Here is a 72089-nt window from a genome sequence, read left to right as displayed (position 1 = left end):
TTCAATTAAATGAGATTAATAATGCCTACCACAGAGGATATTTATGGGTCAATAATTCTAAGTTATAATAATGGTTGATATTTATCGAGCAGGTGGTTTGTGATCTTTACTCTTGGAAAGGTGGTTAAGAGTGCTTGTAGTCAGGCTCCAATGCAAACATGTTATGTGATATTTGGAAAGTATTTTACATCTTTGGACCTTAGTTTGCTCATCTAAAAAAATGGGAAAGACATTTCCACATCTTCAAAATGAAGATGGCAATAGCTATTTAGTAAGTTTATCATAAAAATCAAATGAAATGATGTATAAGAAGTATTTAGCATGATTCCTGGTATATAATTAGCACACAATGAATAATAATAGTAATACTAATAGTAATAATAATGATGAATATGGAAAAGTTTAATCAACAAAAAAACTTCTCAGCAGACTCTGGCTAGAACAGCCATGATTATAGGTAGTCAATATTACCACCTCGTGACAGATTCTCACTGATTGGGAAGGCAGAAAGACGCTAAACAGTAACTACATACTATACACATCAGCATAGGAGAAAGCCCCAAAGGCGTATGTTTCATGCTGTGGCTGGAAGAGCTCTGCTTAGATATTTAGTAGTCGAGTATCATTATTAGTAGAGACTCTTTTGCCCAAATTGCTCAACTTCAAATGTATTGAGCACTGTAACCAACAAAAGAGGCGGAACAATAGCCTGTGGACCAGTTAAATAGTTGCACTATAAGGCTTAATATTTTGGATGACATTAGAAGATTGAACTAAAAATACACGTCTTATTCTAAGCAATAACTAATGAAAGAAAGTACGTTTGAGAATTATAAAGCATATTGACATGAGAAATTTTATTGAATGGGATGAAAATGTTCTAAATAATTTATAGTTAAGATTGCATCACTTGATAAAGTTACTAAAAATCATTAACTTACCTGAAAATGACGAATTTTGTGATACTAAAAAATGCCTCAATAAAATTTTTAAGCAACATATTTAAAGTAAGTTATTGGAATGAATGCCTATTTCTTATATTTTGTTTATAAGAAGGAGAATAGAGAACTAAAATCTACTAACATGTGCCAATTACTCTGGTTTTTACCTTATGGTGTCCCATTTTATACTCACGATATCCTGCGTGGTAAGCATCAATATCCCCATTTTACGAATGAGAAAACTGAAATATGGAGGGATTGAGTTACTTGCCTCAGGTAACTTAAATAATAAAGGGTGACAGATTTAGATGTTTCAAAAACCGTATATAATATAGTAAGAAGATCCTAAACTGAGTGATTACATTTTGTCTAATAAAGAGTTATCTTTTAAAATCTTACTGTTAGCTTTATGATAAGAAATATTTTGACATAAAGCTTCTAAGGTAACAAGACATTGAGCAAAAATATCTGGCAATATTTGATGAAAAACTAAGATGAGTGCTGTGGTCTATCATTATTGAAAAAATTTAGAGCATGGACAAATCAGTTTAAGTTAGAGTATTAGGTAAAATTTTGTGGAGCAGAATGGAGAACACACAAAAAGACATTCTACCTTAAATGCACTATGAATACAATGACAGAATTTAAGTCGCTATGATATAATGTAAAAAACAGGCCATTACTCTGAATGTATACCATTTGAAATTGCTACATAAAATCATTTTAGAAAACAATGTTTCCACTTAATCTATATTTACTATAGTATTGTTGACCCTTTTCCTCCCAATTCTTTTTTGCTTAATAATTTGTTTAAAAATTTTTTATCATGAAAAATTTCAAACATATTAAAAAATCGTATAGTAAACATTCAGATATTTAATTACCAGAATCGACAATATTCAAGATTTTTCCAAACGTGTTTTATCTAGTCCCTTTTCCTTTTTCTAATAAATAATTTTTTAAGGCCTAATAAATGTTTTAAGGTCTAATCTTAGTAGACTAAGATTAGAATGTAATAAACATCCTTAATCATAGGGCACAAGTTATACAGAATTTTCTAACCCCATCTATATGTGTAATATATCATGACATAATATGTATTCTAAATAGCTGCCTTCTTTTCACTTGAGATGTAATTAGCTAAAGTATGCCTCTAAGTCCATTCATCATGTATTACTCGTTCTTGGGGCACAACATATTTCTCTCATCACATCTTTATCCAAGTGCTCTCTATACTTACTCTGGCTTCCTAACTTTATATGGAGTTGCTTTACCACACACTACATATACCTGAATACTCTGTACAATCTTTAATAGTGGCGGTATACTAGTTTTTCTTCCAAATCGATTCTCTCTTGATTTTATAGGCATATAGTCACTGAGCTTGAGACGACATTTCCCAATTTTCCTTACCACTAGGTAAAGAATAAGTTTAGGCCAATAGAATTAGAATAGAAGTGAATATGTGTTGGACCATCTCCTTTTGACAACTATGTTACTTTTTCTAGATTTTTATTTTTCCCCCTTTCTTCATGTTGGAATATAAACATAGAAGCAACCTACCTTTTATGATACAGATGAGAACAACACTCTAAAAGATAGATGAACAGAGAGATGGAAAGAATTTGTGACCATGAATGACTCTGTGAAACATTCAAAAATTTAGTAGAGACCTATAAGACCATTACTTGAAAGGAAAGTAAAATGTTTTAATAAATAAATTAATAAACCAACAAAAATTTTAAGTATCTTATTTAAACCACTATATTTTGGGGTAACTCTTATAGCGGTATAATCTATACCCTAAAAATTACACTGGTATAACATGCTTCAGTGTAAAGAAAATATCGACGTTGCACATCAGTCAGACCTAGAAATTCTAGTTTTATCACTTATATGTGATTTGGGTAAGTTATTTAAACTGTACGAAACTCATTTTCTCATCTACGAAATAGTAGTGCCAATATCTACTCATGGTGTTGCTGTGAGAATTAAATAAGACAATAGACATATATCATCTTGCATGTGCCTGAAATACAGTATGGGGCTTAGTAAGTGTTTATTCCATAGACCTTTAAATATATATATATATATATATATATATATATATATAATTTTTAAGTTATAGTTGCCATGCAATATTGTATTAGTTTCAGGTGTACACCACAGTGATTAGACATTTATATAACTCATGAAATGATCACCCCAATAAATCTGGTGCCCATCTGACACCATACATAGTTATTACAATATTATTAGCTATGTTTCTTATGTTATACTTTCTACCTCTATGACTATTTTGTTAACTAACAATTGTATTTCTTAATCCTTTCTTTTTCACCAATCACCCAACCTATTCATAGGTTTTTTTATAACACTTGTTAAAGAAAGGATTTTCTGCTTTATTACTGAATTGAATTTTTTCATTCAATATTCACCCTAATACCATCAACCTTACCTGTTTATATAATTTGATTAACTCAATGAATGTTCAGAGTTGCACACCATTTTTTTTTTCACTAGAGTTTGAGATAAAAAAAAGTCATTTTAGGAATAGACGGGTGACAAGAGAAAATCATTTTAACAAATTTTTTTTTATTTTTTGCAGATTTACACGTCATGGTTATGATGGCTCAGGAATCAAACAAATGTGTTTTATATCTTCTGGAATGAAATGACTGGTCAGAGAGGCTTTGTATTAATGTAAGCCTTGAATCACAAATTCTCACAGCATTATGTTGTTAAAACAGGAAATGTGGTTAATCTCTAAAGTCTTTGCAGGATTTCATCATTGTGATTTAGTGTCTAGACTCAAATAATGAAACTGAAACAGGAACACAATGACTCCTTAAAAATTACATAGCTTATTGGAGTGGTGTAGAAAGAGGGATAGAACTGGAGTTGTTAGACACCATAAACAATGCTTTATTCAGTAAAGTATTCAATCTATGTATAAGAAAAGCCATCATGAGAAACATTGTTATTGCACTATTTTTCTAAAGATAAATAGTTGTGAGGTGATAACAGAGAGAAATTGGTTGAAATTATAACTTTGAAATTGGTAGCCAGAAGCATACCTCAAAAATATACTACATTACATTTGAGATTTCTTATGTGGACCTTAAAATCAATAATTTTGGGCCCCTTGAGCTCAGGCGAGTCACATAGTGATATCTGGTGACAAAATATACCCTTGAACAATTTTCTTCTAGTGTACTGATATCTATTTTGAAAAGAGCACATGGGTTCATGACATACCAATACTATCTGCTGCTAATACAAATAGGAAAGATGAATATTTCTGGTGCTTGAAACTCCTTTCTGATCAAGGGACCAAATAGAGTAATGAAATGGAGGATGATTTTTTCCTATATCTTGCAATCAGCTATGCTCATTATCTGTAAAGGATTTTCCTCCCCAGATACTTAAAGGAATAATAGCACTATGAGTTATTTTCTATTAGATAGGATTAACTTTGTTCTAGATGGACCACTCTTGATTTTCTCTGCCAAGGAGTGCAGCAGTTTGGTATGTCATGCATTACTGCTCACTACAGACCGCCAAACTAATTTTATTTGTGACAAGAGCTGGAATTAAACCTTATTCTCCAGAGATGTGATGCCCATATATTAATCTGATCTGTGCTTCTTTCCAAGTCATCTTGTATATTATTACAGCACTTCTCTTTTTGCTACAAAATTCATCTTATTTATTTGTTTGTTTCATAAGTAAAGAAAAAATCATTTTTGTGTTTGCCCTATCTATAGGAAGAATTTCCATTGCCTCTGTTTGGCATGAGGTCAGCCTTAGACTGAACTCCAGCAGGCACAAGCAGGCTACCTCATCATATAGCCCTTATTTATTACCCGCTGCTCCATCTCTGGTTCCTTCACCTCTGATTTAATACCCATCTCTAATGTTGCAAAACAACACGAAGCCCCAATATTCAGGAAGCTTCTAACTGGTTTACCTGAGTCAAACTGTTGCCAGTTGTATACCTCATCTGAGATTAGAAATCATTGCCTTTATATTCTGTTTTAACATAACCAAGACAAACCAAATCATGCAGTCTTGAGTTAAAGGAAAGGGTTGGGGAATCTTGATTATTACCAGTAAATGATGATGGATGGATGGCTGAGTTATATTTTAAACTTATATACATTTAGAGTAACATTAATATAATATAATATATATATATATGCTTTAAAAATTTTAACAAGTAACTAAAATACACTTTTAAATTTTGCTCAGATAATATTTCCCAACTGAAATGACCAGGGTCATTTATAAATATCTTAATTGATTTTTGAAGTTGAGTAAACACAGAGATTAAAATAGGATAAAAATGTGTAATTTACTATCATAATTTAATAAAAAGTAATGCATAGACTCTGGGAATGTGTGTTAATTTAACTTTTGTTCAATCAAATAGAAAGCAATGCCTATTTATTTGAATTACACAATTGTGAGGAACACCCTGGATACTATTAGTTTAGAAAATGATTTTTCAAGTTAAGAAATATAGGTGGACTTAATGCAGTATTAATGGTCACATTGTGGTCTCTGTGACATTATAAAACACTCTTATACTATTATGAATGTCAGTTTGTGCTGTCTATTAAATACTAAATGACTCTTGATTGGTTGTTGGGAAAGAATTTTTTTCCCCCTTGGCATAATACCTTAGCATAAAAGTGTGTTGGAAGGTATATTTGTGTTTAAAGAAATTTCAGGTATATACCGGAATATTCATCAGCTTTCTTGTTAAGTTTAATTTAATTTACAAATTCCATTTCAGAACATCTGTGCACTTAGACTGTGTCTCTGATGGAACCTGGAGCTTAGGGTCCTTAGAAAAATGTAGTAATCAAATTTTATTTTTATGTCCCTCCCCCATTGTATCAACTTAGTTCTTTGCCCATTAAGAGCAATGATTTTATTGGGTCAGTGAGTAGATTAAACTGTAAAATCAATAGAATTGAAAATATTTTGTCAATAAAGGAACCATTCTGGTAAGCTTTTATTCTTAGAATATCTGTACATATATTGAAATTGCATTCTAGTGATACACTTGATTTACAACACTTTTCTAGAGTATATTTATAGATTTAGAGCAGCATATATATCTCCCCATTATCCTTCAAACATGAGAACTAAGGATTAACAGATAAAATTTTCTCAAGTTCATAGTGCCAGAGGGAGAATGGAACTGAGTTGGGCAGTAAATGTGATTTTTATTTAGTTATATAGTTGTTTGTCCAGGCCAAATGATAACTATCACTCCTCCTTCATCTCAAAATGATAAGGAAGCCTCAAGAGTCTTCGTTTATTCATGGCAAACCATGATCAGACCTAAAAAGCTGGTCACTTCACCATGAAGGTTTACTGAACCTTAGGTTAATGATCTTCGAATAAGGAGTGAATCTATGTGTATAACCTGCATCTATGCATCTTAATTTTTTCTCTTCCCTATAGTCACAAGCAAACATGTATCAGTATCTGAGAGGGAAAAAGAAAGATTAATATGATCCACTAGTGACAATGATAAGAGATAGTGGTTACTCTCATTCACTGTTGTTGAGAACATAAATTAAACATTTTTTGGAGGAAAATTGGCAATGTGAAACAAAACTTAGAGATATATATATCTTTTATTTTCCATTATAATTTTTATTTTGAAGAGTTTATCACATTATTTTTTTCTGGAAATGTGGCAAATAAAATTATCTGAAGGGGTGCACTTAATGTAGAAAAAAATAGATCCTGCATAAACTATAATATTTGTTTTATTATTTGAGACTCATAGAATAAGGTAAATCTCCAAGGTTGCCCTAATGATAAAAGCTGACAATCACAATGCAGGTAGAAAAAGGCATATTAGAACCTGAGATTCCTGGATGAAGTAGAGGCCCCTGCATGAATGATAAAAATGAAAATGTTCCAGGTTGATAATACCCCATGACTCTCAGAAAAAGCAAACACAATTCTTCTTTGGAGGAAAGCATCCAGGATATACAAAGTTGAAAGGAAAAACAAAACTTTAAGTTCACAAATAAAGATCACAAAACACACAATGAAATAAACCATAATGAGTTAGCGTCAACAAAGATAAACAACAATAGCAATGACCCAAGATTCATTGGAGTTCCAGAATCTAAAATTATCAAAAACATAATATACAAAAAACTACAATGAAATGAAAAAGCCACAATGAATAAAGAATGGAAGTATAAAATGAGTAATTAATAAGAAACTACAAAATGTTAGGGTATTTGAAAAAAAACAATTAAAACAATAAAATAAAATGTCATTGTTTAAATAAATGATAAAATTAGTAGACATGGTAAACAGTGACTCACAGGCAAATAGACAAATAAAACAGAAAGAGAACTCAAAAAGAGATCTGCTTTGTATATGGGGATTTAATATACAGTCAAAGTATCAAGGAAGACTTTATCTCACTTTCTTCTTGAACAGGTGTCAGCTAACTATGGCCAGTGGGCCAAATCCAGGCAACCAACGTGCATTTGATTACCTACTGTCTATAGCTGCTTTTGCTCTACAAAGGCAGGGTTGAGTAGCTACAAAAAAGACTGCATAGTCCTCAAAGTTTAAAATATTTACTATCTGACTCTTTACAGAAAAGGTTTTCTGACCCCTATTCTTGAATTATTTTTCCAAGTTTATAATTCTAGAAAGACTCAAAATCTCATTTACTCTTTCTAAATTGAATAATGAAGTCAATGCAATAGCAATTAAAATCCTAACATATTATTATAAGGAGATTTACAAGCAATTTCAAAACTTATATGAAAGAACAAGCACCTAAGTATAGTCAAGAAAAGCCTGAAAAGTAAGAATGAGAAGAAAGAAAAATAATAAGAATAAGAATAAGAATAAGAATAAGAATAAGAATAAGAATAAGAAAAGAATGAGAGAATGAGAATGAGAAGGAGAAGGAGAAGGAGAAGGAGAAGGAGAAGGAGAAGGAGAAGGAGAAGGAGAAGGAGAGGAAGAAAGAGAAGGAGAGGAAAAAGAGGAAGAAGAAGGAAAAGAAGGGGAAGAAGGGGAAGAGAAAGAAGAAAACAAGAAATATTATCCTACTGAATACAAGAATTATTATAATGATATGGAAATTATTACAATATGCTATTACTCAGAAATGATAACCTTAGTCAGTATTAGTATTAGTAGTAGTATTAGTAGTAGTAGTACCAATAATAATAGTTAACACATATGGTACTTATTATGTGCTAGACACTGATAAATTTAACCTATTTAATCTCCATAACCTTATGTGGATAAGTATTCTTTTCCTTCATTTTGCAAATTCAAAAAACAAGAAAGTAATAAATAAATTGATCAATGAATAAATGGAGATTTCAGAAGGAGACTTTCTCTGTCCTGTCTATATAACACTCTGTAACAAATCACCCAAAAATTTAGTGGTTTGAATTAACAATCATTTATTATCTATCACAATTTCTGTGGGTCAAAACTTTGGAAGTGCTCAGCTGAGAGGTTCTAACTCAGATTTCATTAGGTTGCAATTATATGGTGGCAAGGGCAGGGTTCATCTCAAAGGCATTAGTACCTGGACTGGGAAGACTCAAACAGCTGGGGGCTGGAATACTTGGGACACCTTGGGCATTTGTATTTTCTTATGGTTTCTCCTGCATGGTTGCTTCATCATAGATAGAATTATTCTAAGGTGTCTTAAGGTTCAAAAGGAATATGTTCTGAGAGAGAGAGAGAGCCAGACAGAAAGAACCTGCATCATTTTTTATATTCTAGTCTCAAAAGTCAACCAGGGTTACTTCTACTGTAGTCACTGATATGGCCAGATTCAAGGGGTTTAAACACAGACTTCAACCCTCTATGGAGTAGTATCCATGTCACATAATAAGAAGAGTATGTTAAGTTGGTTATATTCATGCAGCCATCTCTGAATTATAGACTCGACTACCCACTGACATTTGTGGAAACAATACATAACTGAGGTTTCATGGCAGATAAGTGAGGAAAAGTTAGACTTATTTTATAAATTGTGCTGAAATAATTAGTTATATTTAAAAGAGAAAGAGATTGTCTCTGTATCTAACGAACGCCAAATCAATTTTTGATTGATTAAGGACTAAATGTGAAAGACAAAACCTGAAAACTTGTAGTATAGCTTTATGGCCTCAAAGTAAAGAAAGATTTGTTTTAAGACATCCAAAACACTAGCCTTAAAATATAAGATTAATAAATTAAGTTACATTAACTAATAATGCTTATTCATGAAAAGACAATAAAGTGGGAAGACAAACCAAAAACTGGGAGAGTATATTTTAAACACATGAAACTGACAAAATATTCATATCTAGAATATATAAAGAATTCTCACAAATCAATAAGAAAAGGCAGACAGCTGAATAGAAAACTTGGCAAGAGCACAAATAACAATTTCACAGAATAAGAAAATTAAAAGGATAAGGAATCTGTTAAAAAGCTTTTAACATCATTAGAAATCAGAGAGATCCAAATCACTAAAAAATTGACAAAAATTAAGAAATCTATTAAAATTAAAAAGTATGATGGTACCAAGATATGGAACAACCATGATACTTATATTTTAATATTCTGCTTATGAAAGTTTGGAATCCTACAATTATTCTAGAAAGCAATTTTGCACTGTCTTGATAATTCGAACACACACATATATCATTCAGCGATGCTGGAGAATGGATTAACAAATTGTGGGACAGTTACAAATTGGAATGTTTGAAAGTGAAAATGAATGACCCATAGCTTCACACAACAATATAGATAAACTCTTAGTATCATAATGATTAAAAAAAAATAGTTGCAGACTACACACAAATAAATAAAGTGTTTACAAAAAGGTCAAAAACATGCAAATAAAGTACACTATTTATGCATCCATGAATGAGAGAAAACTCTTTAAAAAGCAAAATATAAATATTCAGGAAACTCTAAGTGGATCACAGGCAGTGTAGGATAAAAAATGAGGTAGGGATATGAAAGGATCACACAAGGAGATACAAAGGAATCATAATGCCTTACTTCTTTGGTTGAGTGATTCATGGTTATTCATTTTGTTTTTGTGCTTCATATCCTACATGCATGTTACAGTTATTTTAATCACATCAAATAATGCCTGATAAACATAATGATTAGAACAAAACATCCATTATATAAAAATTGTTGCAGAACTATGCAAAGACATATGCCAAAGGATATTCATTACATTATTTTAATAGCAACTGACTAGAAACAAACAAAATGTGTGTATTAGAATAGTAAATAAATTATCATCATATTAAGTGAAATGTTTTGCTTCCATCACAAAGTATGTGGAGTATTTTTATGTTTTTATATAGAAGTTAATCTTTGATATGTTGACTGAAAAAACTAGGTTGCACAGGAGGTTTAGAATATGATTGCATTTTTGTGAGAAGAAACATTATATACATATGTATATATAATATATAGACTATGTTTAAGTATATAAAATATATACGTGTATAAAACATATCTTTATATATGTGATATATGTGTTTATATATGTAGATGTACTTGTATGTACATAGAAAAAAATTTTAAAGGATGCAAATTAAACTGTTATTGGTGATCATTAAGAATGTGTGAATAATGGGAGAGAGAATTTAATTTAACTATATTTCTTTATTGTTTGAGTTTTTAAATCATATACTATTTTGTAAAAAAATATTTTAATAAATATTAAACACAAATCTCTTCTCTTTCTGACTCACATCACCAAACAAGTCTTGTCAAAAGTCAATAAATCTCCATTCTATTTTTTCAAAGAGAATGCAGGCACAATACATAGTGCTATACTAAGAAAGATTTTTGCTATGACTTAGCTGCCAATGGGCTCTGGTTATGATTTTGTGAGGAGGAAGTGTGGCAAAGAGAGTCCTTTTGTGTATGAAGGCCACCGTCAACTAGTGTTTTCTATCCCAGGGATTGCCAGAATATCAGAATTAAATCAAAATGCATTTTCTCTTCATGAGTAAAATTTTTTTCTCACTTGTTGATGGCAATTTGTTGTTATTGTTGTTCTATACTTTTTCTATCCAATTAAAACCCCTGTGAATGTGGTCTTGCCAAAGTTTCAAAGGCTGTTATGTATGTTGAACTACTGCATGTGCTCATTTCCCGGAGCAGCTCTCCTGCCTTCCTCACTTCTTTCTTTTCTTTTATTTTCTTTCTTTCTTTCTTTCTTTCTTTCTTTCTTTCTTTCTTTCTTTCTTTCTTTCTTTCTTTCTTTCTTTCTTTCTTTCTTTCTTTCTTCTCTCTCTCTCTCTCTCTCTCTCTCTCTCTCTCTCTCTCTTTCTCTCTCTCTCTCTCTCTCATTAATTTACCCCTTTCCTTGTGGCTATGTTCAGGGCAAGAACTGAAGGATTTATGAAACTTGTTACTCAGAGGGCTGTGAGAGGCTGTAGCTTTAATTTTTTTTCTTTATGTTGCCTTTAACACTGGTTTGAAAAGGAAAAATTCTCCAGTCCTTTCTTGCTCTCCTTCACAATCTAGGAAACTAGCAATGGTTTCAGAGCACCTTGGTGTAAGAAAAGTATTCAATGAGAAAAAATCTGAGCTCTAAATCACCTCTCTAATCCCGTGAAACAAGCTCTGATGTGGTACAATGGCTGAGGAGTGAGGAATGTTCAGAAGGCATTTCAAAATCTTGAGTGTAAAATCTGTAAATGAAGGTTATAAGGATATGAAGGGAAATGGTTTAGTAGAAGAAGATTGCAAAGTGAGGAATAGTTTAAATTTGAGTTTGAAAGAAACACCAGTTCACAAGTGGTCATGCTTTCTCCTTTAAAAAGCGCAAAGGACCCCATTTTTTAGATGAGGAAATGCAGCCTTAAGGTAGGGCTTTGACTTGTCAAGAGCACAAGCAGTAAAAGGCAGAGCCAGAAACAATTCCAGGGTTCTTGATCAAATTGTTCCCAGAGATTTCCCATCCTAAGCATTTAGGTAGTGAATGTAGACAGGGATGGACAAGGGGTTCTTAGCTGCAGGGCTTGGTCTGTCCTCCAAGCTGCACCAGTGAGAGAATGGCCTAGGGTTTCACCTGGACGAGTATTCTGGCCATGACAAAACAACAAACAAACAAACAAAATCTTGACTAGTAAATCCACCCCTCACACCCTTTCTAATAGGTTTATAGATATAAGAAACTGAACCCAGGAACAATATTAAGAGATGATATATTATGTGTATATAGATGTATTCCTTATTATTCAATCTCATCTCATAACATTTTCCTTCTAAAAGTGGCATTTCTTCCCCCTAATGGTGCTAGTGGTCATTTCATACACTAAAGGGAGGTACAATCCAGGTGGTAATGTGCTGATTTGTCTAGCTGCTATACTTCTTATTCATTATAATTCCAAGGCTTTCTTTTCTCAGGTTTTTTTCTCTCTCATTCCCATCACCCCTTTAAAAGTATCCATTGCCTTGTAAAGTATAAAAGATTAAAACAAAATTTCTGCTGTGAATCAAAGCTCCAAACTGTCCACTTTCATTTTTTTTAAACAGTGTTTTTATGAAGTTGGCAGAATCATCACAATAGCAGTATATCGAAGCATATGGAACATCTCAGACTAAGAGCATACATAGCAAGGGTTTTAAGTCTGCTCTTAGAAAAGTAAGCCAAAAAAAAATCCCACTTCTCCAAGCTGTGAATTTTAAAACAGATGAGTGGAGAAGGTAATATTTGTAAATTGTGGTTTAAAGGGACAAAAACTTCAATGGCAATATGGAGTTTACATGAGATTCGAAGAATAATGTGAATTAACTGAATAATAGAATTAATAATTAAATAAATGAGCATTATGAGAAACTGGCATAGTTGATCAAACAGTTCTGCAGTAGAGAAGAACAGATCTGTAGCTTAGGCTTCTTCTGCTGCATTTCCTAAAATATACCTCATGAGAAGTTTTAATCCTCTCTGGGCTTCTTTTCTACCTTCTTCTCATTCATCCTCCTCCTCTCCTCATCACTACCTCTTCTGTCCATTGAGTTGTTTACACTCTAAAAATTCACTTTCTCTTTTACCATTTGCAAAAGTAAATCCATGGTTGGTTCTGTCAGATTATCTGATAGGTATTATAGGTCCTGACTACCCACATTTGACCCATCTCTGGCTCTCATCACCTTTCTAAGGCTGGATGCTCTTCTCTTCCCTTTCCTTTTTTGTTGATGGCTACAAGGTAGTTTGAAAAATGAATAATTTTGTATTTGAAAGTCAATCTTTGACAGAATAATGGGGCTGTCCTTGGAGAAAAAGAAAACTGGTAGCTACTGGTTTGGCTTCTACGCTGTAGCCAAACAAGGTTCAGAGGGTGGGCTGTCTGTCTGTCCAAACTACTGCTAGTAAGAGTTTGTACAAAATATTTTGGCTGCCATCCTACAGTAGAGTCAGGTTGTATCATCTTTTGTGCCAGGCACCTATAATTAGGGACACGGGAGGCTGTCACTTTGAGAACATGTGGAACAAAGCGTAATAAGATTTTTAAAATCGATATGTAAGAGGTATACCTTTTTTATAGAAGTTTCACTCTGAGGAAATACATTTCTATTAGAGACTTTCTATTATTAAAATAAATGCAAAAATAAAATCTTATTAAATAATTTAAAGTTTAAATGGTTATTGACCAAAATATTTTTATTTTCTGAGATATCTGTTTCTTATAAGTTAAAGTGCCCAATTCATCTATGGTCACTTGAGAAATGCCTTTAGAAGGTATCAAACCTCCTATAGTGTTAGATCGTTGACTAATGGCACTCAATAACGGTTTAATGATGAACTGTTTGTCGATGTGGTAGTTGAATTTTTCCCATTTTGTCACTTAGCCATTTGTAAAGTAAAAAATCCATGGATTCATAAATGTGAGAATCATTGTTAGGAATAGAGTGTAAGATGTTATAATACCCAAAGGTAGACCCATGCCGCCTAATAGAGAACAACAATTACTTCTTGGAGAAATGAGACTTAGGTTCTTAATTCAATTTGCTTCTGCTAGAAAGTAGTAATATTGCAAACATGCAAATCAATGAACCCTTTGAACTATAAGAGAATTCTCATCTCAGCAGTACAGTGTAAATCTACACTCTGTGGAGTCTTTTATTCTGGGAAATCAACTGGACAAGATTAAAATTTATAAAGTTAGCCTCAATGAACTTGGTTTCTTGTGATCGATTAAGGAAAAACATGCTCATTCTTAGGATGGATTTAACTAAGGCATGTCTACATTATTCCAAAACCATAGGTCAGTTTAATCAGCTCAATAAAACATCTAGTAAACTCAGTTTTCTAGAGCCCAAGAAATAATACTTTATTTTTTGTAGCCCAAAAACTATTCGACAGATTTTTTTTTTCTTTTTGCTAGTTGAATTTCCATTGTGTAAAGAGAGCCTAAGGCCGTGATGCCTAATCCTGCTTGTGTAACAACTTAAGTTGTCTCCAAGAATATCAAGAGCTATCAAAAAAATTCAAAAGAAAATTGCTTTTAATTCATTTCACATAACAAATATATGTGACATAGTATAGTTATTGGAAGTCATGAACTCAAATACTTACAGTGTCACCATGTCAAAGCAGACCAGAAATAAATGATCTAAGGAGCTATTTTTTTCTCTTTAAATGTTCAGTAGTGAGGTTTCAAAAATGTTGTTTTGAGAAATGATGGTGAAACATGCTGTTTTTCAGTGTGGAGATTTTTTTTAACATGTGTTAGTTACATTATTTTTTGTTATTATTGATAACACTTGAGAAAATGTCCACTCAATGTTTGCTCAGGATTTGAAAAGAGTTCTAGTTAACAGTTATGCTTCCATCCATGTGTCATGTTGTAATTCTGTGGGAAAACACAACTGTGTTAGGACTCTTGATTGCAAGTGACAAAGACTCATCTGAAATCGCCTTGACTGATTAATGATGATGATACATTTTAAAACATTTTCACTCACAAAACTAAAATGTCCAAAGATATCTAGGTTCAAGCAGGTCTAAATCCAGGAGCTTAAACATTTTCATCATGACAATCTCTACACATTTTTTGGCTCAGCTTTTATCTGAAACTGTTCCATGTGTTTTACTGTGTGGAGGCTTTTCTCTATGCAGCCAGACTCTCCCTAAGTCACCACAGCAACCCCAGGGTTACTTCTTTACCTGACATAAAGAAGTGACCCCCCAAAAATTCTAGTGTACACTCTTATTTTCCTTGGTCATGTGGATGAACGAATATCTGTGATGTTGATTGAGCTAGCTACTACTCTGAGACCAAGAATTCCACTCAAACCCCATATGTTGAAAGAACTAAAGGGTGATTTGTTCCTCATAGGAGAATGAGAGTAATGCTAAAAGAAAGACACATAAATAATTATGTTGGCTTGGCAAAAAAAAATTACTTAAACAATACACCATGTATATTCTCTATATACATTGATAGATCTTTACACACATGCAAAAGTGTATATAATGCAAATATAGTAATTTAGAATATTTATCAAACAACTACAATATGCCAAGCATTGTGCTTGTCCATCTCCTTTCTAAAAACTTTGAAAGATAGGAGAAGCTGGGGGCATTGAGACTGGATCTTTCTTGAAGCTTGGGATCCTAGATAGGCAGTGTGGGAGAAGAACCTGCAAAGGTTCCTGAGGCAAAGGCACACAAATGGAGCAAAAAAAAAAAAAGACATGATATGGACCCCAAGACAGTTCAGGCAAATTTATGCACTTTTATATATATTGTCTGTAATCTCCACAACAAGTCAAGATAGGTTGTATTTGCCCCCATTTCACAGATAAAGAAATTTTGTCTCAGAGAGGCTAAATGGTGTGCCCATGAACATAACTAGTCAGAAAGTGTCTAAGCTGGGATCTGAATTCAGATCTGTAGAGCCCAAAGCTTGTACTCTTTCTACGATATTACTCAGCATTCATTATTCATGTTGCACTTGCTTATATGCAATTTTATCTAAATGGATGAAATATTATACTTTGACACTAAGGAGTTATAATAGCTTGAATGCTATCTAAGTAGGAAAAACTGATACATAAAATCTGATAATAGTAAAAACAATCTATCTTTAAAACAGTAGAGTGGATTCTCTCTCATTTGACAAGACTGCTGACAGCACTAACCACATAACATCCCAGAACATCCCTGATCTCATCATTCCACCCCTTTGATTTTGAGATAACTGTATCTCGAAAATTAAATATCTCTCTCATCATTGATGCTGCCTATAATGTGAGTTGAAAGCATTACATTAACTTTGAAAACTATTTTAAGTAATACTCTTTAAATGTAGAATTTAATGCTTAAGAATATCTCATTGGCGAGCAAATCGCAATCAAACACAGAAATATTGAACAGGTCCATTGCAACCAGTCAACTTCATCATGCAGAAAATCATACATTATTTATCAAATAAAATCCGGAAGTTATTTCAGAGAACATAGAGATAAGGCTTTTCAAATATTTTAATCTTGAAATGGTTTCTCTAATATATTAACAATTTATTTACTAACAATGTTTATAGTGCATGAAGTAGTTTTTTCGAGCACCAAGCGAAACTTTCATTATAGTCATTCGTATTATGAAATCAGTCTTTCTGTACTTGGAAATTTATATTTTAGTGGGTGACACCGGGCAGATTTCTATGGTTACACTTTGGCAACATTTTCATTATCAGCTTTTCTTTTTTCCCCCTTTGAGCTATTTTACAACCATTCTAAATTGTATCTGGCTAAAACTTGGCATCTAAATTGCCAGCTTATACAGAATTCTGTCTCAAAGAAAATCCCAGTGCCAGTCTAATGCACATATGTAGCACAGTCGTTTATAGATATATCCAATCCTTATTTTTAAACTCAGCTATAAATAAAACAGTCAATAATTATGATATGCAAGCCATTGTTGAGAAGTCCGTTAGCACATTTCCTAATTAGTTTTCTCAACTAAGGCTAGCAATCTTAGAATCTTTGTCTTCATTTTAAGAAGGAATCAACTTATTTCAGCCATGTTGTGGTGAAAGTATCTTTTTTTTTTTAGTTATTTAACTCGCCTAGTCGATTGTTTTCTAAAGTGTTACAGTTTTTCTTAAAACTTCCTGCTTGAACATTGACTCAGGCCATCTTCCTACAGTTAAAGTGGGACAGAATCGATGTATTGCAGGCTCCTCTGCTGCTTTGTGTGATAAACACTATCTAACAAGTCTAGAAAAATCCATTTTGATGCTACTTCCCCAATTAGACCTCTTAAATGGTCTTTGAATGACTGAATGTGGTTTTGGGTTTACACCCAGATACATTGTTAAGCTAATGTTTTAAAGTAAAGTAAACTACAATACCATTAACATTAATTTCTAAGAAGTGTCTTTTTTTCTTATCAAGTCTCTAACTATGAGCAAATGAAATTGTATTTGTTTTGTTGAGATTCAGTGTAACTTGAGTACTCTCTAACTACTCAGTAATTTTTGGAAATTCTGTTAATTCAGTCTGAACAGTTGCAGATGACTTGTGTGTGTATAAGAAAACTGTCATTAGCATATGTTCTGAGAATATCTTTGAATATGTGCACATATTTGGAAGGTCTGTAAAGGAAAAAAAAGGTTGTATTCATATAAAAACTTCTCTAAAGCTCTTTGCTACCATGTGCAAGAGGTAAGTTCTCTGAGGGATGTAACGTGGTAAGATGGCAGAGACCTTCAAGGAACATGTTATTTGCTATAAAAATTAGCATCTACACAAAAATCTTTATTTAAAAAGGCAGTGTAGAATAAAAGTCAGATGGAAAGAGATTACTTTCCTTAAGGAAAGCTCAACTCTTTATTTTTTTTATAAAATTCATGATGCAAATATACTTGTCCTTTGATTACAGTAATCTAAACTCTCTTTTTTATATACTATTTAATAAACCCTGGTAAATCAGGTCATGTATGATGACACACAATTTTGGGGGAGTCAAATAAAACTGCTTCACAAACCTGAAAATTTTCAATCCTTGTGAAGCTTAGTTAATGAATTCTTATAGCATTGTAATTTTTAAATAGCCAGATTAAACCAAGGTCATCTTGAGGCTGTCAAATTATTGCCACTATGACTTCATTGTTGTTAAAATCTATATTTTCAAGATAATGTCTAAAACTGAACTAATGCTTCTTTCATCCCTGGCCCCTCATGACTGTTTTTTTTTCTTTGTGTGTGTGTCTGTGTGTTTGTGTGTGTGTGTGTGTGTGTGTGTGTGTGTGTGTAAGTACAGATGATGAACTTGGGTGAGACAGAGAGAGAAGGAAACACTGGATGGCTGAAAACAGTGATGTATTAATGGAATAGCTTTATGTCCTTGCATCAAACAGCATAAAATAATGCCATTTGAAAAAATATTTCAAGTCTAGACTCTCCCAGGTTGAAAGTTGAGTTTTTCAAATAAAGATCCCTTCAGAAATAATCTTTTACCCCAGCTAATGCTATCTGCTCCTAATGACTATTCACTACTGATTCATAAACTACCACATAATTTCTGAGATAGAAACATTTTAATCGATGGCTACACACAATAAAATAAACTGATGACACTATTTCTTGGAGCCCAAGAGATTGTTGTGGCGCGTTCGAATCTAAGACCCATGGAGCCAATTGAGATTAATTATAAGCCTTTATTAGCCAGCCAGCAACTGACTCTCCCCACTAGAGAGTCAGCCCTGAGCTTTCAGAGAAAGTAGCTTATAAAGCCTAAAACCACATCACACAAGCAAGCAGGTTTACAGAAGCAGAAGTTAGCCATTAGTATATCTTTGCGCAGGACATCTCCTAGAACTACACCCTAGTTATACATTAAGAAGATTATAGAAGCAGAAGTTGGCTGTTATCATCTGGTGCAAAAATGTGGTTTCTGTGGGACTCTTAAATCGTATAGCAAACAGGGCTTGGTAGACAGTTCTGTTATCTGCATCCTGGTGGTGACGTTGTTTGTTTGTTTGTTTGTTTGTTTTTCCTTTGGGAGCTGGCTCTTGAAGATATCACTCCTCGTCTTTTCTTTGTGACTAGCTTACTGGAAAATTTTCCACATTTACAAGATGCTGTGAAAATTTAATTGATATCTTCAAAGAATTGTGTGATTCAGGAGAAATAACCAGGACATAAATGTTTAAAATCTTGATTACTTGTGGAAACTATCTGAAAGTGAAAATAGAATTAAACATATTTGCAGTTTTAACATTTTCCTGTGAAGGTTAAAATGGAAAGTGTTCTTTGTTCTTTCCTATTGTCTTCCTAGTCTTCCTATACAGCACTCAAACTTATGTCTCAATATCTTACTTTAATCATTAATAAATATGCTGTATTACTTTGTGGACACTGATCTTTGTCCCCCAAAATTTTTTGAGAGTGTACTGAGAAGTTATTGCCTATGATTTAGCTAACGATGGACCTACTTCTAATGAGGAATAACAAATCATTTTTGATAACACAATGAATCTTATGTAGTTCTCACCAATATCATTTGTAAAGTTCTTAGAAACACTAAATGTCTGCCTTTCAAACTGGGATATGCAATGGAATGCAGGGAGAGAGGTACTTGTAGCTTTAAATATTTAATCTAAAGATAGAATATCTTCTGGAAACATCAATTTTCCTCTGTGATAAATCATTTTTTATGTTATAGCAAACACGGATATATCATGGGATGAAATGCAAAGTTTATATGATTGTTTAGATAAAATATGACTTAAAATAAATCCTCACCCTACAACTTCTTACCGATGCCTCCCCATTCTTACCCTCTCCTTGCTGTATATGTCATCTTCTGCTTTTTATGAGTACTTTGATAGAAACAATCTAAGAAGCAGCAATTATATTATAGCTCAAGGGACAGAAAAAAAATCTTAATTCATATGTGTGATCCTAACTTACTGATATACTCAGCCCCAGAAAGTCTCTTTTTTTATTGAAAATATCTAAATGTGGTCAATATGTAGACCTGGATTAATAATCATAGAATCTTCTGTAAAAGATGTTTTTAGCATGTTCAGAAATAGAAAGACTGTTCTACTCACAGGAGGCCATGAAAAAGAAAGGTTACTGTACCTCTTCCCTCTCCATGGTGATCAAACAGGGAGTTAAAAGAATTAGAGTTACAATCAGGGGCCAACTTTCTAGTTAAATAAGATTCATAGAGCAACTTGTTCCTTAGCTGTCAGAATTATGAAATTAATATAAATACTGACTGAACTTGCCTGCTGTCTTTAATAGACTCCAGGCTAAAAGATATTCTGAATTTAAGCCTATGACTAAAGAGGCAAATATTATCTCATGTAATTGTCAAAAAGATCCTACACATAAAGTATTCTCATATACATTTTATAGATGTAAACATGTTCTTAAATAACATGGTCATGATCACACCCTGCTTTTCTTTCTTTGTTTTCTCATTGTTTGAGAATATTTCCTGAGTTACTTATTACAAACCTTCAAACTTCTCTACTCGATGGTTGGGGAATCTGGACCGAGAGACAATTTTCAGGTTCCTTGATTTAAACACAAGAACTTTTTATTCATTTTCCTATGAAGGATTAAATCACTTCTCTTCGTACTGAAAAATTAGGAATTTGAATTGATTGCCTATTAGATCCTGGAATGAAACCATCAACAGAGATTGGTATAAATCTGAATATTTTAATTATTTTTGAGATAATGTCAAAAATAAATATTGCATTTCAAAAAGTAACAACAGTGAAATTAATTATAATTTAAGTATTAGAAGTGTTGTTTTTCTACATAAAATTGTGTACTACTTGATTGCACTTCTACCTGATGAGAGAATGAAAGTATGGATCTTAATCTCTAATATAGGTGTGTTTCCAATTTTTTGAAAAGGAATTTCTCCAGTGTTTAGGAAAGAATTCAATGAATGTGTGTAACAATTGTAGTGGAACATCTATTGAACTATAATTTTTTCTGCATTTGAGATTAATTCACCTCCTTTTTCATAGTAACTATTTTCAAATAGGTTAATTGTTCTCCAGTAGTGTGATTTATTTTTCTCTTAGTCTTTCAAATGTATTCCTGTCATCTCATAATGTCATGAATCATATGTTACAAAAATATATATCATTATAGAGTGTTGATACATTGCTGTTGAGTGCTTTACATTCAGAATAGCTCTCTTTATGTTGGAAGAACATGTCTCGGCAGCAGACAGAAAATGATTGTATGGACCAGGGATCTTATACTGTTATGAACTGCAGTAACAACTTAGAATAAAAAAGAAATCAATGATACAATGTTGGATTGTAAATGAGAGAAGGATCACATAATGCCCAGTAGTCTGGCCTAAGATTTGCTAGTTGCTCCTCAAAGATAGTTTGATAAATGGCAGAGTAAGAGCATTTCGAAAGCATTGTTCTAATAGTTACATTTGTTTTTAAGTTTGCTTATGAAAATCACCTTGAAATGCAGGAATCCCAGGTCTGGAATTTGCAACTGGGTTTGGATATTCCAGAAGAACCACCAGGAGGACCAGTGGGGTGAGAAATGCCATTTATTACTCACAAGTCAGGGAAGCTTCAGCAGTGGCTGGTTGAAGCTGCAGGAACAAAGCTGCTGAACAAGACCAAACAGAGTTTTTTATGCACACAAGCAGAGGGAGGGGTTATCTCACTGGGGGAACAGCAGACAAATGAGAGCAAGATGTACTGCAGCAGATAACATCTATGGGAGCCGCAGGAAATGTCCTTGGGAGCAGACCCTCCTGAAATCTCTTTGTGTACTGCCTTTCATGGCTGCAGCCCCGGCAGTTATCAGTATTCTGAGTATGTGAAAGGGCCATATTCTGAGTTAACCCTAGGCACTTAAATATAAAAAAAATCTATGAAGACAACTCTCAATAAAATAAATGATTTCAGTTTACCTAAAGTTTAGAAAAATCTTCTTTTGCTTCACTTTTTTAAAAAAAATTGGGTTATTAAATTGATAAATAATATTTACAAGAGAAGAGGACAATGGTTGGGAATAAACGTTTTAATAACCTCAAGACTTCTGTTACCATTTGCTGATATATTTTCTCTTTAAATGTGTTTATTTTTAATGATAAATTACAAATCATCCAAAATAAAATGGTTGAAATACCCATTTCATCTTTTGAAATAAATGACTCAAATTTATTTTAATCTATAGATATTCGGGGTTGCTTTGGATTGAATTTTTTTTTGTATTTTTTACATAAATGAGATCACATTTTTTATATATCACTTTTTTCACTTCACCAGAAGTCATAAAGATCATTTATGTCATTAAATATTTTTTACTACATCACTTTTAATGATTGCATAGTATTTCGTTTCTTTTTTTTTATGATTTCAAAATTAGCCAGCCAAACCCTTATTTGGGACATTTAAGACATCCCTAATTTTTCACTATTATAACAAACAATACTTAAATGAACATCTTAGTACATGCGTATTTGTGTACTTATCTGTTTATTTTTAAGATAAATTTCTATAAATGGATATTCTGAGTCAAAGAATATGCACATTCTTAAGACTTTTGATGCATATTTCTAGACTCCTCACTCCATACACCAATGTGTAGGAGCATCCATTCCATTCTATGTTCCCTATCATCGGAATGTTACTTTCAAAAAGACATTAGTAATTTTTAAATATTAATTTACTAGTGATTAGTCACATGACATATACCCTAATAACAAACCATTATTTGGGTGAATATGTGAAATGAAGTGAAAAGCAACATGGGAGCAGTATGTAGACAGTTGTAACTTGCTACCTTTAAGTTAATCCAATTTTATTCAAAGTTAGTTTATCACTGGGCCATTTATTGGGTGGTTCAGTGCCATCCACACATAAATTATCCATTCCAAAATGCATATCCTGCAACATATGTTTAGAGTTAAGGATTTCTGCCTTTGCATTGTTCACGAAGTGCTTTCTGCAGAATGCTAACACATTGTCAAATATGCTAGAGGGACCATTGTGACTTTTACATCTTTTTTTTGATACTATCTGTCTAACAACAACATTCTAATAAGTCCAATTTCACAGAAAGAATAAAGGTTCCAAAATATTATTATAAGAATCTACATTACACTGGATTATGAATCTTTTACAAAGTTGGAATAAATCTTACCCAATGCCTGACTGTGGCTGTTGATCTCAAGTAAATATTAAAGTAAGAGACTGCTATCTGTTTTATACATCTAACTTTAGTGTGGTAGGCTGAGTAGGGTCCCTCAAAATCCATGTTTATCTGGAACCTCAGACTGTTATCTTATTTAGATATAGAGTCTTTGGAGATGTAATTAGTTAAGGATATGTACATGAAATCATTCAGGATTTAAGTTAGACTCTAAATTTAATGACTAGTGTCTTTATAAGAAGCAAAGAGAAAGCAGAGACACAAAAAAAGACACAATATGAAGATGGAGCCAGAATTAGAGTTATGTATCTTACAAGCCAAGGAACACCAAAACTTATCAGCAACCACCAGAAGCTAAGAGAAAGGCATGTGGTGGTTTCTCTCTCACAGCCTCCAAAAGTGACCATCTCTGCCAACACCTTGATTTTGGACTTTTGACCTCATGAACTATGAAAGAATAAATTTCTCTTAAGCCACCTGTTTGTGATATTTTACTGCAGACACCTTTGAAAATAAATATTTAGAAAGATCTTTAATTCAGTACTTTCGATAATTCATTAGGATTAATTCTTCTTGTCTATGCCTACAAGATTTTCATCTTCTCCTTTGGTGTATCACTAGAGAATATGCTACACTAAATAGCAGTAAATGTTAATGGCAGTTTCCTGCTTTCTCTGAGGCCAATGAATAATTGGAGCTGTGCAGATTAGAACAGTGTCAGCTTTCACACTGACTACTGAAGAAAAATACTTCTGCAAATCAATCCATAATCTGTTGCATATCTAAGAGTGTTTTCTTCTTGAAGTATGTCTCACAAAATGAAACAAAACAAAAAAGAAAACACAATGATATTCTCACAGTGAATTTACAGAAAGATATTTCCCTTCCTTATTTTGGCATCTGAACTGACTCTTTTTCTTATTAGCATTTCTTTTAATTTCAGTAAATATTGTGTAAAAGAAAAAAAATCATGCCAATATTCTCAATGTTTATTTAAGTTTAGGTATGAAACTGAGCTCTGGTATGATTAACTACATATGTATGGTAATGACATTGAGAAGTATTTTTCAATGGAAAACCTGAAAAAAAAATTGTTTTAATGCCCTGGTCAACCAAAACCATAGTGCTATTTCCTATATACCTTCACACTTATCATGTGGCATATCATTATAATCATCCTATTTGTAGTTTGAACCTCTCTGTGATGAAAGCTCCATGTTAACTCTCAGATAATGTTAATGCTATGAAGTGACTGCAGAATACAACTTTATAAGAAAGCCAGAATCTTCGAAGTGTTTGGTTTAAAAATACCTTCTTAAGTCAACAAAGGTGGTTTTAATTTAAAGTTTTACGTTTTATTACTTTTCACCTACATTGTAAATAAATGAGAAGACTCTAAGTCATAATAAACAAAAAAAATCATAAGCAACACTATTATGGCATATTAGTCATCTATTGCAGTCTAGCAAATAACCCCACTATATAGTGGATTAAAACAAGAATTTATTATCTCATATTTTCTGTGGGTCAGGAATCCAAGTGTGCCTTATCTGGCTCTCTCTGACTCAAGGTTTCTCATAAAGTTACTCGCATTATTAGCAGGGGCTACAGTTGTCTCAAGGTTCTACTAAGGGAGGATCCAATTTCAAACATACTCACATAGCTGTTGAAAGACTGCAAATCATCACTGGCAGTTAGCTGGAGATATCAATTCCTTGCCATGTGTGACTCTCCATAGGGCAGCTCAAAAAATGGCAGCTGTTCTCCCTCAGAGTGAGCAAGACAGCAAGAGAATAAGAGAGGGCACCCAAAGATGCAATCTCTTAGTAACCTATTCTTGTAAATGAAAATCTCATTACCTTTGTTGCATCCTACTGTTTATAAGATAATCACAAGTTCTGCCCCACACTCAAAGGGAGAATGATGACACAGGGCATGAACATCCAGAGGAAGGACCCATTGGGGCCATCTTAGAGGCTGTCTACCACATCTGTCTAAAATGTCACTGGATGAAGGAACTACAGACCCGTTCCAAAGCCATTACATTGTCATATATGAATTTATGAATATTTTAAAGGCCCTGTCTCATATTTATTAAAAACATTATTTGGTCAACTTTAACATTGTAGTACAAAGTGTACATATTTCTAAATTGTGCTTGTTCTCCTAGTATAGGACATTTAAATTGTCTTTCTGAGATCCTTGAATAAATAAACTTGAGTTTTCAAGTGTTGCTGATTGCCAGATATTTTATTATACATTTTAAGAAATGGAAATTCCTCAATTCTGTAAGGATGGCACTTCCTAGAGAGAGTTTCTTTTAAGCTTAGGAGATACCAATGAGGTCAATCAAAAGAATAAGCAAATCATCCTGAGTTAAAGTTTTAATTAGTAGAAAAAAATGAATTTAAGAAATTTTTTATTTCACTTTTGGCTCAAACCTTAATTTTCATGGCAACAAATCATGAATATAGCCTCTGGAGTTTTGATAATTTTGTGTACCTTTTTTGGCCAGAAGCTCATCCAATGTGACTGGTTACAAAATCGCCAAATAATTTTTAAAATGTGTTTCACATTATTTATTTCATGCAAAGTTGTTGAAATATGCATGACTTGTCCTTAACTCCTACTACAGTAACATCAGCTCTGAACATACAATTCATATAAATACACTTTATAGTACAAATGAGGCTGACTTTATATACTATGATGCCTCCTTGCTCATGCTAAAGATAATCAGTCTCACTGGCCTTGCATTACTGATATATAACTTTTCAGATGAATAATTTCAAGCTCAGATGCATAGATATAATTTCTTAGCAATTTTCACTTATTTTATCTCTTATTGCTGGTCCAAGTTTAATTGAGTGGCTAATAATTTGCTTAATTTTGCTTTGTGGAAAAGTAGTCTGTGCTCATATATTTGCATTTATGCCTAAAATCTTTTGCTTTTGTGATTTAGTCAAGCCCCTTTGGTCGCTGATTAAACACACTGCTAATATTTCCACTGACATGTTTTCCTGAATATGTGCATTAGTTTACTGAATATTTATGAGCTTATCTGATCTGTGTTCATAATATTTAAAGATTTGTTGAGAAAAATTATGTTGGCTGACAATGTTGTGACAAGTGTGAATGTCAAGGGTTGAAAGAAGGAAAACATTTACCTTTGAAATGACAAACCTTGATAAATATGAAAATCAGATCTGGTGATGAGGTCTATAAAGGAAAAAAAAACCCATAGGAGAAATAAAGGACAACAAATGAACCTATACCACAAAGCTTAAAGCTTAAGTTGCCAAATTGGTAATAAGCAAGGTACATAGGAAAATAATCTACTGTATGAAAATTGATCAAGATCGATAAAGAAACTCACCAAGTGATTAAGGAAAAAATGTTACTGTATTAGAATTAAACAGAAAATAGAATAAAATGGTGGGAAATTGATATGTTAAGGCAAAAAAGGGAAATTGAAGAAATATAAATCATGTAAAATAAAGATATATGAGTAAAAATTGATTAAAAACAAGGTATAGTAGATGGAAATGAGCTATGATAAACAAAAGTTGTTTAATCTCACAAAATACTATTTACCTAGACGCTTAGCATGACAAAAATATATAAAAAAAAGAGGAGAATGCTAATGACATATGAGGCTAATGTTGCAACCAGCTCCTTTGCATTTTCTTTACCACAGTTTGCAAGAGATAAAAGTCATATTTTAGAGATTCCTGCAGAGGACCATGAAATGTTAAAACAAAGACAATTACATTCATGCCATAACAGGTAGCAACACAATTAGAATGATTAAATGCTTGTAAAATTCGAGACAAACTAAATTCTAACTGTCCAATGTGGCTGGTACTTAATAAAAGAGCCGCCCTTTGAAGATGGCATGCATTGATCATGGTTGGAGCATTAAATATTGGTAGTAAATAAAGAATTTCATATTATTGTGACTCAGCAGATCTTTACTCTTGACTATCAAATAGGGCCTCTTCAACTAAAATCATATTATTTAATTTTAAAAGTCAAATTACTATTGTGTTCCATGACTTTATGATAATTGTTTGAGTTTTTCCATTATGATTCAAGGTATTTAGGAACTTAGAGACGGGAAATACAGTTTTATGGCTGAGTACAGTTTCTAGCTTTAGACAAACCAACTACAAATCCTATCTCCACAACAGAGGAGTTTGTCACCTTAGGAAAGTTATTTAACCTTTAAAACCCTTATGTCTTGATCTGAAAATTAGGATAATTATTGTAGATAAACCTGAAGGTTTTTGGAAAGATAAATGAGGGAGCATAAGTAAAATACTTAACAAGTGCCTGTCATTTAATAATGGTACTAAACTGAGGTGGTTTCTACGAGAATTACAAATGTACAAATGTAATGCAAATAAATGTGATGCACTTAGCACAGTATCTGGTCCAATGTATAATGCTTAATACATGTTAGTTACAAAGTAATAATAACAATTGCTTTGTTGAATTTCTATCTGTAATTATAGAAAATAATTTAAGGATGAGGGAAATATGTTGTGCAAAAAATCTGCAAATTTAAAGTGAATTTTTTAGATGGTAGATGAATGAATAATCAGTGTCAAATATCATTTAAAAAATTAGGTAAAAATTGTAGTGTATCCCCCTTGAGCTCAATTATCAAAAGACCCTGGATAGCCAAAGCAATCTCGAAAAGAAAAACAAAGCTGGAAGGGATCACACTCTGAGTTTAAACTTTATTACAAGTCTATAGTAATTAAAACAGTATGGTACTGGCATAGACACAGACACATAAATCAATGAGATAGTATAGAGAGCCAAAAAATAAAGCACACATACATGGTCAATTAAAGTATGACAAAAGACCCAAGAATATAAAGTGGGGAAAGGACAGTCTCTTCAATAAATGATGTTGTGAAAACTGGATAGCCACATACAAAAGAATGAAATTTAACCACTATCTTATACCATACACACAAATTGTATTAAAGACTTGAATGCAAGACCTGAACCCATAAAAATTCTGGAAGAAAGCATAGGTCGAAAGCTTCTTTACAATGGTCTTGGCAATGATTTTTGAATCTGACACTAATAGTAAAAGCAACAAGAGAAAAAATGAACAAGTGAGACTACATCAAACTAAAAAGTTTCTGCACAGCAAAAGAAACCATCAACATAATGAACAGGCAACCTATTGAATTTGAGAAAATATATACAAATTGTATATCTGATAAGGAACTAATATACAAAGAACTCATACAACTCAGGAGCAAAAATACAAAAAAAAAAACAACTAAAAAAGGGGAGAAGACTTAAATAGACATTTTTTTTTTCAAAAAAAAGATACAGATGGCCCGCAAGTACATAAAAAGATGTTCAATATCATTAATCATCAGGGAAATACAAAGCAAAGCCACAATGAGATATCATTTCACACCTATTAGAATGACTATTATCAAAAAGTTGGGAAATAACTAGTGTTGTTGAGGATGTGGAGAAACTGGAAACTGGAAACTGTATATTGTTGGTAGGAATGTAAATTGGTATAGCCACTATGGAAAACAGTATGAAGGTTCCATAAGAATTAAAAATAGATCTATTATATAATCCAGCCATTCCACTTCTGGGTTATTATCCAAAAACAAACAAACAAACAAAAAACAACAAAAAGCCACTAATTTGAAAAGATGTATGCATCCCCATGTTCATCGCAGCAATGTTTTATAATAGCCAATATATAAAAACAACCAAGATGTACATAAATAAACGAATAGATAAGAAATTATGAGATGCTATCTACACACACACACACACACACACGTATAATGGAATATTATTCAGCCATAAAAAAAGAATAAAATCTTGTCACATACAACGACGTGGATAAACCTTGAGGGAATTATGTTAAGTTAAATAAATCACATAGAGAAAGACAAAAAAAATCATATGATCTCTCTTATTTGTGTAATCTAAAAAAAAACTCAAAGATACAGAGAATAAATTGTTGGTGGCCAGAGGTGGGGTTAGGTTGGTGAAAGAAATAAGTGAAGGGGGTCAAAAGTCAACAAAAAATTCAAAAAATTTGTAAAAAGTAAACACCATAGCAAAATTTGCACAAACATGTAATACTCTGATTCAAAACCCACTTTAAAATAATTTGTATAGTTTAAGAAACTTTTTAAAAAATATAAGTGGAATATCAAATGCAAAAAAACAAACAGTAAACCAATGGGGATGATCCTTATGCTTATCAGTCTTCTCATCTAAGAAAACAGGCTACAATATGTCTCCATTTACTATTTTAAGAATATTTTGATAATTTATATAATTTTGTACCTATCTTTTAGATATTATTCCTTGATATTGAAGAATTTTGTTACAATTGTTAATAGGATCACTTTATTTCATTTTCCAATTGATTAATTGGTGTACAAAAATATCAATGTTTTTATATATTGTATTGATCTAGTTTGTGAATGACTGTAGATGATTTACTGAATTTTTAGTCACTTCTCTTGGATTTTTCATGTTGACCAACATATGGTTTGTTAAGGATGACAGTTTTGCTCCTTCCTTTTTGTGAAAGATACCGTGAGTTGTCTTGTTCAATATCCATTTGAACCCTCTTTTAAATACAGAGTATGAACTCTGTAAACTACATTTCCCAGAGTGTCTTACAGCTACAATTCTAGGTATAATTTATGTTCAATAAAACACATGTACTCAAATCCCTCTTTAATTTGGAAATAATTTATGTGGAGTGAGAGGCAAACACAAGTCATCCATTTTTCTGGCACATATTGTAGCAAAGACATCACGATTCTGTAGTCAGCATCTAGTTCAGTAGCTTTCTCATTGACAGGCAACTTCTTGATAAGGTACTTTCCTCATGACAGAGGCAATAACTCCCTTGGTGGGCCAGTTCTTTAATGTGGTTTTAGGAGTCATTCTTGGTAGATTCTGTTTCTTCAGAATTTTCAATTATTAATAAATACCTCTGTGTTTAATCTACCACTTACGATTTCTACTGTTTGAAATTAATAAAACCTGACCAATATACTTTTCAATATTTAAAACAGATAAAATTTTCTTGTCTTGTTGCAATGGTTAGCAATTCAAGAACGATGTTGAAATGCTAGCAGTAATAGTAAATATATTTATCTTTTTTCCTGATTTAATTTCAAATTTATTATATTTTACCACTAAAAACAATGTTTGTTGTGGCTTTATGTATTATACTGTTTATCATGTTATGAAATTTTCCTCATAGTTTACAAAAAAGAGTTTATTAATTTAATATCGAGAATGTGGCTTGAGATTTATTGAATATGTTTTATATCTACTAAAATATGAAATAACTATGTTTTTCATTTTTCTTTAATTTGTTAAATAGATTCTCTAATGTTTGGCATTTTTGAAGTTTGGGGATAAACATTAAAAATTGTGTATTTTATATTTTTTTAAATCTGAAGCTTAATTTTACTTATTATTTTGTAATTTATAATTAAAAATGTACAACTTATGATATTACAAAAGTTATACTTTTCTGACAGAAAATCAATATTTATTTTCTGGAGATTGGACAACACAAAGAATGATAGAGGGCTTGAGATATCTATATAAGGTCAAAAACAGTGTCTAAAATTTAAAACTTGGAAATACAGATGCTTTTCTAGTGATCAGAACTGCTGACCTTGAGGTAAGTTTTAAATGCCATGACAAATTTCTCTATCTATAAATAGGGAAAAAAATGAGAGAGGATATAGGAGAGAAATATTGAGAATTAAACTATATACGGCAATGCGGATAAAAATATAGCAATAATTCATGAGTAGCAACTATTATGAAGAATAATAATAGTAATGTAAAAATTCTTACAAGTAGCCATTTTATTATTAAATAATTTCCCTGTAAACATCAGTTATTCTATGTTATTTGAGATAAGAGATAAGAAAGGGGCTTAGCTATGATTGAGTGGGACATAAATTAAGAGAGAGTATCTATAGGTTTGATTTGCCTGAAGATACTGGCTGAAGTTTCCTTGGATTGATAAATTTCATCATGCCATGATTAAAGTGAGTCTACAGAATGTCAGAGTATAATTGAGCTCTTCATTCTCTCAAGATCAGAAACTTTCATATAGGTTTGATAAGACTTTCTCTTTCTGGGACTTGTAATTCAAGTAATCTTACCAAACTGTCTGTGTGCATATTTATTTATTAAGTGTATTATCCAAAATTGAGGCATATTCCTACTTTGTCAGGTATCATTTTTTTTCTGGACTGTAGTTGATCAAGCTAGGAAAACCAATCAAAATGAATAATAGATTCTCAAAGTTTGTGAAAGGAAAATTGTAAAATCTAAGACAGAAGATCTGACAAGCAAAATTGTATATATCAACTATTCCACTACTCATTTTAAACAATTTAAAAGTCTATCTTTTACATTCATGAAAGGATGGTTGGAAATTATGAATTGAATGTGGCAACTATAAATTTTCTTTGTAAGAATGGTGTATGCATATGTGTATGTGCGTATGTCTGTGTGCATATACTTGTGAATGAAATTCATAATAAATGTTTATAAAAATAAGAATTTCATATCCATGTGTACTGTATCCTAAAGTCTTCTACTTAATTTTTAATTCATAGGTATCAACTTAATTTGTTAATTACTTATCTTAGTATTAACATCTCAATAAACTTTGACAGCCTAGATCAAATTTAGGCAAACTTTCTCTATAACATGTCAGATAAATATTTTGCCTTTGTTGGTGATATGGCCTCCATTACAACTCTTCAACTCTGTCAGTGTAATGTGAAAGCAGCCACAGACAATATGTAAACAAATAAATATAGCTGCATTTCAATAAAATTTTACTTTTAAAATAGGTAATGGGCTGGATTTGCCTTTCAAGTTATAGTTTATCAATCCCTAGCCTAAATATTTGTCCAAACTTTAACAATAAAATAAAATATTAGACCAAACAATGTACAAAATGGTGTACCTCTTAGCAAAACAATACCAATGCTATTTATGAAAAGATGTTATAACAAAGATCAATAAGATAGAAAAAATTAAAAATGGGCTGTTTAGAGGTACAACTTATGACAGCATTAATTACCTTAACTTTTGGAGAAAATATGTTTGTGCTTGTGGTATAATATTAAATAATAATTTAAAAAAATATTTAGTATTTCTTCCAATATGCTAGAGCTGCCTTTTTAACTTGAGTAATTGATTCCATAAGAAAGTAAAGAAATACAGAACAAATTAGAGTCCAAAAGGAAGGGGCACCTATTGTTCTCCTGTCTATATTGATAAATATCAAGTCTCAGAGAAATAGACAATAAAAGTATAATGACCAATAAACAATCAAATTTTCTCTGTTGTTTTTATATCTATAAAAACAAAATGTTAAGCTCTCCAATTGTAATTCTGGATATGCCTATTCTTTCATTAATCAGTTTTTGGTTTGTGCATGTTAAAATTTTATTATTGCATATACTCACATTTAAGTTTTTTATGTCTCTTTGATGAACTAATCTCATAATTCCTATAATTTAATGTCCATCTTTATCCCTGATAGTATCCTTGTTCTGAAGTCTACTTTGTCTGACATTAGCATAGCGCTCCAGCTTCTTTCAATCAGTGTATACATGATATCTATCTATCTATCTATCTATCTATCTATCTATCTATCTATCTAGATATTATCTATATATATATATATTTCTTTTATTTTTAACTTTTGTCATTACATTTAAAGTGGATTTTTGTGTGTATGTGGTAACATTGGTTAGCAAAATCCAGTAAGTTTCAGGTGTACTATTTAACAATAAGGCATATATATAATATGTGTCTGTGTTCAACTCATACTTAAATGTCTTTCTCTCATCACATATTTGACCCCTTTTATCCAATCTGCATCTCTCCTCGCCCCCTCTTCTGGAAACTACTTGTCTATTGTCCATGTCTATGAGTCTCTGTTCTGTTCACTGCTTTTAAGTTTATATCCCCCATATAAGTGATATCATGTGGTTTTCAACTTTGTCTGGCTTATTTCACTTAGCATGATTATCTTGAGGTCCATCCATGTCGTGACAAATGACAGTATTTCATCTCTTCTTATGGCTGAGTAATAAATACTCCGTTGTATATATGTCCCACCACTTCTTTAGCCAATAATCTATCGTAGGACACTTCAGTTGCTGCCATGTCCTGGCCACTGTGAATAATGCTGCTATGAATATCAGTGTGCAAATATCTTTTCAGATATGAGCTTTCAAGTCTTTGGGTAAATACCCATAGAGTGATTGGTAGATCAAATCTTATATTTTTGAGGAACCTCCATACTGTCTTCCTTAGTGGCTGTACCAATTCACAGTCCCACCAGCAATGTATAAGGGTTCCTTTTTATCTGTATCCTTTCCAACATTTGTTATTACTTGTCTTTTTGATAATAACGATTCTAACATAATGAGATGGTATCTCATTGTGGCTTTGATTTGAATTTCCCTAATAGCTAGCAATGATGAGCATTTATTTTTATGTGTTTGTTTGGCCATTTGTATGTCTTCTAGGGAGAAGTGTCTGTTCAGCTCCTCTGCCCATTTTCTGATTGGATTGTTTCTTTATATTTTTATTGAATTGTATGAATTCTTTGTATATTTTGAATGTTAAGCCCTTATTGGAGGTGCTGCTTGCAAATATATTTTCCCGTTGGGATGCCTGTCACTATATCTCCTTGACAACTTCTTTTGCTCTGCAGAAGCTTTTAAGTTTGATGTAGTCCCATTCATTAATTTTTGCTTTTACTTCCCTTGCCTTTGAGGTCAAATTTGTAAAATCCTCTTTAAGTCCAAGGAGCATGAGTTTAGTTTCTATGTTTTCTTCCATGCAATTTATTGTCACAGGATTTATATTCAGGTCATTGATCCATTTTGAGCTAATATTTGTGTGTGATGATAAATAAAAGTCTAGTTTCATTCCTTAGCAGGTGACTTTCCAGTTTTTCCAGCATCATTTATGGAAGAGTCTTTCTTTACTCCACTGCATGATTTCAACCCTCTTATATTTGTCGAGGCTATCTTTTTATCCCAGTATATGGTCAGTCCTTGAGAATATTCCATGTGCACTAGAGGAGAATGTATAAGCAACTGTTTTGAGATGAAAGGCTCTGCAAATATCAATTATGTCCTGTTGGTCTAACGTATCATTTAAGGATGTTATTTCCTCATTGATTTTCTGTTTGAATGAGGTATTTAGGTCCCTTACTGCAATAATGTTTTGGTCTGTCTCTCCCTTTAGTTCTGATAGTAATTGCTGTACATATTTTGGGGCTACCTGATTGGGAGCATAGGTATTAGTAAGTGTTATGTCTTCTTGGTTCATGATTTCCTTTATCATTATGATGTATCCCTCGGTGTCTTTCTTTACCTTTTTGATTTTGAAGTCTATTTCGTCTGATATTAGTACCACTACACCAGCTTTTCTCTGAATTCCATTTGCTTGAAATATCATTTTCCACCCTTTCTCTTTGAGTCTTTTTTTTTTTTTTTGAAATGAGATGTGTCTCCTGGAGGCAGTGTGTATGGTTGGGTTTTGTTTTTTAATTCAATCTGCAGCTCTGTGACTTTTTATTGGTGAGTTCTGTCAATTTACATTTAGGGTGAGTATTGAAATATGAGGTTTTTTATAGCCATTTTTTTTCCTTTTTCTTTCTGGTAGCTCAGTGTTTCCATTGCTTCCCTGTCCTTGTGTTTCTGTTTTCTTTATTTTGGTTGGTTTTTGTGGGTTTTCTCTTTTGTCCTTCTTGTTTTATGTTATATGCTTCTGTTCTAAATATTTGGCCTGTGGTTACCATTACAAATAAGAAAAGGATAGCTGTATATATACAGTCATCCCTTTTCTTGGCATATGGCTTATCTTCAACTCCCTTTGCAAATTTGGATCTTTGAATCATGGCATTTTCAGTCATTATTGTCTCATTTTGTCCCTATGTATGCTGAGCATTCATTACTATCTTGCTATAGCAAATCTCTTACTGTTTAAGCTTATAATGTCCTGTTCGTAGTAAGGGTTGCTCTCTTCTCCTTTTACTAGCTTGCTCGTCACCTTACTCCTAATTATGCATTTTTTTTTGGTCATTTTGTTTTTGGTGAGCTGACCTTTTTCAGAATTTTCTGTAGTGCAGGTCTCATAGTGGAGAATTCTCTCAATTTTTGTATGTCTGGAAAGGTCTTCATTTCTTCTTCGTATCTAAAGGAGTGCTTAGCTGTGTACATTATTCTTGGCTCATAGTTCATTTCATTTAATAGTTTGGATATTTGATTTCAGTCCTTTCTGGCTTATAAGATTTGTGCTGAGAAGTCTGATGATAATCTAATGTGTTTTTCTTTAGAGGTTACTGTCTTCTTTTCTCTGGTGCTCTGAAAGTTTTGTCTTTTTCGATGATTTTTTATAATTTTAATACGATGTGTCTCGGCAAAGGCCTTTTTTGGGTTGAGATAATTGGGTGTTCTATTGACTTGTTGAATTCCAAGCTCCAACTCATTCCTTAGATTTGGGAAATTCTCATCAACTATTTGTCTGAAAATGCTTTCTAATCCCTGATCCTTTTTTTCTTTTGAGTATTCCCATTATTGTCATATTTTCTCTCCTGATGGTATCAGCTAGTTCTTATATTACTCTTTCATAATTTTTATTCTTCAATTTCTCTCTTCTTCTTTATGATTTATTTTTAGATTTCTGTCTTCAGTATTACTGATCCTTTCCTCCATTCAGTTGACTATGTTTTCCAAGGTTGTTATTTCATTTTTCAACTCTCGCAGTGTGCTCTTTATCTCCAGAAATTCTATTCAGTTCTTTCTAAGAGTTTCAATCTTCTTCCTAAAGAACTCATTCTGCTCATTTAGTTGTTGTTTTGTTGTTGTTGTTGTTGTTGTTTTTGCAATCCCTGAAATTGTTGATATGAGTTTTTTCAGATGTCACTGAGTTTTTTCAAAAGTACCATCCTGAATTCTCTGTCATTTAAGTTGCATATTTCTATGTCTGTGAGCTTATTTTCTGGAGATTTGATTTTTCTCTTTATTTCTGAGCTGTCTTGTCACTTTAGTTGTTTATGGTGTTTGATGCACTTTTTCTCTGCCTGAGCATTAATAGAGGTGTGTTTTGCATTTTTCCCCAGAAGGAAGATTTGTTATATAATGGTCTCTAACCTTTTGCAAATAAGGTGTTTTTCTTTTGGTTTCTGGTAGGTGGCATCTAAGCCTCTTAGATCTTTGCTTTATATAATGTTAATATGGTCTTTTTTTTCTTATAGATGTTTAATTATGCTTGCTACCCTCAATCTCAGTTCCTGTCAATGTTAGTGACAGTTTCAGTAGTGTTCGCTCAGATTCTCCTTGTGCTCCATGACATTTTGCTTTGAAGGGTATGGGGTGGGGGAATGGGCCCTCTGGGTTGGGAGTTGTAGGCTGTGGCTCAGCCTCAGTTTTGAAACTGCAGCTGGTAAAAATCAACTCTTGTTTCTCTCCTGTCCCCGTTTTTCTGCCATCCCTGTTTCTCTGTCTTCTGCCCTGATGATTGGGCACTGTCGCCAGCTGTGCGGAGCTCACAGCACTCTCGGGTAGGGCTGTTCAGGGAGCTCTCTGCACCCTCTCCCCTCCCCCTCCACCTACAGGGAGCTCTGGCTGCGAGAGGCAACTTCTTTGTTTCTCCCAGTCCACTGCCCGACACCCAGGGTTCTGACCTGTGGTAGTTCTTATGCACAGATCCCACGCTCAGATGTGCTGGCGTGCTCTTTGTTGTTGTTGTTGTTGTTGTGTTTTAGATATTCAGCTTATTGTTGTTTCAAGGGGAGAGATCTGGTAATGTCTTCCATGGTGCCATGTTTAATTCAGTCTCTCTGATTTCTTAATTTCCAAGCTCCAGTTCATTTCTTAGATTTGGGAAATTGTTGTCAATTATTTATCTGAAAATTCTTTGTAATCCTTTCTTCTTTTCCTCTCCTTCAAGAATACCCATTATTTTTATGTCTCCTCTCTTGATGGCATTAGCTAGTTCTTGTATTTCTCTTTCATTAATTTTCATTCTTCGATTTCTCTCTTCTGCCTTCTGACTTATTTTAGATTTCTTTCTTCGATATCATTGATCCTTTCCTCCATTTGGTCGACTCTTTTTCACAAGTTGCTATTTCATTTTTCATCTCTTTCAGTGTGTCCATCATCTCCAGACCTTCTCTGTGGTTCTTTTTCAGGGTTTCAATTTCCACTCATTCTCATCTAGTTGTTTTTTCAATTCCTGAAATTGTTGATATGAATTGTTTTGGATCTCACTGTGTTATTTTTCAGAGTACCATCGTGAATTCTCTGTCATTTAAGTCACATATTTCTATGTCCTTAAGCTTATTTTCTGGAGATTTTTCTCTTTCTTTCTGAGCTGCCTTTTTCACCTTAGTTTTTCATGGTGTTTAATGGACTATTTGTCTGGGCATTAATAGAAGTGTATTCTGCTTTTTTTCCACAGAAAGGAAGAAAAAATATTATATAAAGGTCTCTCTTTAGCCTGTGGTAGCTCTTATGTGTAGATAGGTCTAACACTCAGACATGCTGCTGTATAGGTTGGACGTTTTTGTTGAGTTTTAGATGTTTAACTTATTGTTGTTTCAATTGAGAGATCTGGGGATGTCTCTAACTCCACCATGATTCTGACCTTAAAATAAAAAATGTGCCAAATCAAATGATGAAAAAAAGGAGAGAATCTTTATCACCTAAGGGCCTTAACTTTATGTCATCCCAATGCCAGCTTGCATAAACAGTATCTTTAGGAGACACTCTAATTGAAGGAATCTCTCTCTAGGCCTGTATTTTGACCATGCTAATGTGGCTCTGGAGGGTGTAGGCCACCTCTTCCATGAGTTGCAGATTTCTTGTAGATAGCATACAAAAGATAAATTGGTATTTTTATCTCATTTTTAAATATATATATTTCAATTAGAATTTTAAACCATTTGTATTTTTGGTGTGGTTGAGTATACATCTACAATCTTGCTATTTATTTTCTACTTGTCCCACCGGTTATTTTTTTTCTTTTTTGGTTCTATTATCTTCTTTCGTATAACTTTGGATTTTAAAAATTAATTCCACTTATCTCCTCTATTTGCTTACTTGTTATACCTCTTAGATTTAAAATTTTAGTGGTTTCTCTAGCATGTACAAATTACATCTTTTTTTATTTTATGATATCTTCAAATACTATTGTTCTTATATGTTCATTATATTTCAGTACCTATTAAAGTATTCATCTTTTTTCTCCTTTTTCATTTACCACATAGAAATATCACTCATATCAATTATCGATCACATACTATATGCTGTTTTCTTTGTATTCATTATTTAATGCTAAACAATTGCAAGTAGCAACACCAAAACCTAATTGGTATTTAACAATAAGAAATCAGTTTTATAAATCTGAATGACTAAATGATAGTTCTGAATTTTGCTGAGTTGGCTGGATAGTCTCGTTTCAGCTAGACTTGCTCACGTTGGTAGAAGTTGGCTGGTTGTTAAGTATTTTAGAATCAACTTATCTAGAAAAGCTGGAGTGACTCTATGTTTTTAAACCTCTAGCAGGTTAACTTGGGCATGTTCTCCTAGTAATGGAAGAATGCGAGAGCAAGCAAGGTCAACTACATAAAAAACGTTTCAAGCCAATGTTTGCATCACAGTTTAATAGCATCTCATTGGCCAAAGCTAATCATATCCTTAATCCCAATGTCAGAGTAGGAGAATACATCAGATTGACAAGTAAGGGATATAGATAATGAAATACAGGAGAAAAAATAAGACTTAAATCTCACACTCAATGTAGATACTAGGCACAGAAAGAGGAATGAGATGTCATTCCTTTCTTCAAGGAGTAGGGCTCAGAGTCTACAAAGTGAGAGAGACAGACATGTAAACAAATAAATGCCATCACATTTAAAGATGTTTAAACAAAAATCCATACATAGTAGAGTGTTTTTTACAAAGATTCTCTCTGGGAGGGAAGAGGGAAGAACAGATATGAAGAAAATCTTTAGAGAAGTAATATTTTATATAAGCTTCAGAAAGAAGTAGGTGTTATGACATGAGAACACCTTATTCTGGCATTTTGAACCAGCTCAAAGGACCACCTGGAATTCTTTTATTAAAGTATTTGTTACACAGACTGATAAGAATAAAAGTGAAAGAAAGATAAAATATTATCTAACACCTAACTTTTCTGTAATGGTCTCAAATAATATAATGACATATATAGACTGTTACTTTTAATGAAAACAAATATGATTTTCATATTTATTTTATAGGAATATGCATAGGGATTCCAGTAGCAAAGCTTTATTTTAGTTAATAAAACATTTATTTCGTGCATTGATGGAGACCCGTGATTAAGAAACAACTATAATATGTACTTCTGCTATTTTTGTACTAGTCTCAAATCCAAGAAATACTAAAAATGTCAAATGGATTGATGGAAAATGAAAATAAGAAATTATTGTTGACTAGATTATAAGACCAATTTTTATAATTAAAATATTCAGATGACAGTCAATTCTTTTAAATATTAATATTATAGAGTTTTAGATAATTCTAGCATGTTATGGTAACTGTAGTTAGTTTAAAAGATCATCACTGTTTATTGAAAACTCATTTAGCTCTAGATTTATATATTCATCTATTCACAGTTTTCAAAATCCTTTCCTAATCCCTCGACTAATGTCATGTCTTTCTTGATGCCCATCAAATTTCTAATATTTTTATGTAAATAACAAATGTAACAGACAACCTACAAAAAACAAGTAAAATGATTAGTTTCACTGTTGCAAATCAAAGTGGAATATAATTAGTCTGACATGTTTAATAGCCAAGTCAACTCCTTCTAGACATTAGAAAATAAAAGGAATTGTTACTGGTGATAACAAATTTGAGAATTATGTTACAAAAAACAAACAAACAAACTAGAAATTCTAAAATAAAATAATAGAAGACCAATATCTGGACCTAGGTGCTAAGAGTTATTTACCTCCTGCTCCTCAAAGGCCTTATGCTCATTTGCTGTTTACACACACACACACACACACACACACATATGTATGTATGTATGTATATACACACACACACTTATATATATACACAAACGTATATATATAATGTCTGTTATATGTATAAGTGTACACTATAGTATGTATATTAATTGAAACTCATTGAATGAATGAATGTTGAGTTGTTTGCCTTGTTGTATTACCTTATTTGACGGTTTATTGTATGTGTCATGTCGCTCTAATACAATTGTAAATTCACCAAAGGTAGGGACCATGCACGCCACATATATTCCTGTTTTAAATAGAAATATTCATATTTAAGTCAAATTTGAGAAAAATAAAATAAACAAATTAATTTAAGATATCAGAACCTTAACTTTTTTGCATATTATTATTTTCTCATCCTTCCTCATATAAAGATATATTTTACATAATTGAGATAATTTAGTATATATCTAAAAGTATACTTTAAAAACTTAATACATTATAAATATTTCCATGTTTTATGTTTTAAGAGTGGTGCAATATTCCATTCTGTTAATATACTGTAATTTTTTTCAACATGAATTTATTAGATAATCACCATATACCTTTATCTCATTGTTTTACATGTAGAATATTTTCAGTTGTTTTATCTCATACATAATGTTATAATCAACATGTTTATTTATATAGTTTATTGCATACTATAAAATATCAGCTTGCAATGTTTTTCGATAACAACTGTTGCTTGATCAAAGGAAATGTGTGACTTTATTGGCCTTGTATTATACACCCATATTTTTCCCAATTTGAAATACCACCAACAAGAATATATGATAACCTTGTCAGCACTAGGCATTACAATTTTTTAAAGTTAATAACATATACCATATATAGTCATGATCTATATAATGTCTAGCATGAATTGTTCAACAGTAGTGAACACATAATAAATGTATATTTCAAGAATATAAGGTATCTCATACTATGAGGTAGAAAAATGAGATGTAGTGAAGAATATTATATTAACATTTAGGAGAAGAAAATACTGTATGAGCCAAAATATTTCAAAGAAAAATGTCCAAAGATAACAAATACACAACACTAAAAGAAGAATGAAGAAAGATCATTAACAAACAACCATAGATACATTACAAAAGTGAGATGAGAACAAAGTTTTCGATGTATTTAAAGTGCCTAAAACATACTTGTCATATATCATGTGCTGTATAATTTAGGATGATGACAATGATGATGATGGTGATAATGATTATGATGATGATTGCATGTTAAGTAATTTAAACCTCTAAAAATTATATAAGGCAAGTATTATTATTATTGCCGCCATTTGTCAATGAGGAAACTGAGGCACAGAGCCATTAAGTAACTGGTTCTATGTATGTGGTAGAGCTAAGGAGTTGAATCCAGATTCACACTTTCAACAATTGAAGTAATATACTTTCTCTTAAATAACATTATTGATTAGATAAGTGAAAGGATATCTCTAAAACAACATGGTAAATTAAAAAGTTAATACAGAAATACAGAAAATTCGAGATGGAAAATATATAGTTTGGGAAGTTTACCTCCAATAGTCTCTAAATAAAGTGTGATGACAGTTCTCTAAATTAACTCTACCTAGTTGAGTTTGAGGAAAAAAGAAGTACTGGACAGCCATTGTGGGGAATGAATCATGGGTTCAATTTTTTTCTTCATTCAAGAAATATTTATTAAAGTCATACTAATGTGCCAGGCTTTGTTTTAAGTATTGAGGATACAGCAGTCACACACACACACACACACACACACACACACACACACACACTATAATATGCCAATGGTGAAGCGTTGAAAAAGGAAAAAAATAAAGGATTTTAAGAGTGCTGGTGATAGTGAAGAAAGAGTTTTATTTTATAAAGGAGAGTCATAGGTAGTCTCTGATTAGAAGATATTTGGGCATAAATCTGACAGAAGTGAAGACATGAATTATTCAGATATTGGGGAATATTACATTCTGAGCAAAGAACAGCAAGCACATAATCCTTATGTATGCTTGATATTTACATGGAACAAAAATGAGATGAATGTGACAGAATGAGTAAAGGGCAGACAACAGGAGATGAACTCATAGAAGTGGTAATGAGAAGGCTGTGGGTCATGGACAGCCCTGTAGACTATTGTAGAGTCATTTTACTGTGAGTGAGATAGGAGGTCATTGCAGGATTTTGAGCAGAGAATTGACATGATCCTACTTATATTTGAAATTACTCTAATTTCTGTGTAGAGAACAAACATGGTGAGAGGGGCAAAGGCAGAAGCAGTGGCTGTTGAATATAATCCAGGCAAGAGAATATGGGAGTTTGGACTAGGATAATAACAATAGTAGAGATGAAGAGACATGGATGGAATCAGGATACATTTCACAAATAAGGTGAACTAGTATTTATTGGTAGATTGGATTGGGGGAGAGATAAAGAAATAAGTCAAGGAGTGATGGTTAATTTTTTTAGTTTAAAAATAGGAAGATTATGGCATTGTTTACAAAGATAGGAAGGAGTAGGAGAGAAGGAATGCATAATTCAAAAGTTTGGTTTTCCACATTGTGTCATAAATGGAGAAGTAAGTCCCCCTTGTGTGGTCTTTAAGGATCACTCTAACACAGCTGCAGAGATTACACTTGGAGAGGCATATGAAATTAAAGGATTATTATACTTCACAAGTTCTAGAGAGGGAGGCATAGCACTCCCAGAGGGTCATGCAAAGTCATTCCCCAAATGTCTATAAACATGTATGGCATATATACACACATACACATCTGTACATACATACATACATACATATATATATGTAGTGTGTATATATATACATATATGGTATATGATATATATGTATCTGTGGTATATAGATATAACATAACATAAAGAACATGAAATAATATGCAGCCATTTAAAAAATTAAATTAGATCTATATGTGCAGACAAGTAAAGACATTGGGTGAAAAATAACAAAGCTTGTTACAGTGTATAAAATGTAATAATGTTCCTATAAATAAAAGGATCTGTGTATGTTTGTGTGTTTAATCTGTGAAAAACTGTACAAAAAATTTTAAGATTATTAACCTTTGGAGATAAGAACTAGGAAGAAGGAAACCAAACTTTTGAATTATGCATTCCTTCTCCCCTACTCCTTCCTATATTTGTAAACAATGCCATAATCTTCCTATTTTTAAACTAAAAAAATTAACCATCACTCCTTGACTATTTTTTTTTATTATATCTGTCTGTATGGTTCAACTTTTGTGTCAATGAGTATATAGTATGCTTTTTAAGTGTCACAGATGGTGGAATTATGAGATTTTTTGTTTGTTTCCTTCCAAAATATAAAATTTAATTCAAGTTTTAAAAATTTTATGTGACAAATTACTTGGGACAGAGATTGAGTACCGTACCTAAGAAGCTACGACATATGAATGCCCTACAACCTGGTGTATGAAAAACATGTATTTATAAAACTGCTATATTGGTGGATAAGGCTTTGTTTAACAATAAATTCACAAACGATTCAGTCAAATAATCATGAGAAATTACACTGAATGATTTTCTTATTAATAATTAAATTTGTGTGCAGCACCAAATTATAGATAAAAACAATTTTAGTCATCTTAGACATGTAAATTGCATAAAATGAGGCAACTAATAGGATATTTCTTCTCCTGGGATAGATTTGCTCTAAATTAATACATTTTATGTAAATACAATAATTTTTATCTCAGCATTTATACTTTTAGACTTATTTAATAATTTTATCAAATTTTATTTACTTATGGCTTTAAAGTGCTTTTAACATTTATATATAAATTTTTGAGTGTCCTGGGATGCCAGATTCTTTCTTACAACTATATTTTAGTCTGGAAAGAAATTGTAGAATGATTTGGTTTACAGGAATTTATTTAATAACTAATTTTATTGGGTATGAACTCAAAAGTTATAGTGCTTGATGTTAAATATTAGGATACCACTTAGTATCCCTGTGGCTTTGGCTAAGTGACTCAGGCTCCCTGTGCATCCATTTTCTCAGTTGTAAAATGAGGATAGTTTTCTATGATTTATAGGCTTATCGTGAGAATTAAATGGTTTAGTCTATGTAGAGTGCTTGGAATAGTATGTGCCATAAAGTGAGTACTAAATATGCCCATGTTGTTTCGGGGAAAAGGATATAATGGTTCAGTTCTGGGAACGCTTTTTTTTTTTTACAGTAATGTAGTAACTTGGAACTTAACTCTACCAAATGAAGGATCAAATAATCAAGAGAGTGAAACTTCAATTTGAGTCTACACTTTAATTACTTTTAATGAAATCTTTACATCAATCTTTCCTCATCCGTTTTCCACATGTGTAGATAAGCTTAGCACCTTATCAAAGACTTTGTGAAGTAAGCAAATGCAGCAAAAGGGCAATTCATTCTTATTACACTGTATTCAATTTGTGCAGAAAGTTGTTTAAAAGCTGTGTTTATCTCCTCCGTATATATAAAAAATATCAGTTTAAAGAACTAAGATAATAAAAAAAATTCCACATTGTTAAGCAAATTAATTTAGGAGTATCTTGCAGATGCATTTTACCGAGGAAAACACTCTCTGTGTAGATTATCAAGAATTTTGGTAACAAATTAAACCAGTATGGATGTTAAAATGCCTTTGAGATTAAAACTGAAAGTGAAGCATCAATATTAATGAAACATCCATTGCTAGAAGGTCAGGAGGTATTTTCCACAGCTTCCCATGCCCTGAAACAGAATAACAGTCTAGAGCAGAGTAAAAAGTCATAGCTGTAATAGCGATATACACTCATGCAATTCATATAATTTACAAACTCAATGAGCTTGCTCTTGTATTCTATATTCCAGGTCATTAGCTATAAATGTAAAATGTCATCAAAAAAACCACTCAAAGCCAAGTTAGGCTGAAGTTGATTTTTATAATATTTCTATAATTATGACCCATGACAAGGGCTGCATAACTCCAGAGGGGACAATTTAAAGTTAATTGTGATATATGTGAATTGTAACCCCTGGAACAAATATACAAAATGAATGTGGACCTCTAGAGTTGTGCAATGCGATGGGCCTGCCATGAGTATTTACATATCTATTGAACACATGTTCTATTTAGTTCGTGTTTCCTAGTTTTAGTGATTGCAATGTCAAAAGCCTTGCCAATTTTGTATGTTTTTCCTACTGTTTCTTCCACATAGGCTATGTCATCAGTCTCCCTAAAAGCCATTAAAAAATAACACCAGAGATCTGATTCCATCAGTAAGCAATAATGATTTAATAAATGCATGTACAAAAAGCCCTTAAAAAGTTAATATGTATACCCTTTTCACTAGTAGAACTAGTTCTACCAAGTCTAATAGTGATACTGAGAGATCCTGAGATTTCACTTTTCCTTATATCAAAATGGCAGTTGAGGGGATTTAATAAGTTATCTGAATCAAGCACCTTCATCATTTTCTTACCACATCCCTGCATGTTTTCACTTTATAATCAAACTGAGTCAAAATTTGGCAGATTGGTGAAGAGGGACAAGGTCAGGTGAAAATGGACTGAGGGTATATATAACTGAAAGGAAAATAAATTGAATTTCTCACATCCACAGTGCAATAAATCATGAATGAAAATCCAAAAAGAATCTGTGAGTTAGTTTTTATTTTGTCTCACTGGAAAGTTGAAAAATCAATTATTTTCTTTCCAGTTCATTTTTACTTTTTATACTTTGAGAAAGTATCCAAGAGAGACATAAAGGCACAGTTGTTTGACCTTTTTTCCACTATGTGAGTTCCACATTCCCAGTCTTTCATTGGGTATTGGCAGGAGCAGTCTAGCCTTAGTTATAAGTAACAATGAAGAAAATTATTACCATCAAATGTTATCACATTATGCAGTTTCTGCTGGTTCTCCAGAGATAAACAGAGGTAAAGTTTAAGCTCCCTAGCTTTCTACCTGTTCATTCTGTCTCTCTCCAGCTCTTACTCAGCTAGGTTTCCTTGCTTCCTTGACACAGCTCCTAGATCTCCTATTGAATAAAAATATGAGTGAGAAATTCCTTCCCCTGAGGGCTTATCCTAAAGCCCTGCGCGTGTAAAGTATGGTGAAACCAATTGGAAAATGTGCACCTCATGATCCCTGCCTCTGTGTAACCCCTTTTCCTTGAATGTGGATGGGATCTGTGATTTACTTCTAAGATATTGAATACAACCAATATGGTGGGATGTCACTCCCATAAAAAAATTACATTATATGAGACCTCATCTTGATAGCAGACTTGCTCTCTCTGCTGGCTTTGAAGAAGTAAGCTTTCATGAAGTAAGTGGCCATGTTGGAGATGCCCACATGGCAAGGAGCTATAAGCAGTCTCTAGGAACTGAGGACAACCTCCCACAAAAATGAAAAACTTCAATTCTGAAGAAACAAGAATAAGAATTCTGTCAGAAACCAGAGTGAGCTTAGAAGCAATCTTTCCCTGATGAGACTACAGTCCCAGCTGATATGTGGTTTGCCACCAATGAGATTCTGAAGCAGTGAACCCAGCTAAAGCTACGCCCACATTTCTGACCTACTGACACTGTGAGATAAGTGTGTGTTGTTTTAAGCTACTAGGTGTAGTGATTTGGTTAGAAGAAAATAGAAAACTGACACACAAAGTTTTCTAAAAGATAGTAAAATGCACCAGTAGTCTACGATTCAGTTATATGATATTGTGGTCTCATTAAAAAGTCCTTCCAACTGAATGACTTATTTTAATACTCTGAGATTGATCTAGCACAAAGGTCTAACCAGTACCTGGGCTAGAAGTCTGGTGAGGCTTGCAATCGAAGATAAGTTCATTAGTAAATTAATCAGTACGTTATGGAGGATTAGGTGGTAGAGTGTAAAGAAGGGGTAGCTTGCTGATTCTTTGGTAATTTTATTATACTTCCAGCTACTCCTTATCAGCCTTCTGCCTTTGTACCTGTCATCATTTTTTTTTCTGTTTCTCCCACCTTGCCCTCCTACTTCTGTGTTCCCCACATTAGATAGATATTAAATGGATCTAGCCAGATTTTCAAGTCATGTGAAAGGAACAAAATGACATATTTTTTTCTGCTTCTAGTCATTTAACTACCTCTCCCTGAAACAACATTTTGCTGCTCTAATAAGCATGATATTTAATCTCTTGGATATTCAGTTTCCCAGACAGTATAACATGTACCTGAAGAAGATGATGAGACTCCCATTCAGCACAAATTAGTAAGAAAACTGAATGAGAGCAAGTGTTTGAAGAACCCTCAGGCTTATTGTTTCAGCAATCCTATAACTAAAAGTAGATATAAGAACATTGATCTGACAAGAGTTCCAGAAAAAAGTGAGCTGAGATTAAATTATATTTCTTTATAGGAGAGTTAACTAGTCTTAAAAACACATTAAGAAGTAGTAAAACCCTTTTGGTCACATTATATTACATGGCATATTATTTTAGTAAGTCTGTTCTTTTGAGACCTTTTCAATATTTTGTAGGATTAATTAACAAAGTTTTCTAGTACCTCTAAGAAAGGACTCTGAGTACTTCTGAGAATCAGGCCAGTCAAATGCAAAGAAGTAACTTACAAGATTAATATTAAATAAATTATTAAAATCCTAAATGGGATCTCAAAATCTCAATTTTGTCTTGACTATCAGCCACCAAAAATCAATCGTATTCCCTCACTTAATATTAGGAAAAAAAGATTTACAAAGAAGTATATTTTAAAATTTCATGATCATAAAATATGTCTTCTATAAATTAATTTCCATTTGAAATTATATTTTTTTCAAATACGTGGTTATGCACTATGGACATGATTGTGTAATATTCTATTTCTTGTCTTTATGTCTGACAAATCACCAAACATACTAAGGGAATAACCAAATATACACTGAGTTGAAATTGGGATAAGGAATTTATCTAGGTTTCCTAAACTGTGTTCCTCACACACTAGTGTTTTTGAGATATTAAGGATTGTAACTTGAACAAAATAATTCCAATAATAGTATTACTTTCAAAATAAAATGTTTTACAAAAATGATGTAGCCACTTTGTAAAAACAGTTTAGCAGTTCTCCAAAAAGTTAAACATAGAATTATATGACCCAGAAATTCAACTTGTAGTTATATACCCAAATATTGAAAATATATGTTCACACAAAAACTGATACATACATGTTTATAACAGCATTGTTCAAAGTGATCAAAATGTGAAAACAATCCTTATGTCCATCCACTGATAAATGAATAAACAAAATATGGTATAACCATACAATGAAAAATTACTTGGCAATAAAAAGAATGAGATACTTACATATTTCACAACATGGATGTGCCTTGAAAACATTTTAAGTGAAAGAAACCAGACACAGAAGGCCACATATTGTATTGTATTATTTCATTTATATAAAATGCATAGAATTGGAAAATCTATAAAGAAAGTAGATTTGTGATTGCCTAAGGCCGGGCTGTGAAGGGAATGGGGAGTGACTGCTAATGAATAGGAGGTTTCCCTTTTGGGTGATGAAAATATCTGGAATTAGGTAGTAGTAGTGGTTTCACAACTCTTTGAATATACTAAAAAATACTGATCATACACTTTAAACGAGTGAATTTTATGGAATGTGGATATCTCAATAAAGTTATTTAAAAATTAGATTTTTAATCTATGAAAGAAAAATTTTCCAACTATTGTATAACTGCTAATAACTAATAAGTGTACAATTACATATTCTTGAGGCATAATGTAGGTTAACAGAATAATAGGATATCTTATGAATGTGAAAAAAGAAAGATTGGGAGGCATGTTGATTATCTAAACATCTCATAATTTCAATGTATTAGTAATATTTGAATTCTTTATATGTTATTATTAAAACTAATGTATTATAAAATTTTTAAAATAGCATAGAAGTACAATTTTGTTGTTGTTTTTCTTTCAAAGTATCTATAAGAAGTATATTTACTGTCTACTTTAAACCAAATATACTTTATATTCCGTGAACTTCTGTTGGTGTTCTATCAACTTATAAAAAAAGTACTTTATAGACACAGAAAACTTCTAATTAAAAGGTTTTTTTCCCATTTAGGACTTGGCAGCTGGGCTGGAGTAAAGAAATGAAATAGTTGGGTAGTTGCACAACAGAAAATTGGCAGTACTTTATTGCACTGTGCATTCAGGAAATGCTTGTTAAGTATATCAAGAGGAATGAGCCAAAATGACCAATTCCAACCTATACTGTTTGTTGCAATGTACCTTGCATAATCTTGAGATATATTTAGAATGTGGTAAAAAAAATCTGATAAATTTACTCCCTCTTTGGAAAATGGATCTAGTTAACAGAGTTTTCCAAGCTGGGACTATTGACAAAAATATTGAAATGTATACTACACTGTGAGTTTACATAATTTGCCCCATCATGCAAACATGGGGAGTAGGGGGGCATGTTTTAAAACCTCAAGGAGGCTGATTTAGGCAATGTATTTAAATGCATTAAACACTGATAAACTCTTCCCTTTGTAGGACTCTACTTATTTCCTCCTGGTATTTGAGTTCCTTGTAATAACAACTATATAGAAATTCTATGACCTCTCTTAAATTCTGAGACTATTATTTTTTCCTTTATCAACAAGATTTAGGAGTGCCCTTCTTTTAAACTTAGTTTCTTTTTAAGCCCCTTTGCCAAAAGACTACCATCAATGACTTCTGCCACCCTTGTTTCCTTAATCAAGGCAGTGACTTTCTTTTAGCAGGGGCTCCAGGAAATTAGTTGTTAATCCTGAGGTTTTTATTTGCTTCCAAACTGGTTAATCCTTTCTATGCAAATCTAGAGATTGCTTCCCCGCTGAGATTTTATCTAACTACATGCCAAAGAAAGAAATGCGACTGTAAATAGAGAAATTCTCACAGTTTTCTTGAGAAAAGGTTCCACTGTTAATGTGAACTCCACAACCCTTAAATATAAGTAACTACAAATAAGTTTGAAATAGTAGCAGGGTGCAGGATGATGGGGGAAGTAAAGCCCATTTAAGGAAGCATCCAAAATTGTAAATCCAAATTTTTTGAAAATATTTATTGAAGAGGCTGTTTGAAAAAGAAAAAAAAAACGCAAAATGCCAGCGTGTCTATTTCTTTAGTTTAATTTCTGTTTCATTTACAGAAGCTGTGGAAGCAGAGATGCTATTAAACAGTATTATATAGTGGGATGCTTCGATTTCAACTGTGTATGTGTGTTTATATACAGCATCTACTTTTCTCATCACCAGCAATATGTATTCTTTCAACAGTAAGCTTACATTTTCAATTTGAGTTGGACTGTCATTGTGAATTCTGATTAGTTGTTAGAGACAAGAAGATAACACATCTTGCTAAATAGAATTAGAAAGTTTTAAGCAAAATATTTTATTTTATTGTAGCGATTTATATTAAGTGGCATAAGAAAAGACCTCACCAGATGACTATGCTTGGAATAATGTATATTACTGTACTTTGAATAATTTAGCCAGTTTTTTTTAGGCCAGTGGGTTACTATTCATCTAGTACAGTCATGTCATACTGTGAGAGTTTTTGTCTAAAAGTGCATACATTAGTATCCAAGAGTGTCTTGTTATATGGAATATCTTTTCTTCTGTGTAAGTACTTGGGTGGCTACTGTACAGAGAGAGTCAAGGTAATCTGGTTGTATTTCTGCTGAGATTCGTTTTTATCAATCCACTCTCCTACCTACTTGAACACTTAGGCCAATAAAAATAATAATTCTTGCACAAAAGTTGTTTTGTCTTATTGTTAATATAGCTTCCATGATACTTTCTAAATACACTATCAAATATTCATCTAGTCTCTTTAATTAAAATTTTTTAGTTGGAAATTTAAAAGTTGTATCACCCAAGAGCTTTTAGGTCATAGGAAATGTAATCATCATCCTGTAGCCGAAAGAGTATTTTATAAATAAATATTAAAACTTTTTAAATACATATTGATTTTATACCCATTGAATATTCATGTATGAATTGTGCATACTTACAAAAGTTTTTATGTATTTTAGTAAACAGAGTGAACAATTAAAGATGATAAAATATGTATTTGGACCATATTTACAAAATGAACAGAAAATCTTGTAGCATAGTATTCAGAACTGTTCTACACTTTTAAATAGAAGGATAACTTTCTAGCTTATTAATATTTTAGAAACCTTTCCAGGTTGGCTGAGAGAAAATTATTGGGGGTCAGAATTTATTAAAAAATGTGCCTAATATTTGATCAGAGAATCTTAGATTTATATCTTTTAAAACCTAATGTTAATTATTTAAAAATAGATTTTATAAATCTTTAAAACACACTTTGAAAAAAGTATCTGCTTTTTGCTAAAAATAATTAAATTCAACATTAAAAAGTCATAACATCAGGTGCATCAATGACAACAACAACAACAAAAAAAACAAAGAATATATTCTGACAAAATTCACTGATGAGTATCAGAGATTTTCCCAACTTCGGCAAGCAAGAATACTATGGACTGAATGTGATCCTCAAAATTCATATGTTGAAATTCTAACCCCTAAGATTATGGTATTAGGAGGTGGGGCCTTTAGGAGGTGATTAGGTCCTAAAGGCTTAGCCCTCATGAATGGATTAGTCCTCTTTAAAAGAGGCTCCAAAGAGACCTCTTGCTCCAATTCTCAATGTCAACACACAGTGAGAAGTTGTCAGTCTGCAAACTAGAAGAAGGTTTTCACCAGAACCTAACCATGTTAGCACCCTGATCTCAGGCCTGCAGCTTTCAGAAGACTGGGAAATAAATTTCTGTTGTTTGTAAGCCATTCAGTCTATCGTCTTATTTTTATAGCAGTCAGAATGGACTGAGACATAGAACAAAGTCCTTTCCTTATTCTCAAACTCTTAATGTTGTTTGCATGCAGAAAAGATTAATTTGCTAATGGTTCAAAGGCCTTTTCCCCTTCTTTAAATTTATTAGGAACTAGTTTATACATAGTAAAATGTATAATAAAGCATAAGAATACGAAACATAATAAAGCAAACATACATATACAGCCTTGATCCAGCTTAAGAAATAAGTAAACAAATACAGTGTGGACTTCTGTATACCCTTACCAGTAAGACTCTCCTATCTGTACTCTAGAAAACTCACTATTCTGATTTGAGTACATATTATTTCTATTTATGTCTTTATACTATATACTACCTATGCATACCACTAAATAATAAAGTTCTGAATATTTTTAAATGTCATATTAATGGTGTAATTTGCAACTCGTCATTTGCTCAACATTATAAATTGTATTTTTATCCATGCCAACACATATAGATCTGCATCATACCTTTTTTTTTTTTTAATTTTCAATTAAGGCTGACATTCAATATTATTTTATATTAGTTTCAGGTGTATAGCATAGTGCTTAGACATTTATATAATTTATGAAGTGATCCTCTCAATTAGTCTAGTACTAACCTGGCACTATACATAGTTATGATAATATTATTATTGACTATAGTTCCTATGCTGTGCTTTACATCCCAGTGACTATTTTGTAGCTACCAATTTGTATTTCTTAAATAAATCAATGATTTTCACTGCAGGATGGCATTTCATTGAATTAATGTATACTAATTTAATCATCTTTTTTTTTCCTTTGGTATACATTAGTGTTATCTTCAGTGTTTTGCTGTTACAAAAAATGTTCTATGAACATTTTTGTATGTCCCCTTGGGCACATATTCATGTATTTCTTTAAATTATGTACTAGGAATGGAATTGCTGAATAATAGAGTAGGCTTATTTTTATATTTATTACATAATGTCAAATTATTTTTCAGATGAACTGGCTTGTCATTGTGTTCTTAACGCTCTACATCTTCAGCAAAACTTAGTGTGCAGAATTTTACATTTTTACCATTTCAGTAAATGGATAACTGGTTTGTTCTCAGACTTTAGTTTCCATGTCCTTGAATATAAGTAAAGTTGAGTATTTTTCATGTTATTGATCATTTATAGTTCCTCTTTTGTGACATATATTCTTACATATTTACCTTTTATTCTCTTAGTGTTGAATTCTTATTGTTTTGCAATATTTCAATATTTGGAATTTTGGGTATCAGTTCTTTGTCAATTTGTTCAAATAGTCTAGCCACCATCTGTGACCCAACAATACATTAGCATAGTTATAATAGCTTTATAGTATCTTTATATCTATTAAGAAAAGTTTCTCCATCTTCTTTTGTTCCTGTTTGTGTTTAGCTACTATTGGCCATTATATTTCCATAGAAATTGTAGAATCTATTTGTTGAATTTCTGCAAACAACATGCAGAATTTTGATTGGAATTGAATTTTGTTAAATTTATGGAAATATTTAGGATGAATTGAATTTTTTATAACATTGATTCTTCCAAACCATGGACATGGAGCTTCTCTGCAACTCTGTAGATTTACTTTAATATCTTTCCATTGAGATTTAAAATAATATTTTTAAAAATGACTTACACATTTATTGAATTTATTTCTAGGTACCTAAAATATGCAGTTACTATTTTAAATGACATTTTTAAATATTATACTTTATAACCATCTTTGCTAGTAATTAGGAATGTAATTGATTTTAAAATATTGACCGTATATATTCACAGAGCTTTATTAACATTTTTATTAATTTTAATAATTTATTTATAAATCCTTTTGGATTTTCTACATGTGCAATCTTCTATACTGCAAATAATGAATGTTTTGTTTCTTGTAATTGATCATCTTGGCTGAGGCCTTTACTATAATGTTGCTGAGAAGTGGTGATAGCAGGCATCTTTTGGGGGCATGAAAAGCTTCCAATATTATACGATTAAGCGTGATGTTTTTCATAGTTTTGTTTAGATACTTATGAGAATAAGGCAGTGTTTTTCTCTTTTAAGTTTGCTAAATGAATGTAGCAAATTTTGCCAAATGGTATTTTTGCACGTAACAATATAAAGATATAGGTTTCCTCCATTAATCCATTAACAAAGTTAACTACATGAAGAGATTTTCAATCTTACATTGATGTCAAATTTGTTCATTATTTTTAATATGTATCAATCTTGCATTAATAAATTAAATTTGCTCATGATTTTAATATGTATTCTGCATTTAATTGTTTATATCTGAAAGATTTTTACATCTATATTTTTAAGTGAGATTAAGCAATAATTTTTCTTTCTCATAATTTTTTATGAGAAATTTATTTTTATGAGTAATTATTTTTACTGTTTCAGTACCCAGCATAAACTAGCCACAAATAATGAGTTGTGAAGAATTTTCTGTTCTGATATCTGGAAATTATTTTCAACAATTCTAATTACCTATTCTTCCAACATTTTCTAGAATGAATATGTGAAAGTGAATCAAGTTGTGCAGCGGGAGGCTGGATAGAGAGGAGTTTTTACTACCAGTTTGATTACTTTAATGGTTATAAGTCTAGTCAGGGTTTCTATTTTGTATTGACTCAATTTAAAGTTATATTTTTCTATAAAAATGTAAATTTTGTCTTATTTCTTCAAAAATTTTGACATAAAATTGTCCTTAGTTCTATTATGTTTTAACCTTTACTACATCTATAATTATATCTCCATTTCATTCCTAATATTGTTTACTCACTCTAATTCTTTCCTTGACAAGTCTTGCAAAAGACAAGTCTATTCATGATTTCCAAAGAAGCATTTTTCTTTGTTGATCTTCTTCTCTGCAATGATTCTTTTTGCTCATGACTTTTTGGTCTTGTATTTATTTTCTAATATCCAATTTCCTTGAAGTCATTTTGCCTATCTCATTAATCTTCGCCCTCTAGTTTTTTCTAATATAAATCTTTAAGAACAATAATTTTTCTTAAAATTTTATTCTATTTGTATTTCATAAATTTTATGTCACATTTTCATTGTTCTTTAGAGCCAAATATTTTCTATTTTATCAAGATTTTTTGATTATGATTATAAAGAAGTGATTATTTTTTAACTTAATTTTCAGAAGTATTTTGCTATTTTTAGTTTTTCTATTTCTCTTTTTATTTTTTATTTTTTATGGTGACATTGGCTGACAAAATCCAATAAGGTTCAGGTGTACACTTTAACTAACAGTAAGGCATATAACATATATATATATATATATATATATATATATATATTTACACTATGTTCACATCCCATAGTAAGATTTCTTTCTACATATTTGACCCCCTTTACCCCGTCTACCTTCCCCACCCCATTCTACCTACCCTCTGGTAACAACTAGTTCATAGTTCACGTCCATGAGCCTCTATTTGTTTGTCCTGTCCATTTGTTGCTTTTAGGTATATATCCCACATATAAGTGATATTTTGTTATTTTTAACTTTTCTTGTCTGATATTTCCCTTAGCATGATTATCTCAAAATACATCTATGTTGTCACAAATGACAGTATTATATTTCTTCTTATAGCTGAGTAATATTCCATTGTATATATGTACCACCGCTTCTTAATCCAATCATCTATCATAGAACACTTCAGTTGTTTCCATGTCCAGGCCACTGTGAATAATGCTGCTATGAACATTGGTGTGCAAATATCTTTTAGGATATGGGTTTTTAAATCTTTGGGGTAAATACCCAGAAGAGGAATTGTGGATCATATGGTAGATTAATTATGACTTTTTTGTGAGGAATCTCCATATTGTTTTCCATAGTGACTTTACCAATTTGCAGTGCCATCAGCAGTGTATGAGGGTTCTTTTTTCTCTGCATCCTCTCCAACATTTGTTATTACTTGTCCTGTTGATTATAGTTATACTAACAGGTATAAGATGGTACTTCATTGTGGTTTTGACTTGCATTTTCTTAGTAGCTAGCAGTGATGAGTATCTATTCATGTATTTGTTGACCATTTTTTATGTCCTCTAAGGAGAAGCATGTATTTAAGTCCTCTGCCCATTTTGATTGGACCGTTTTGTTGTTATTGTTTTTGTTGTTGTTTTTGCTATTATGGAGTTGTATGAGTCCTTTGCATATTTTGGATATTAGGCCTTATCGGAGGTTGCTTGCAAATATATTTTCTCATTCATATGGTTGTCTTTTTACCTTGTTAACAATTTCTTTTGCTGAGCTTTTTAATTTAATGTAGTACCATTCATTTATTTTAGCTTTTACTTCCCTTGCTTTGGAGGTTAAATTCATAAAATCCTCTTTAAGTCCAAGGTCCTTGAGTTTAGTTCCTGTGTTTTCTTCTATGCATTTTATTGTTTCAGATCTTATATTCAGATCCTTAATTCATCTAGAGTTAATTGTGGTCTGTGGTGATAGACAACAGTCTAGTTTTCTTCTTTTGCAGGTGGCTTTCCAGTTTTCCCAGCACCATTTATTAAAGAAGCTTTCCTTTCTCCACTGTATATTTTTGGCTTTTTGGTCAAAAATTATTTGCCTTTATAAATATGGGTTTACTTCTGGACTCTTGATTCTGTTCCACTGGACTATGTTTCTGTTTTACTGCTAATACCATGTCGTTCGATTATTGTTGCTTTGTAGTATAATTTGAAGTCAGGCAGAGTGTTGCCTGTAGCCTTGTTCTTTTTTTCTCAGGATAGCTTTGTCAATTCAGGATCTTTTGTGCTTTTTCCACATCTATTGATGTGATTATATGATTCTTATTCTTTATTTTGTTTATGTGATGTATCAAATTAATAGATTTGCATATGTTGAACCATCCCTGTGTCCCTGGGAGGAAGCCCACTTAATCATCGTGTATAATTTTTTAATATATTTCTTTATTCAGTTTGCTAGTATCTTATTTAGGATTTTTGCATTTGTGTTCATGAAAGATATTGATCTGTAGTTTTAATTTTTGTGTGTTATCTTTACCAGATTTTGGTATCAGGGTAACATTGGCTCCATAAAATAAATTGGGAAGTAATGCCTCATCTTCAAGTTTTGGCAGAGTTTGAGGCAAATAGGTATTTAATCTTTGAAAGTTTGGTGGAATTCATTGGTCAAGCTATCTAGTCCTGTACTTTTACTTTTTTGGTAGGTTTTTAATGATTGTTTCCACTTCCACATTACTGATAAGTCTATTTAGATTTTCCAGTTCTTGATTCAGTCTAGGAAGGTTGCATTTTTCTAAGTACAGGTTTATTTCTTCTCAGTTATTAAATTTGATGTTGTATATTTTTCATAGCATTTTTGTATGATTCTTTGTATTTCTGCAGTGTCTGTCATAATTTCCCCTCTTTCATCCCTGATTTTGTTTATTTGTGTCTTTTCTCTTTTTTCTTTAGTAAGTCTAGCTAAGAGTTTGTCAAACCTTCTCAAGGGACCAGCTCTTTATTACATTTATTTTTTTTTCTATTTTTTGTTTTTAATTTTATTTCTGCTCTCATTTTGATTACTTCTTTCCTTCTGCTCATTTTAGCCTTCATTCATTCTTCCTTTTCTAGTTTTTGTTTTTATTTTATTTGTTTTTTAAGACAAAGTGTTAGATTGTTTTTGGAGATAGGCCTGTAAATGATATGAACGAATTTTTCTTTTATGACTGCTTTTGCCTAATCTCAATCAAAAGTTTTGATACGTTGTACTATCATTATCGTTCATCGAAATGTATCTCTTGATCTCTCTTTTTATTTCTTCTCTGACCCAGTTATTCTTCAGTAGTATGTAGTTTAATCCCCATGTATTTGTGGCTTTTCCCTCTTTCTATTTACAGTAATATTTAGCGTCAAAATATTATTATCAGAGAATATAGTTGGTATGATTTCAATCCTCTTATAATTGTTGAAGTTATCTCTGTTTCTCAGTATGTGGTGAATCTCTTAAAATATTCCATGTGCACTAGAGAAGAATGTAGAAGCAGTTGCTTTGTGATGAAAGGCTCTGTAAATATCGAATATGTCCGGTTGGTCTAATGTGTCATTTAAGGATGTTATTTCCTTATTGATTTTCTGTTTGGATGTTCTGTCTATATCTGACAGTGGGTATTTATGTTCCCTACTACAATAGTGTTTTGGTCTGTTTCTTCCTTTAGTTCTGTTAGTAATTGCTTGACATATTTTGGGGATCCCTGATCGGGAGCATAGTTATTAATAAGTTATATCTTCTTGGTTCATGATTCCCTTTATTATTGTGAACTGTCCCTCAGTATCCTTTTTACTTTTTTTTTGAAGTATATTTCATGTGATATTTGTACCACTACTCCTGCTTTTGTCTGAATGCCACTTTCTTGAAATATTATTTTCCACCCTTTCACTTTGAGTCGATATTTGTCTTTGGAGCTGAGATGTGTCTCCTGGAGGCAGCACAGAGTTGGGTTTGTTTGTTTTTTTTGTTTGTTTGTTTGTTTGTTTTTGATCCATTCTGCAACTCTGTGCCTTTTCATTGGTAGTTTAGCCCATTTACATTTAGGGTGATTATTGAAATATGAGGTCTTCTTATAGCCATTTTATCTTTCGCTTTCTCGTAGCTCAGTCTTTCCCTTGCTTCTTATCCTTCCGTTTATAGTATTTTGATTGGCTTTTGTGGGTTTTCTCTCTGATCTTTCTTGTTTTATGGTACATACATCAGTTTTGAATCTTTGGTGTGTGGTTACCATCAAGAATATGTAAAGGTTAGTTTTATATATACTATTGTCCGTTTTCTTCTGTCATTCATTATCTCCATTCCCTTTTGCGAATTTGAATCTTTGAATCTTCCACTTTTCAGATATTTTTGTTTCATTTTGACCCTATTTATGCTGAATTCTCATTACTATCTTGCTACAGCAATTTTCTTCTTATTGTTTAAGCTTATAATGCCCTGTGTTTTAGTAAGGGTTGCACTCTTCTGCTTCTATTTGTTTATTTGTTTTAGGTAAGCTGACTTCTTTCAGTATTTCCTGTAGTGCAGGCCACATAGTGAAGAATTCCCTCAATTTTTGTATGTTTGGTAAGGTCTTTATTACTCTTTCATATCTAAAGGAGAGCTTTGTTGGATACATTATTTTTGGCTGGTAGTTCCTTTCACTTAATGGTTTTAATATTTGATTTGACTCCTTTCTGGCTTATCAGGTTTGTCCTAAGTAGTCTGAGGATTATCTAATGGGTTTTCTTTTATAAGTTACTGTTTTCTTTTCCTTGGCTCCCCTGAAAATTCTCTCTTCATCATTGATCTTTGATAATTTTAATACAATGTGACTTAGTAAAGGCTTTTTTAGGTTGAGAAAATTGTTTTTTTTTGTTGTTGTTGACTTCTTGAATTCCAAGCTCCAGCTGATCCCATAATTTGGGAAATTCTCATCAACTATTTGTCTGAAAATGTTTTCTAGTCTCTGCTCCTTTTCCTCGCCTTTGATAATGCCCATTATTCTTATGTTTCCCCCCGATGGTATCAGCTAGTTCTTATATTTCTCTTTCATTATTTTTCATTCTTCGGTTTCTTTCTCTCTCTTTTTTTCTAATTTATTTCTAGATTTCTGTCTTTGATATCACTGATTCTTTCTTCCATTTGGTCCATTCTATTTCCCAAGCTTGCTATTTCATTTTTTAACTCTTGCAGTGTTTTGTTTTGTTTTGTTTTGTTTGTTTGTTTGTTTTTTATAATCTTTGAAATATCTATTCTGTTCTTTGCAATTGGAGATCGTGGGACATGTCAACCTCCATAATCACTTAAGCCAGTTCCTCAATTAAAAAAAATACATATATATGTATTTTCTTTTTGCTAAAGAACTTATTCTGCTTATCTAGTTGTTGTTTTTTTCAGTTCCTGAAATTGTTGATATAACTCATTTTGGAACTCACTGAGTTTTTTCAGAAGTACCATCCTGAATTCTCTGTCATTTATGGCACATATTTCTATGTCTATAAGCTTATTTTCTGGAGATTGTTCTCTTTTTTTCTGATATGCCTCATCACCTTGGTTGTTCATGGTTGCTAATGGACTCTTTCTCCACCTGAGCATTAATGGAAGTGTATCCTGCTTTTTTTCCAGAAAGAAGATTTATTATATAAAGGTGTCTCTTTAGTCTGCTGCAAAGAAGGCACTTTTCTTTTAGTTTCCTGTAGATGGTGTCTAAGCCTCTTAGATCCCTGCTTTATATAAAGCCTGAATAATGCCATTTTTTTCCTCATAGGTATTCAGTCACACTTGCTACCTTCAGTTTCGGTCCCTGTCAGTGTTATTGAAAGTTTCAGTAGCATTTTCTCAGAGTCCCCTGGGGCTCCGTGGTATTTTTTCTTGGAGGATACGGAGGAAGGAGCCTCCTGGGTGGGTGATGAGGGCTGCGGCTCAGCTTCATGTTTTGCAACAGTGGCTGGTAATAATTAACAGTTTTTTCTCTGCTGTCTCTGCTTCTCTGCTTTCTGCCTTGATCCCTGGGCACTGTCTCTGCGTGGGGCTCACAGCTCTCTTAGGCAAAGTCGTTCAGGGAATCCACCGCATCTTCTCCCCACTACCCATACACCAGCTCCTCATGCAGGGAGCTAAAGATGAGAGAGGCAGCTTTTTTGTTTCTGCCAGTCTACTGCCCGACTCCCAGGGTTCTGACCTGTGGTAGCTCTTATGCACAGATCTCACACTCAGGTGTGCTGGTGTGCAGGTTGGGTATTTTTTGTTGAATTATATGTTTAGCTTATTGTTGTTTTGAGGGGAGAGATCTCAGGACATCTCTCACTCTACCATGTTTCTGATGTCACTCTGTATTTTTTTAATTAAACAATGTCTGTAGTTTTACCAGTAAGTTTAGTTCATTTTCATTTTTATGATTGTATATTTAAATTTATTTCTATCATATAATTTTATGTTTTCTCTTCACCATTTTTTTCCATGATTTTATTTTACAAAAACTTTTTCATGAGGATTGTTTAAGTATTTTAAAATTATTATTACTTATATCCCCTTTAGCATTGTCAAAGTTATACTTTATGCTTATTTTCATAATTTCCCTTATAATGCTAGTATATATCCTTGACTTAATAAAATTTAATTTTAAACAATATCTCTTTCTGTCAATATAAGGATTTTAAATTACACTAACTCTGATAACCTCTTCCATTCAAGATATTATTAGTGGTCAAGAATTCAGTTTCGCTTATTTTATTACCTCTAATGTTAGTTGTCATTGTCATTATCATTGTCATTATATTATCTACACCATCACCATCATTTTGTAATCTGTGTTATTTAGATCAACAGTCTGAAAATATTTTCTGTAAAGTGCCTGATAGTAAATAGGTTCAGCTATGTGGGCCACACAATCTTTATTACAGTTACTCATCTCTGCTATTATAGTTTAAATTCAGGCATAAACAATGTATAAATGAATGATTATATTATCACATGAGTATATTATATAATATCTATATGCATACATTTTTTCTTTTAATTGAGGAACTAGCTTATGTGATTATGGAGGTTGACATGTCCCAAGATCTCTAGTTGTTAACTTGGGGATCCAGAAGAACAGATGGTTTAGTTCAAATACAAGCCCAAAAGCCTGATAACCAGAAAAGCCAATAGTATATCACAATGAACATGAATTGATCTAATAAAACTGTATTTACAAAAATAGGTGAAAGGCTGGATTTGGTCTGTGGGCCATAGTCGCCCCTAGTTTAGATGAATGATATTAACCAATATCTTTGTTTGTTATTTCTGGCCTCTCAGTCTTTGATTTGGTGTATAGTTTTTCTCTTCTAAAAGCCTGCTATTTAGAGTTACTTTTAGTACCTTGTCTTTTTTGATTGTATTCTGCTTTTTTGTCTTATTTTAAGCCCATATTTACAATTTTTTATCATTTTAAACATATATATCTGTATTTGATCCTTTCCATAGCTTATGTTCTTTAGGTTTTAAATCTGATAATTGGTGCTTTTGCTTACTTTCACTCATGGCAACATCTTTTCTTGTGCGGTTTATAATTTTCAATTGTTTGCTGATATTCGACTTGATTTTATCTTTGATAATATTTTAATATCTGGCTTGAAGGTAAACTTTTCCAGATAATATTTGCAACTGCTTCTCCCAGATGCCTTAGAGCATTATTGTTCCAGAAATACTTTACATTGATGTTTCTGGGGATTCCCAGACCATGCATGTAATATAAATATGAACCTTACAACTGATAAAGAATTAAAAATACGGACTATATTTTTTGTTCTAGAAGAAGGCTTAGACTAATAAGGTTCCTTGTCTTCTCCTATTGTAGCATGTAGATTCTTATAATGAAACATTTTAGTAAAGTTTTACGTGGTAATTTATGGATAAGGTTTTATATTTCTGATGCCCTCACTCCACCTTGTACAGGGAAAAGATCTTGTGCCCTATCCATTTGCAACTTTTTAAACACAAGCATCTGTCTTTTAAGGTTGTCATGAAGATTTTTAAAAAATTAAATATGAGACATACTTAAATAGGATCTAGCAACTAGTATGGTCTACTTATGTGATTTTATTATTATAATAATAACAATAGTAATTATTTCTAATATTTTTATACCTGGTTATAATGATCATGTTTTCTTGAAATTATCTCTTTATTTTGACAATCCACATATATTAGTAACAGAAACTCCAAACAATTTCTAAAAAATATTTAATAAACTTTAAGTAGGAATTTAGCCATAAATTGTTTCTCTCATTTTTGTGATGAAATAGAAATATATAGAGGTTAAGCCTTTTTAATAGCAGTAGTTATTTTTTTCCTGCACTGTTGAAATATCATTTGTCCTGAAGGACATCTTCTGAAATTTTAATAGAGGTCATCTCTCAGCTTGATTACGTATACTTATAGATATTTGTGCTTTTGTTCAGTTATGTCTTTCACTGAGTAAAAAAGGAAATACACTAAAAGATCTAAGAACTCCAAGTAGATGACTTGGGGAAGAAAGCAAGAAAACACAGTATGTATGATATATACTAGCAATAAATTGTTATAGAAGAGATTCACAGTTTACATTAAAAAAATACTTGAAATAACTGGAATATAAAGCAATGTTGTAACAGTACTAATACTATTGAAATACTAATATCCAAGGCTAAGACTTGTGAAAAATGTTAGGGGAAAAAAGGGGGGTTTTCAAAGCAAGTTTTAAAGCAGTAAGAAAAGAAAAAAAGGCTCATTGCATGGGGGGGATTAAGAAATATTAACAGATGAACAAATAAAATGGGCTTCCAACTAAATAAATCTAGAGAAAACATCATAAAAATACCATTGAGATTCTGTTTAAAATCCAATAAAATTCTGGTAACATTTAAATTAGTCTACATGTTCCCCAAAAGCTCTATTCAAAAATATGTGGATTTGTATCAGCGCCCATGTAAGTAACGACTGAAGACTCATATAAAATGAGAAAAAAGTTTATTGGAGACAGGGACGTATATCTTGATTTTCAAAAAATGGTATTTTTTAAAAAGTAATTTTGCAAATAGGTAATTTTCAGAAACTATGGACAAAAAAATTCTGGTTTTAGTTTTTTAACAAAAACAGAAAAATCTCAAACATATTATTAACAATGTATTTTGCAAAATTTAGGAAACAATGAAAGTAATCAGTAGGAGCCAATAGAAGACCTAAACCTTCAACTTGAACATAAGACATGATCAACTAAATTTGTTTCCTTTCTTGATAGGGCTGCTAAGTTGCTAGATCAGGATAATACTTAAATGGTGTGTATCTTTATTAGAGAAAGACGCTTGGTAAATTCTCAGATGATAATCTTATAGTCATTGATTGAAATATGACTCAGATAGTTATACAGTTAGGTAGATTGAGAGTTTGTTGAAGAGCCTTACCATATGACATCAATGAAGTAATTAATTTGTGTTAACCTAATGATAAAGATTATATCTTTGTTAGTTTGGACAATGAACCAAAGGTGTGAGTATTATCTAAATAATATGTGCTGGAATAATAATTTCAAGTAATATGAACCATATCATAGTCTACTTGGGCTGCTAAAACAGAATACTACAGACTAGGGCACTTAGAAACAATAGAAGTTTATTTCTCACAGTTCTTGAGGCTGGAAATTCAAAATAAGTGGGCCAACAGGTTCAGATTCTGGTGAACGTCCTCTGTGGGTTGCAGACTGCTGACCTCTCATTATGTTCTCACATGGCAGACTCTCTAGGGCTTCCTTTATGAGGGTACAAATCTCATATATGTCTTATGATTTAATCATTTCCCAAAGGCCCTGCCTCCTAATACTATCATCTTGGGGAGTGGGTAAGATTTCAACGTATAAATTACAAGTGACACGAACATTCAGACCATACCAAACGGGCTTCATCAGTAGACTAAATCCAATTCAGTGACATTTTTAACTAAAAAGGAGGATGTTATAACATTAGAAAGACCTAGGTTGATAACCATTAATATCTAAACAAGAAAAAATCTAGAGCATTTAATTGGTCTAATTGGTCACTAGCTCTTTGTGATCCAGTTGTAAGATGGTGGAAGTCATCAAGACTAGCCAAATAGCCTAGTTATTCTCTCCTTCAGAGCCTATGGTAGACTGGATGTCCCTAACCCCTTTGAATTTAAGTGAGGCCCAATTGATTTACTCTGGAGACTTTAAAAGCTAGTGCGTGATTTGCTACCTTCTCTTTTACTATCTTGTTGACCATGGAAGTAGGTATTATTACAATTTCTGTCAGCCTGGGCTCCTGAATGACTGTGTTGAACAACACACTCTGTGTTGATCTATATTAAATTTTAAGCATGAGTGAGAAATAACCTTTTTTGTATTAGTTACTAAGACTTTGGAGTTCTTTGTTAGTGCAGTTTAACAAAGCCTTTATTGTCTGACTTACTGCCCCCACCCCAACTCCAAAGTAAACCAAACCTAATTTTAATCTTTAAAAGAAACTGTGTATAGAGTTAATGAGATAAAATAATTTCGTTCTACTTTCCAGCATTAAATCACATTTGAAATATTAACTTAATTCTGGGTATTTCAATGTAAGATGAACTTAAACAAACTAGAATGAGTTCAGGGTAAAAGAACCACAATGGTCATAATCTAAAAAATATATAGAAGATAAATTCTTAAAATAACTGGAAATACATAGAGAGCACCTTCAAAGACTTTGGAGAATTAGAAAAAGTTCAAGGAAAAAAGAAATAAGACAGATTTTCTGTAGGTCCGGTAGCATTTCTGGACAACACTGTTGAGTTTAAAGAACATTTTAATGACTCTCCCTTGTCAACAAAACTGAGTCTCTTCAGCTTAGCACAGAAGACTCTCAGATACCAGTCATTTGCCTTTTCTTCATTCTCATCTTCAACTCCTCTTTCATATATATGCTTTGCTTCAGCAGAACCAAACTTATAAATGTTCCCACATATGTCATACTTCCAGTGATATTCTTTGACCATAAATGCCTTAAACTATCTCTCTTCAAAAATTAGTTCAAGCTGTACCACCTCTGGAATGCACTGCTTGGCTGCCCATTCTCACTCTCATTATTCTTTAATTCCTGCTAGATACAATTAGACTTTACCTTCCTTTTCCTGTAGCCTTGTGCATAGGTGAAAATTACAAAGAGACAAATACTGGCACAACAAGACAATTTTAAATATGAGGAATCTAATAATTATGTATAAAGTAATAAACTTACTATTGCTAGAAATATTGGAGGAGAGGCATTTCCACTTAATAAAAATGTTAATTAGATGACTTTATAGTTTCTTCAAACTCTAAGAATTTATGATAACATGAGGTTGATTTTACTAGGTCCAGTGCACAGATTTCATGGTGAAATGTCTTCACTATAAGGAGATATTAGCATTAAATTAGTAACAGTTAGTAAAGACTTCTTTTGAAGATCCAATCATTATTGAGATCCCTAGATCTCTTTGCTTTTCTGAGTTTTAAAGGTTTTTTTTTGTAAAGATCTTTTATTTGAAATGAGAAATATCTTTTTATGCAAAATTGGCCTTTTTCTTAAAGTTTGATTTTTTCATTAATAATAATATCTTCTTTCTTATCCATGAATATTTAACTCTATTATTTTTATGCATACTTTAACTCACTTAACCCTAATGTAAATGCCATGAGCTCTGCAGAACAGGAGCTACACCAGGATTATGAGGTTTATCCAAAGACATATAGCTAGTTATAAGAAGAACTAGACTAGAATGCAGCTGGACCCTCATACAAGTTCCTAAGTGTATTTTTTAAAAAACACCTAAGTGAAGAGACATGTTTCTAGGTGGAATACTAATTGGTAATATTTCATTTTATCCTATATTCTTTTTAGGCTTAATACAATTGCAGTAAAATTACAAATGAGATATTTTATTATGACAGAATTATTCTAAATTTTATTGTGAATAGTAGAAAAGCAACGATACCTAAATGACTTATTGAAAAAAAAAAGAGTAATAGAGAAATCCATCAGTTATTAAAATTTATTTAAAGCATCAATAATTAAAACAGTATGATGCTACTATAAGAATAAGCAGATCGATGGAACAAAATAGATAGCACACAACAAATCTTAGAACTCATAAGGAGTAGTTGGTAAAAGTAGAATCACAAATTATTGAAAACAGAGGAATTCAAAAAAATACTGCTTAGACAATTGATTACGTTTTCGAAAATAAAAGCAAAACTCTCATCTTGTTATGCTACCAATTAAGCCCCAAGAGAACGAAAGAGGTTATTATCATAGTCAACCTAGAGAAACAGAAATATAAAAATGTATACCTATTAATAATAACAGCTACTATTTTTTCAGTGTTTACTATATATATATAGTATTATGAATATAATATAATATATATTATATACTATATCCATAAGATATATATATTTATTAATTATTACCACAACACTGTGAAACAGGTACAACTATCGTACTCTTATTTTAAAGATAAAGAAACTGAGGCTCAGAAAGAAAGAATATTGCTGAAGGTAACACAGTTACTCACTGTCAGGATCAGAACTGGAATTCAGACAGATCTGATTCCGAGTTTCATTGTATTCTACTGTTACAAGTATCTGATTGGGGGAGATCATTGTAAAGGTAGATACAATTGAAGGACAATATAAATCTTAATATGTAAAAGCATTTCTTATAAAATTAAAAAAAATTCTTTTGATGACAGGAGCCAGCACAGTGTCACTAGGCTAGATGAAATGCAGAACTCTTTGTCACTCACACTTCCAAAGTAGAGAAAATTACAAGGTACCACCACAAATGGAGTTTCACCTGGGGAAAACAGCAAGCTGGAGCTATAAGAGGTAGCTTATGTATGCAAGTGGGGTGGAGAAAACTAGGTTTCACATGTTCCCTTTGAAGTAGGTAATAATTTAGGTGGGCTCTGAGGCATAGAAGCTCTCCCTAATTGTTTGGTACATGACTCTAGGGTGATTAGGGCGGGTACAAAGTGTCCCAGAGTGTGAGAGCCTAATTAAGGAAGTGGTTGGAAAATGAACTTAATCAGCTGGTCAAGGAAAACTGCCCTTGACCCAAAATTGAGTCATGACAGCATTTCCAAATAAAACAAAACAAAACTGTATTAAACTATATTAAAACATGTAAAACCTCTGTAGAGTAAAATTTTATAAATAAAAACAAAAGATAAGGTTCAAAAGTCATAGTAAAATAAGGATTAATAGAATAACCTGAATCATAGATCATAGGTGAAAAGAACATGGTATATCCCAAATGACCAAGTATCTTTCCCACTACATCAGTGAATCTATAAAGCAAGGGTGGAGGTGGGATCCTGTAAAAGTTTGCAGAGATGGTGTTTCTCAAATTACACATACTTCTTCCCAGTCCAATTTCTATTACATGGTCTATGGCCCTACTTCCTATAGCTTTCAATACATAGTGTCTAACTTCTTTGAAAATCACTACAAGAAGTGAGACAATTATAAGAGAATGTTTTCTATATGCAAAGAGTTTAGATGCAACAATATTGAGAACTATTGTATCGTATGAAACTGTTTTTATACCACCTTTATTACAATCAGTCTGATGTAGGTTAGTACAATAGGGAAATAAATTAAAATTGAAAGCACATTGAGCTAGTGGTTTTTCAGCACCCCTGTCCATTTATATTCCTGTACTCATTAGCGACTCCACAATAAAAGCAAAAAAGAACATCACCGAGACTTAATTTCAGTTGCTTACACTTTTTTTGTGTGCTTCTGGGAAGTGTCAGCCTTGGGACACTCCCTGCCAAAATCCATGGCACCTGGGCCTGAATCATCATGCTAAGAGAAGAAAAATCATGCACTATTATAGTGTGAAATGGTGGTACTGAATAGATATGATAAAGAATCCTAACAGAAAGCAATGCCCACAGGGAGATAATGATGTTGTATAAAAGTGACTCTTCTCTGGACACAAGGAAAAGCATTAGTGTGTGGAGTAGGCAACCCATAGAGAATGTAGAAAATGCAATCAGCCATTGACAAGGTCTATTCATGAGCAATATAAAATATTCTTAGGAACTTTTAGAAAAAAATGAATATTAGGGTCTGGAAATCCTGCATTAGGAAATCCAGAGAAAAAGCCAACTATAGATTAGGAAAATGTATATAGACAAACCATTCCTTGGCAGTTAGAATTTAGCTGAATATACAATATACAATATAGCTGAATATACAAATTTCAATTTTGAACTTAAAACTTAAGGTTTCCAGTGTTAGGCTCAGTTGAGAGGGCAAACAGAATCCTGACAGACCGCTTCCATTATTATGCACGTACAAACTGCTGCTTAGTCTAAGAAAAGTGCTTTCTCTGCCATGGTAAAGTCTAATGTTTGATCAAAAAATCTCACAGAGGTTGTTAATCTCATGATAATCCTGTATCACATTCCCTCGGGGGGAAAAAATAGATATTTAAGTGAATCAAGCTTGTTCTGGTTTGAATTATGGGACTTTCAGAAGTTTTTATTCCTGTTTCTAATTGTGTTTTTCCCATAGAAAAATAATCATGGGTCAGTGATTCAGTAACATCTTCATGACTTAAAGATGCATATTTCTGTTTGATGAATTGGCCAATACAAATCTCTCAGCATTTTGGATGGTTGATAATCCTAGAAAATTTCAGATTGACTATATATCTTTCACAGATCAATCTATTAAGGAGTTCGATAAAAATGATTAAAAATCCCTTAATGCCATCATTCTACTGGATTTGTTTTTAAGGTGAAGCTTTAATTTAAAGTAATTAAATAGAGCTTGATAAATTGAAAATCTCTTCCAGTAATTTCAGAGATGGTTAGCTTCTTCATGTTTTGCAAGGCTTTTAACATTGTCTTCAAGCATGTCAATGCTAGTTTAAGGAATATACACACATAAACACTTACACAAACTCTTGATCATTCTAACATAAATACGAAAATTTTATTTGTTCTACTATGGCTATCTTTTTGTTCCCTAAACTTTTCTATTCTTCCCAAATTATATTTAAAAATAAAAAAAAGATAAGAGTTTGCTGGAGACAAGTGCTTTTCTAAAAATTAAGAATTTTAACATTTAAGGGTCTGGGGACAAGTTTATAGGAACGTTAAAAAAAAACATCAAATGCAGCTCTCAAATCCCTTTATGCCAATCCTCATACAGCCCTTAATCCTGGCATCATTCTAATGCCTGCTAGTAGTTCTTAAAGCAAGTGATAGAAAAGTGGGTATGGGGAAAGGGGTAGCTGGACAAATTTAGGTCTAAACTCTCTTAGCTTTATTAATGGAGATCTTATCAATTAAAAATTAGCAAAGTAATTGAGTCTTTTTTGTTTCTTGGTCTATTTTGTTTTGTTTTATCCTATTTGATTGTTGCTTTTCTTTTTTCTTTCTTTCTTTTTTTCTTTTGTTAACTCTTTTCAACAATCATCATTATTTCTATCCTGTTAGACAGATTAGGAACTGAAAGTGCAGACATGTCAGCAGGGAGGTTGAACAAAGTAAATATGCAGACCAGTGTTTTATCAGAAGGAGAAATGAAGAATCTGGCTACAAGTAAATTAGGTTCTCATTCTGCTTTGCTATAAGTTTCCTTATACTGCTCTTTCTTCATCTACAAAATGGACAAAATGACATTGGCCATATTACTATTGATATTGTGAGGATTAACTGAGATGAAGGGTGTTAAAGTATTTCAAAACCTATAAAGACCTATAAAAAATGTTGCTCTCTTAAGAGAGGAAAAAAATGGAGAGAAGAATCAAAGACCTTGACTTTTCTTCATGCCCATTCAGTTTAACAAAGCATAAAGGAAGCAAATAAAAGTATGCTTATTACTATAAATAAAATTGGTCTAGTAGCATTGCCTCTCAATGATATGTTAACTAGGGTCCTTTGAATTCAACTTTCTTTTAATATAGAGAATAAAGGACACCCCTGTTAGAGGTGCTTTTATTATGTTTGACATTACATTCAAAATTTTTGTATTTTTCTAGTTGTAGACTCTGATTACTGATTCTTTTAAAAATACTCTGTAGTAAATGAGCTATTTCCAGAAACCTTTATTTTTTTCCCTTACATCTTTAAAGCCTCATGTTTTTTAAAAAGTTGCACACATATAGATAATCAACCTAATAATTCCCAGAGACAGAAAAACCCTCTTCATAATGTTTCACATTGTCTCTCTCATATTTTCTTACTTTGGTATTTTCAGCATAGTTTTCATTGGCATTGTTTAAACATTATACTTGAAAAAAAATTACATAACACACAACTCAGCTGAAAATTCCAGACAGAACCACAAATAATGGTTAGAGTATAGACTCTGGAGACATACAGATCTAAGTTTCTTATCTGAACTCTACTACTTATTAACTGTGTAACCTTGGGCAAGTTATTTAACCTCTCTGAACTTCAATTTGGGTTGTAGTAATACTTAACGGGGCTGATGAAAATCTTAAAAGATAAATATGTTAAATTTCCACTGTAAGGTCTGGCACCTAGAAGGTAATTGACAATGTTACTGCTAAAATAACAGCTGTGGATTGAATTAAACAATGAGCATACTCAATTGCTTGGCAGATATCTTTCGTAAATAACTGAACTTTTGGATTTAAAATGCATAGCGTCTATTGTTCACATGCTTTCCTGTGAATCTCTTTTTGGATTTTATGACTACTAGTTTTTCACTCACACAGTTCAGTTCAACGGAAAATTATTGAATACACACTAAGTGCTAGTCACTGTTAAGTGTTAGAAAGTCAAAGATAAATAAGACAGAAATCTTGTACTCAAGGAACCTGTTACAATCCAGAAGTGAAGAAACTCATTTGGTCTATCTTAGTACTGAGGAAAAGTGGAAAATATTGATGGTTGTCACCTGAATTATATGTTTAAATTTTGATAAAGATTGTTCTTTATTTGTAAAAGTATATAAAAATTAAAAATATCCATTTTTTTGCTTCTCATTAACTTCTGTGTGTGCAGACAATGAACATCAGAGAAACAAGGCACCCGCCAACATTATATTATGAATTCTCTCTGTATTTTTTCTGTGTTTTGATTGCCTTGTTATATGTCTTGACATTTTCATGTGAATAAAATGTAGTCCCATGGTTGAGTTGTTCTTAATCAGGTTTACAATAGGAAAAGTAATTCGATAAACATAAAAAAAGTAAAAAATACTAAAAGCCAACCCATTGCTGATATAGGTTTGAGTGTCCTTTCTTTACTTTGATTAAAACTGTATGCAACAATGCATTTGAGGAATATAATCTTGCTATTGTTATAGCCTAAAAAGCATAAAAACTCGGACCAGTTAAAGTAACCACAGGCCGCTCAGCTGCCTTGGTTGACTAGAAAATCTTCTAAGGGATAAATATATTTGTCTAAGTATATAATAGCTGATCAAATCATAAAGGTATTGT

The sequence above is a fragment of the Rousettus aegyptiacus genome, unplaced genomic scaffold (assembly GCF_014176215.1).
Source record: "Rousettus aegyptiacus isolate mRouAeg1 unplaced genomic scaffold, mRouAeg1.p scaffold_m13_p_9, whole genome shotgun sequence".
NCBI classification, from domain to species: domain Eukaryota; kingdom Metazoa; phylum Chordata; class Mammalia; order Chiroptera; family Pteropodidae; genus Rousettus; species Rousettus aegyptiacus.
The sequence above is the reverse complement of the archived record's forward strand: the minus strand, read 5'-3'. Positions refer to the sequence as shown.